Here is a 72,089-nt window from a genome sequence, read left to right as displayed (position 1 = left end):
AACCCATGTTGTCTTTGATCTTGAAATCCATGTGTTTTTAGATGTTCAACAATCCTATCCTTTAACATGGTTTCCATCACTTTCCCCACTACTGAAGTTAGGCTTACTGGCCTATAGTTGCCCGACTCCTCCCTATTACCTTTCTTGTGAATGGGCACAACATTCGCTAACTTCCAATCTTCTGGGACTACTCCTGTTATCAATGATTGGTTAAATAAATCATCAAATTAATGGTTTTGCTAGTACACCACTAAGCTCTTTTAATAGCTTTGGGTGTATTCCATCAGGTCCCATTGACTTATTTGTCTTTACTTTTGACAGTTGAAATAGAACCTCTTCCTCTGTAATCTCACGTGTAATAAATGACTCATTTATCCTTTTTCTTAACTGAGGTCCCTTTCCTTCATTTTCATCTGTAAATACCAAACAAAAATATTCATTGAGGCAGTCAGCTAGACCTTTATCCTCATCTACATACCTTCCTTCTTTTGTTTTTAATCTAACTAATCCTTGTTTTACTTTTCTTTTCTCATTTATGTATCTAAAAAAAGGTTTTGTCCCCCTTTTTTACTGACTGTGCTATTTTCTCTTCTGTGTGTGATTTGGAAGCTCTTATAACTTGCTTAGCCTCTTTCTGCCTAATCTTATAGGTCATTCTGTCTTCCTCACTCTGGGTTTTTTTATAATTGCTAAATGCTAACTTTTTGTTTTTTACTATTTTGGCTACATCTATGGAGTACCACAGTGGTTTCTTGAATTTTTTGCTTTTACTGACAAGCCTAATGCAATTTTCTGTTGCCTTCAGTAGTGCAACTTTTAAATAATCCCATTTCTTTTGGACTCCATTTAAATTGCTCCAGTCTGATAATGACTCCTTTACACATATTCTAATTTTGGAAAAGTCTGTTTTTCTAAAGTCTAAAACTTTTGTTTTTGTGTGGTGTGACTCAGTCACTGTTCTTATATTAAACCACACTGACTGATGATCACTGGATCCTAAACTTTCACCTACAGTAATATCTGATACCAAATCTCCATTTGTTAACACTAAATCTAGTATGGCCTCTTTACGAGTTGGCTCCTCAACGACTTGTTTTAGAGACAATCCCAGTAGGGAGTTTAGAATATGTGTGCTCCTGGCACAAGTAGCTATTTTTGTTTTCCAATTTACATCAGGAAGATTAAAGTCACCCATGATGATAACTTCCCCCTTCATTGTCATTTTAGCTATTTCTTCAACTAGTAGATTATCTAACTCTTCAATTTGTCCTGGGGGCCTATAAATCACACCTACACGAGTTACTGTGTGATTACCAAATTCTAACGTAACCCAAACTGACTCTATGTTCGCCTCACTAACCTTTATTTGGCTAGATTTTATGCTATTCTTTACATACAGGGCCACCCCTCCCCCTTTCTTGCCTTCCCTGTCTTTTCTATATAAAGAGTACCCTGGTATTGCTATGTCCCAGTCATTTTTCTCATTATACCATGTCTCAGTAACAGCGACTAAATCTACACTATCAGTTGCCATTATTGCCACAAGTTCATGGATCTTATTCCCTAAACTGCGAGCATTTGTAGACATGACTCTAAGCTTATCATTTTTTAACACACTTGCTACAGGCACCTTCTGTCCTTGTTTTGGGGGACAATTGGATTGATGTTTTATCACCCTTTTGCCCCCCCCCCCCCCTCCTAGTTTAAATACATCCTAGCAAAACCTCTGAACTGCTCACTGAGAACATTTGTTCCCTTTTGAGAAAGATGCAAACCATCTTTTTTGTACAGTTTATTTCCATTCCAAACAGAGCTACCATGAGCAATAAAGCCAAATCCTTGCTCCCGACACCATTCACCAAGCCACAAGTTAAAGTCCCTAATACGCATCCGCCTGTCATTCTGAGTGTTATGCACAGGCAGAACTTCAGAGAATGACAATGTGGAAGCAACCTGCCGTATATCGTTGGCAAAAACACTAAAAACTTCCTTAACCTCTGAAACCTCATTGCAAGCCAAGTCATTTGTCCCTAAATGGACAAGTACATCCAATTCCCCTTCCTGCTTTGCTTGCTTAACAATATTACAGATACGTCTCCTGTCTCTGTGAGCAGTAGCTCCGGGAAGACACCTCACAAGACCACCATTGTCCATCTCCACACCTCTTATGATGGAATCCCCCACCAACAACTGCTTTCTATTAGGCCTCACCATAGTCTTCAAGCCTCTCTGCACAACATGGTGCGTATGTGTGTCAGTATGTATCTTTGTGTCATGGTATGTACCGGTGTGTGTGTGTTTCTGCATGTGTGTCAGTGGTTTATTCTGTCTGTATGTCAGTGTTTGTATCTGTATGTTTTTGTGTGTCTGAATGTATGTCACTGTTTATCTGTATGTTTGTGTATCATTGTATCTGTACCTGTATGTATCAGTGTGTATATATGCATGTGTCAGTGTTTGCATCTGTGTGTGTACCTGTATCTATATGTGTCAGTGTTTGTGTGACAATTTGTGTGTCTGTGGCGGAGGAGTAGCAGGGGGTGCCTGAGACTGAGGAGAGAAGCAGGGAGAGCCTGAAACGGAGGAGTAGCAGGGAGTGCCTGGGGCAGGGAAAAAGAGAGAAAAACTTGTAAATGCAACTATATTAATTACAAACATTTTGTTAATGGGAGAGGTACAATTTATGAAAATGGGCTGCCATGGGGTTCTCAAGTGAAAAAAGGTTGGGAACCACTGCTCTAGACAACAAACTGTAAACAAAATGTAAATCAATAGTTGCTAATACTAGTAAGGCATTCATTCTCAGGATGAAAATATAATTATCCTAAAATATTCTGTGCAGTTTTAGGCAACTGTTCTAAAAAAAGGATATGATGGCACTAGAAAAAGTGGAGAGGCAGGCTACAAAATTAATGAAAGGAATGTAACATTTTAGTTATGAAGGTTAACAAATTTAAGCCTCTGTAGTTTAGAAAGAAGACAGAAAAAAAAGACACATCAGAGGGCATATGATAGTGTTATACAAATACATTTGGGGCCAATACAAAACCATTGTCTGGAAATCTATTCATAAACAGGACTATACATAGGACACCATTTAGACTGAAAGAAAGGAAAGAAAAGTTTTTTTTACAGTAGGAACAAAGATGTGGAATTCTCTGCCTGAATAGGTGGTTTTATCAGAGACTGTGCAAATGATTAAACAGCAACTGGATGAATACACACAAAAACATAATATTCAGGGATTTACAGGGTTTCAATACCCATTTTCAGGAAGCACACATATCAGTTACCTCACTGAAATTATGACTTCATACCTAAGTAATGTCATTAATCCAAATCTAAGTACAATAGACATAGACAATGTCTTTCCCCTTGAACCCTTAATCAAACAGAACCCTAATGATATTAATGAAAGTTTCTTTGATATCCAAAATCTGTATAAACAACAGATCAAAGGGCATTGGGAAATTACGAGCCTACACAAATATGTTGATGACAAGCTAGTCCCTAGAGGGCTTAGGTCCGACATCTCTAGACCAGAGAAAGTTAAAACCGATATTCAAATCCAAGAATGGAATAATATTCTGATTGATAGCTCGATCAGATTAATGGAATTCCTGATCAAATTAGAAGAATCCCACCTAGAAATGGTCAACCAGAACCTCCAAACTGAAATCAAGAATATCAAAGTCTTTCAAACTCACTCTGACTTTAAATCAATGGAGACTAAACTAAATAATAATTTGGAAAGTTTCAAAAAACACATTAGGGAAAAAAAAACACTTGAAGTTCCAACGAGATTATAGGGACTTTAAGGAGGGTACTATCTTCAGATTGAGGTATAATAACAGAAAAAGATTCAGTAGTAAAAACAACTCTACATCAGATGACACTGACTGGTCTAACTCTGACTCAAGTTCCCAAAGGCGAGGTAGAAGTAGTACAAGAACTACTAAAAACTTCCAACAAAGGAAAAGCATTCTAAAACCAGTTGAAAAAACTGTGTCCTTTCCAGACACTCAATCTGTCAATCCTTCTAACACGATCATTAATACACCTATCTCATTTACATCCTCTCAATCAGGAGCATCTTTTTTAGATCAGGAGTGGCCCCAACCCCAGCGAGGCAAACTCAGAGACAGAAAAAGATGGGGGTACAAAATAAACAAGGAAGGATACAAGAACTAATGCCTTGGTCCCCTTCTATTTTCTCTTTATACTGCCTCTCTTGGCAAACTTATTACCTCTTTTGGATTTCACTACCACCTGTACGCTGATGACACCCAGCCAGGGGCGGACTGAGAACCCTCAGGGCCCCCGGGCAAAATAAATCAAGGGCCCCCTTAGAGGCCCCACCCATACTCCGCAGCAAGCGCCACCCATGTCCCGCCTCCATGCACCGCCTCCAGCCACACCCTACACAATCTTTAGACACAAGGAACAAAAGTGCAATAATCCCTTCAAGGCCCCAGTAGAGACTACAATTGAGGGCTAATGGGCCATGGAGGGGGGTCTTTCTAGCAGAGGCTATCTCAGTGTCCTTTAGAGAGTGTGTTAGAAAGAATCCCCTCCAGGCCCTATTAGAGACTACAATTGAGTCTGATAGGCTTTGAAGGGGGTCTTTCTAACAGAGGCCATCTCAGTGTCCCTGCTGGAAACAGTCGCCTCCAGGCCCCAGTAGAGACTACAATTGAGGGCTAATGGGCCATGGAGGGGGGGAGCATTCTAGCAGAGGCTATCTCAGTGTCCTTTAGAGAGTGTGTTAGAAAGAATTTCCTCCAGGTCCCATTAGAGACTACAATGGAGTCTAATGGGGCCTGGAGGGGGGTCTCTCCAACACTCTGGTTCCTATTCACAATATAGCAACACAACATAGCTGATACCTAGGCCAAGTTGGCTCCTCTTACCTTAATTACTGTTGCTGGCTGGCAGTCTGTGGGCTTGCTGGAAGGCTGTGGGCTTACTGGCTGCGGCTGGCAGGCTGTGGGCTTGCTGGCAGGCTGTGGGCTTGCTGGCTACTGCCGGCAGGCTGTGGGCTTGCTGGCTGCGGCTGGCAGGCTGTGGGCTTGCTGGCTGCGGCTGGCAGGCTGTGGCTTGCTGGCTGTGGCTTTCTGGCTGGCAGGCTGTGGCTTGCTGGCTGCGGTTGGCAGGCTGTGGGTTTGCTGGCTTTAAGCCTAACTAGTGGCCTGTAGGCTGGCTGGCTGTCTACTGGCCAGCCTGTGGGCTCGCTGGCCTGTGGGTTGGCTGGCTTGCTGGCTACTGGGGCACTCGTAGATTATTTAAAGAAATAATCCATGCACAATAACCACTACTACTCTGTGTAGTCGTTATGGTGCCAGGAGGGCCGGGCCCCCCTCCCAGAGTAAGTAGTCAAACCGTTTAAGAACAGTTTGACAACTTACCTGGGGTCTGCTGGGATATGAGGCTGTAGTAGGGTATAGGAGCAGTGGTGCAATGTGTAAGGGGTGCAGTGTGTGTGAAAGGTTCAGTGTGTGTAGTGTGTGAATGTGTAGGGTGTGTGGGGCAATGTGTGTACGAGGGGGCTGTGTATGTGTGTGGCAATGTTAGTATGGGGGGCTGTGTGTGTATGGGTGGGCAGTGTATGTGTGTGTGAGGCAATGTGTGTAAATGTGTATGGTGTGTGTGGGGGCAGTGTGTGTATGGGGGGCAGTGTGTGAATGTGTATGGTGTGTGGGGGCAGTGTGTTTATGGGGCTAAAGTTCACTCTCACCACTGCGACCACCAGGAATACCTGGTGGTCACAGTGTTGAGAGTGAACTCTAGCCCGTAGCTCCAGGGCTAGAGTTTACTCTCGCAAGAGCCGTAACGTTGCCGTGGTAACTGCGGCAACGATCTGTGCTCGCGCAAGAAGGACCCAGAGGAGCTGCAGGCTGAGCTCCCGGGTCCTTTCTTCCTCCCTCCCCTGCCGGCTGCCCGCACGGTGCCTGTAGACAGGGGAGGGGGCAATTGCCCTCCTCTTACCCCCCCCTCCCCCTCTTCTTACCCCCTTCTTACTCCCACTCTCTTCTTACCCCCCTTCTTACTCTCCCCCTCTTCTTACTCCCCCCTCCCCCTCTTCTTACTCCCACCTCTTACTCCCCCCTCTTCTTACTCCCCCCTCTTCTTACCCCCTCCCCCCTCTTCTTACCCCTTCCCCGCTCTTCTTACCCCCCTCCCCCCTCTTCTTACTCCCCCTTCCTCTTTTTACTCCCCCCTCCCCTTTTCTTACCCCCTTTACTCCCCCCCTCTCTTCTTACTCTCCCCTCTTCTTACCCCCCTCCCCCCTCTTCTTACTCTCCCCTCCCCCTCTTCTTACTCCCCCCTTCCTCTTTTACTCGCCCCTCCCCCTCTTCTTACCCCATTCTTACTCCCCCTCCTCTCTTCTTACCCCCTCTCTCTCTTCTTACCCCTCCCTCCTCTTACCCCCCTCCCTCTCTTCTTACCCCCCTCCCTCTCTTTTTACCCCCCTACTCCCCTCTCTCTTTTTACCCCCCTCCCTCTCTCTTTTAACCCCCCCTCCCTCTCTCTTTTAACCTCCCCTCCCTCTCTCTTTTATCAACCCCCCTCTCTCTTTTAACCCCCCCTCCCTCTTTTAACCCCCCCTCCCTCTCTCTTTTAACCCCCCTCCCTCTCTCTTTTAACCCATCTCTTTTAACAACCCCCTCTCTCTTTTAACCCCCCCTCCCTCTCTCTTTTAACCACCCCTCCCTCTCTCTTTTAACCCCCCCCTCCATCTCTCTTTTAACCCCCCCCTCCCTCTCTCTTTTAACCCCCCCTCCCTCTCTCTTTTAACCCCCCCCTACCTCCCTCTCTCTTTTTACCCCCCCTCCCTCTCTCTTTTAACCCCCCCCCTCTCTCTTTTAACCCCCCCTCTCTCTTTTAACCCCCCCCCTCTCTCTTTTAACCTCCCTCCCTCCCTCCCTCTTTTTACCCCCTCCCCGTAGCGTGGCCGAGCTGCTCTGCGTCCGCGGTGCCGGCCGGAGTGATAGGAAGGTGCACACACACTGAGTGTGCACCTTCCTGTCAGTCCTGCCGGGTACAGGAAACAGAAACTCCTGTTCCGCGCGGAACAGGAGTTTCTGTTTCCTGTACCCGGCCGGACTGACAGGAAGGTGCACACTCAGTGTGTGTGCACCTTCCTATCACTCCGGCCGGCACCGCGGACGCAGAGCAGCTCGGCCACGCTACGGGGAGGGGAGGTGAGAAGCTGCAGCCGCCTGAGCGCTCTTAAGAGAGTGCTCAGGCGGCTGCAGCATTTAAAGGGGCGGCCGGGCCCCCTGATGGCGGGCCCCCCTCCCGGCCGGGCCCTCGGACCATGTCCGAAGTGCCCGACTGGTCAGTCCGCCCCTGCACCCAGCTATATCTCTCCTCCCCGGACCTCTCCCCTGCCGTCCTGCAACGTGTCACTGCTTGCCTTTCTTCCATCTCTGACTGGATGTCATCCCGCTTTCTGAAACTCAATCTCTCAAAAACTGAGCTCCTTGTCTTTCCTCCTCCTAATACTGATCCTCCTCTTTCGCTCTCCCTCCAAGTTTGTGGTACCAACATCAGTCCATCCTTGCAAGCGCGCTGTCTTGGCGTCATACTTGACTCTGGTCTCACCTTTGAGCCTCACATCCAGCATGTTGCCAAATCCTGTAGATTCCATCTTAAAAACATAGCCCGCATCCGCCCCTTTCTTGCACCAGATACTACCAAGGAGCTTGTCCATGCTCTAGTAATTTCCCGCATGGATTATTGTAACCCTCTCCTGATTGGTCTTCCCAAAAGCCGTACTGCACCCCTACAGTCCGTAATGAACGCTGCTGCTAGACTGATTTTCCTCTCTAGTCGTTTCTCTCACACCTCACCCCTCTGCCAGTCCTTACATTGGCTTCCTGTATGCTATAGGAGTCAATTCAAGGTACTAACTCACACCTATAAAGCACTGAACAACTCTAGCCCCTCTTATATCTCCTCACAGATCCATAGGTATGTCCCTTCTCGGTCTCTCCGTTCTGCCCATGACCACCTCCTGTCCGTTGTCCGCACTCGTACGGCCAACTCGCGCTTGCAGGACTTCTCACGGGCGGGTCCCTTCCTATGGAATAGCCTGCCTACCGCCATCAGACTCTCCCCTAGTCTTGCATCTTTTAAGAAGTGCCTTAAAACCCATCTCTTTAGGAAAGCTTATGGCCTCCAAGACTAACCCTTACCTCACATACCTGTCTCTTGCCCTCTCCTAAAGGGCAGCCCACCTTATTTGATTGTAAATTCCTGTCCTAATGTGTTTTACACCCCACCTCCTATAGAATGTAAGCTCGTTTGAGCAGGGTCCTCTTCAACCTATTGTTCCTGTAAGTTTATTTGTAATTGTCCTATTTATAGTTAAATCCCCCTCTCATAATATTGTAAAGCGCTACGGAATCTGTTGGCGCTATATAAATGGCAATAATAAATAAATAAATAAATAAACCGTAATATGACTGACGATAATTTGATCATAAATCTATCTACCTTCAATCTGGAAAACAAGCATAAATCCTTGCTTAATAAAGGATTGTCGGGGGGCGTGGCTTGGACGCCGAGGCTAATGGCGGCGTAAACCGGGAGCTCCCCAAAGGCTCAGCACAAATCCTCGCCCGACAAGCGATAACGACCGCATAAATGGGAAGAAACCATCGGACATCGCAGGCCAGTCAGCCCTCCAGCACCCCGAAGGGGGCACAACACTCAGCCATGAGGCAATTTCTCGTGCCGCCGGCCGAGCCGCCAGCCCAGGCCTCAAATGACTCCGAGGCCTCAGGCCTCTCCCGCCCGACCTCACCACACGTCGAGCACCCAGGGGGAAACAGCTCCCATCACCCCCAGCCTGAATGGATCGAGATGATCCGAAACCTACCCACTAAAGCCGATCTGAAAGAGGCCAACGCCGCCCTACACAAGTCCCTCTCAGAGGAACTGCGCACCATGCGGGAAGACATCCAGGGCACCCAACAGAAGGTGGCCCAATTGGAAGCCGACTGCGACCACATGGCAGCGGCACAATCCGCAACCACCTGCAAACTCCAACAGCAGGGAGTCCAACTACGGCAAATGGCGCAGCACATTGAAGACCTTGATAACCGTGGGCGGAGGCAAAACATACGGATCAGAGGTATGCCAGAGGACTTAGACCAAACCACCCCTATCAGGGACACGTTGTCAGAGCTCTTTAACAACCTCCTCGGCCGACCGCCAACCACCCACATAGAATTTATTAGGGCACATCGAGCCCTCAGGCCGAGAGGACCCCCTGACGCCCCTCCTAGAGACATCATTTGCTGCCTTGCCCACTTCCAGACAAAGGAAGACATCCTACACAAAGCCAGAGACACCAAACAAGTGATCTCCAATGGGGTAGAGGTACAACTGTTCCCTGACCTATCACCAGCGACACTTGCCTACAGGAGAGCGATGCGCCCTCTCACACGGGCACTGCAGACCAACAAGGTCCGTTACAGATGGAACTTCCCAACGGGCCTACAAGCAACCACACAGAACGGTCCTTTCACTGTGAGAAGCGAAGAGGACATGGAAGACCTCCTGAGGGAGCTACACCTCACGCCGGTCCAAATGACCTGGCCAGACCCTCTGAACTTTTACTCCTTTCCACAGGGGCCGAACCCCCCAGCCCCAAGCCAACAGCAACGAGTGAGGAGGCCCCGACAGCAAGCTACGAGACCGTCTGGCGCACCACACTAACGGCCCGAAGTGGATATTACCCGAGACTGGACATTGTGAAAGACATGGCCTAACCCTGCACGGCCCTCCTGAACACCCCCGACCACATGCCCTCCCGAGACACTGCCTGAACTGTTTACCACACGGAACCAACACAGCAATGTGGAACTGTTACTGCAAGCGACCCCCCTGACGGGCCGAGCCACCGCACCAGCGGAACCACCGAGAACTGAGATGGACTAACGCTGGTGGACTAATACCAACACTGCCAGACCTGGCATACAGAACTGCTGTGAGCCCTGGCTACTACTAATACTGCCAGACCTGGCATACAGAACTGCTGAGAGCACATGCTCGCAAGTACACCAGGGCCGTAAAGGGGGGAGGGGGGGAGGGGGGGGACCTGACTCCCTGGCTGGGGCCTGTCGCCGCCATCCACCCGGCCAGTAACGACCCTCGGCGAGCTGACCGGGAGGGGTGGTGCCGGCGGGCCACACCTGGGGAGGGGGTTCCGGGGTGGCCCGGAGATACTGGAACCCGGGGTAGCCAGACCGCAGACTTGACAAAACACTGATGAAGTGACGACAGGGACCCACGGGGCCAACACACACAGAGGGGCGATGACACTGGGGGTGACCTCAAGCCCACTCACTAAGCACACCCCGGAGCCAAGACGAAGCGGACAGACCACTGACGGACAGGGAGCGCACAACACACACTACCCGCTGAAATAGAGACCAAATGGACGGGGGGGATTGTACGGGAGGGGGAGGCGAGGGAGGGATCCGGGTTATGACATAGAGTAATAGGCCTCTACAGGCAAGCTTCACGATGTCCACAGCTAGTTGGCCAAAACTTTGTTATCGTTTTGATAGACTCGTTGTCTAATGTATGTAATGTTAATGTTAATGTTTTAATGATGTTCTCGATGATATTGCTAAATTTCGATGACTTTACTCCCACACAGGCCACGAGGCCACACAACCTCGGGCGAGGATTACGACACCAGCCACATACGAGACGCGCATTGGAGCCACAGGGGATCGACACGGGTCTGTGACGGCAGTAGGTGACCAAGGAGAGATCCGACGGTTACGGACCGGACTCAGACGTGCCCGCTAGGTGAGCCCTGACCTCCTTTCACTACCCCACGGGACGAGGCGTCAATCCAAGGTGTGCTGCCCACACGGGTCACAAGTGGAACCGTGCGCCGCAGCTCCCCGACGCCTACACCCAGACGCCACCGCAAGGTGACGAGACCTATACACCCCCCCACCCCCGACACTTCCCTCTACACCACGCCCCTATACCCCCTCCCTCATCCCACACCCCCCCCCCACTACTGACGGAGAGACCCCACTAGGCAAAACATGGCACTGACCCCCGCCCCCCTCACTATCATGACTGTCAACGCCAGGGGACTCAACCAGCCCGAAAAACGGACTGGAGCCCTGAGGGACTTCCATGCCCGCAGGGCCTCAGTGGTCATGATCCAGGAGACACACTTCAGGAAAGGTGACAGACCGAAACTGACGGACCACCACTACCCGCACGGATACTTTAGCGACTTCCAAGGAGGCAAATCTAGAGGGACTGCCATTCTCATTAACAAACGAGTGCCGTTCCAGGAGGGGGGGTGCCTCACCGACGACGAAGGTAGATACCTTTTCCTCAAGGGCAAGATAGCTGAGCAGACCTACACGTTTGCAACCATCTACGCCCCTAACAGACGTCAGTGCCGCTTCCTACTCCAGACACTACGCAAACTCCACACGCTCGCTGAGGGGACACTGGTACTAGGGGGGGACTTTAACATCACACTGGACCCAACCTGGGACTGCTCCTCCGGCACGTCCCATACCCCACCACAACAGCTGCACTCCCTCAAGTCACTCCTTAGATCACACCGGCTGGTAGACTGCTGGAGAGCTCATCACCCCGACGAAAAAGACTACACACACTTTTCCCACCCCCACCAGACATACTCCAGAATAGATCACTTCTACACCACACAACACGCGCTACCCCTAGTGGAAGACGCGACGATTGGTGTGGCGACGTGGTCGGACCACGCACCCGTTACCCTACGCTTAAAATCCCAGCTCTACCGACCCTCCATCACTAAATGGAGACTCAATGAGTATCTCCTGACCAGAACAGACCTCACAAACCACATCGGAGGAAAAATCAAGGACTATTTCCTAGACAACCCCCCAACAGAGACGTCCCCGACGCTTAGATGGGAAGCCCACAAATGCGTGATTCGGGGACACTTTATACAACAAGGGGCCCTACTCAAGAAACGCTCCGAGGCCCGCCTGACCCAGATCCTGACAGACATCCAACACGAGGAAGACCTAAACAAACACTCACCACACTCCACACACCAAACGAAACTCCTACAGCTGAGACGCGAGTTAACCTCGCTGCTCCACTCTAAATTCCACAGGGACGCGATAAGACACAAAGCGTTCTTTTCCATACACGGGAACAAGAGCGGAAAACTTTTGGCCAAGATGCTTACCAAAAAGAGACAGCTCACATACATCGACAAAATTAGAGATAAAAGCGGTAAACTCCATCGCCTCCCGACCGACATACTGACCACTATAAGGACGTACTACGCGGACCTCTACTCCCTGCCACAACCACACACAGAGACGGCGAAAACACGACTACGAGACAAAATACGCTCATATCTCACCACCCACACATCCCCGACTATAGACGACACAACTGCAGCACTGCTAGACGAACCTATCACTCTGTCAGAGCTGGCACAGGCGATCAAACAAACCAAACCGGGCAAGAGCCCAGGCCCTGACGGCCTCCCATTAAAATACTACAAGACCTTCTCGGACAGTTTATACCAGCCACTAGTAGACTCCTTTAACGCGGTGAGAGAGGGCCAACACATCCCCAAACAAGCCCTGACAGCCCACATCACCATAATCCCCAAGGAGGGTAAGGATGGGGAACACTGCGGGAATTACAGGCCAATCTCCCTCATCAATTGCGATGTCAAACTCCTTGCAAAGATCCTGGCGTCGCGGCTACAATCGCACATCCCCAGGCTGGTCCACCCAGACCAGGTCGGGTTTGTGGGAGGTCGTGAGGCCAGGGACAACACCATCCGCACACTCACCCTCATGCACGGCAGGGGGGCGGGAGCCGGGGGCCTTCTCCTACTGTCCACGGACGCGGAGAAGGCCTTCGACAGAGTCGGTTGGACATACCTTTTCGACACCCTGACACACGCGGGCCTGGGAACCCACATGATGCGTTGGATCACCGCCCTATATCATGAGCCGACGGCACACGTCCTGGTTAACGGCGCGCTGACCCCCGAACTCACAATACACAACGGCACCAGACAGGGCTGCCCCTTATCCCCACTTTTGTTCGTCCTAGCCTTAGAACCATTCTTGACACATATCAGAAGCAACATTGACATCACAGGCATCACGACGGGCGACGTCCACCATAAAGTGGCCGCCTTCGCAGACGACCTGTTATTCTTTATCACCAACCCAGAAATAACCTTGCCCAACATCCAACAGGCCTTTAAGGAATTCGGAGAGATCTCCAACTTAAAAATCAACTATGCTAAATCCCACATCCTGAACGTCAATATCCCCAAAAGACGCGCTGACCCCCTACGCCAGAGCTTCCCATTCCAATGGGCAGACCAAAAAATCAGGTACCTAGGAACCTGGCTGACTAGGGATAGCAAAGACCTCTTCCAAGCCAACTTCGCCACCACACTCACCACCTTCCAGAAAGACATGAAAGAATGGGCACACCCACACATATCCTGGCTCGGGAGAGTCCAAGTCATCAAAATGAATTTCCTCCCACGCCTACTATACCTTTTTCAAACCATCCCAATTAAACTCCCCGGGGCGTTTGCCACACTAAACACAGCCATGATCAAATACATCTGGGATGGTAGACGTCCCAGGATGAAAACCACCACCCTAATGAAACCAAAAAACATGGGGGGCCTAGCACTGCCGGACTTCCGCTCATACCACACGGCCACACATCTCCAGAGGGTGATGGAATGGACGAAAAGCGGAGTCCATAAAATGTGGAAAATAGCGGAGGAATCGGAAGCGAGCATGCCGCTCGCAACCATACCCTGGGGCAGGAAGGACCCAGACACCCGAGCCATGTCCCCGTACATTAAATCCACTCTGGACATCTGGCGCAAAACGGCGAAAACACATAGCTTGGCACCCTACCCATCCCCCCTGACACCTCTGGTACATAACGCAGACTTCCAACCGGGCTTCGACCCGAAAGCATTTCAAAACACCCCCCAGACCCCGATTCCGAGACTGCACCACGTCATCACCAACGGCAAATGCACACCACTAACATCCATGCTAGGAGGTGAGACACCCACCTTCACACAATGCTTCAAACACGCTCAACTTACCGCCTTCATACGCACCCTACCGCAAGGCACCGCACTCACCAGGACCCGGACAGCGTTCGAGACACTGTGCGATAGTCCAGACCCACCGACACACGGGGTCTCCCTCATATACACATTATTACTTACAGGGACACCTACTGCTAAACCTCTATTCATGGGGAAATGGGAAGCGGCACTGAACACGACATTCACAGACGCAGAATGGGAGCAGATATGCTACCTCACCCACCACTGCTCGACACACAGCAAGACCCAGGAGACAGCATTCAAACTCCTGACAAACTGGTACCGCACCCCACACCTCCTCCACAACATAGACCCAGAACACACCAATCTCTGCTGGAGGTGCGAGAAGGAAACAGGGACCGCAATCCACGTATGGTGGGAATGCGAAATAATTAGACCATACTGGGAAGACATACACAAAATTGTAAAGATGTTCTCGGACGCCCCCCCCCCCCCTGGAACCGGCAGCAATGCTCCTTCACCACACCACAGTATCTAAATCCAAATACAAGAGGTCTATGACGGTTAGGATACTAAACGTAGCTAAACAGATAGTCCCCCTCTACTGGAAACAAAAGACCGCACCCCCGCTGAGGGTATGGTTTGCCAAGATGGAAGAACTTAGGGCTATAGAAAACCTGCTCATGTCAGCCTCAGACAAACCCCAGACATACGCTGAGACCTGGACATTGTGGCTCCTTGAAACCGCCAAGGACACCTTCCTGGACAAGCTCAAAGACAGAGACACGACTGAACCCCGACCCCCCCTCCCCCCCCCCACCACGGCTTAGACTGAACGCGACTCGAGACTGGAACCCAGGACCGGACCACCCTGGAGCTCCAATGCGCACCTCCATTCTACCAAAATAAAGACACGTTCACACTGCGCTGCTACCTACACAGCAGCACTCACCATATCACGCTTCCAGACACAGGTTTAAGTATCTACCACAGCGGTCGCACGCAACGCCCCGCTGTGGCACACATAGCTAACAGATCCCGAACGGGAAGGAGACCCACTACCAAGTACTGCAACACTCCTCCCAGAAGGTGAATACTACCATGAGCCTCGAACACACACTAGGGATGCAAATAATCCATGCACATGAAACATGACTAACATAACGCTGCATGCCCACATATTATACGGGACCTGCGAGCCCGACATTACAAGGGGCCTGCGAGCCCAACAGAACATGCAAAAGTACTGCCCTCAACAAGGGACAGGGCACACAATATGCTCTTGCTCAAACACCTGTGACATTGTATCAACCTGTTTACTTACCCATGAGGGCCTGCGAGCCCGAGATCTTTTTGGTACTGAACGTTAAACCTGTCTGCATATTCTAATTTGACTAGAGACCTGCGAGTCTCCAAACCTCGAACGTAAACAAAACAAAAATAAAAATTATATTTACAAAAAAAAAAAAAAATAATAATAAAGGATTGTCTTTTGTTCCCTCTCCCATTACTAGCAAGTTTGATTGGGTGAAAGATACTAATCTCTTTGGACGTAAACTTGCTTTGAGTGTCACCCATAAAAGAAAAGATAATAAGCTGGCTAAAGAATTGGGTCTTACTTACGAGGAATATCAACACCTTCAAACAATGGTGTCCCTCCTCGATGAACAGGATGACAAACAACCTCTCACCAATTGTAAACCTTTGAATTGGTACACTCCTAATTTTAAAGAAGTGTCAAGCATGGATTTATTCGTCCAAATGACGACAAAATCTTTAGAATGACTTCCACCTCCTGAGAAAATTAGGGACAATCTAACCAAAGCAGAACGTGAAGCACTAAGGGACCTCAGTAGTAACAAAGATCTAATAATCAAACCTTCTGATAAAGGAGGAAATATAGTGCTAATGGACCAAAAGATGTATCTCAATATGTGTATGGAACATTTGAAAGACACCACTCAATACAGAGTACTTCCCCAGGACCCTACTAGTTTGTTCCTAACTGAATTGAGAACCTTGTTAACTAGAGCACTAGAAACAAATATAATTACAAAGGAAGAATTTCAATTTATGATTCCTAACAACTATCCAACTATTTCAACTTTCTACTGCCTCCCTAAGGTCCACAAATGCCTCACCAATCCTCCGGGTAGACCAATCATCTCCGGCAACAATTCCTTGACAGAAAAAGAAAGCAAATTTATAGAGAAATTACTTCATCCGTTTGTCACCAATTTGGAATCATACGTGCAGGACACCAAACAAGCACTGCTGATGTTGGAAAACTTAGTGGTCCCACCATACACATTATTCGCAAGTTTAGATGTATCTTTGTACAATAACATCCCACACAAAATAGGACTATGTGCTACATCTTACTTTTTACTCAAATCTAGTAAATATAATTCAGAACAAATTGAATTAATACTAGCACTTTTGGAGTTCATTCTAACCCACAATTATTTTGTTTTTGATAGTACATACTATCTACAACTCGTTGGCACCGCTATGGGCACAGCTTGTGCCCCTAGCTATGCGAATTTATATTTAGGTTGGTGGGAAGAAACAATCCTTAAAGATATCAGTCATTTTCATCAATATATCCACAAATGGATAAGATATATAGATGATATCTTGTTGTTCTGGACTGGCTCTATTCCAACTTTCATCAATATGGTGAATGAGCTCAATGACAATCAGATTGGACTTAAACTGACATATGTGATCCATGAGACACATTTGGAATTCCTAGACCTCAGGATCTTACTTAATATCGATGGAACAGTAGATACTGAACTTTTTAGGAAAAGCACTGCATCGAACAGCTTTTTACATTGGCGAAGCTTCCATCCGCACCGGCTTAAGGCCGGAATCCCATATGGTCAGTATCTTAGAGCAAGAAGGAATTGCTCCTGTGAGGAGTCCTTTAGATCTGAGGCTAACAAACTACGAATTTGGTTCAAAAATAAAGGATACCCCAATCGGATCCTCAAAAAAGCGTTCCAAAGAGACTTAACACAAGAAAGAAGCGTAAGTCTTCGATCAACTAGACCCACCTCCACGAACCAAATGATCAGATGTATTGGTACTTTTGATGAACAATGGCAACCTATTAAGGATATATTCACTCGACACTGGCCAATTTTACAATACGATACAGACCTAAACCCCAAATCAGTTCCCTATCCGAACATTACAGCACGCAGATCAAAAAATCTTAGAGACCTATTGGTACATAGCCATTTGGAAAGAAAAACCTCTACAAAAAATTGGCTGACTGCTCCAATGGGAACTCATAAATGCGGCCACTGCAAGGCCTGCCAATTCATCAAAACTTCAAAAACGGTTAAATGCACCCAAACCTCAAAAGAATTTAGAGTGAAGCATTTCATCAACTGTAGCACCACTCGAGTCATCTATGTGATAACATGTTCATGTGGAACCCAATACATTGGGAAGACCTATCAGGAATTTAGGAGACTTATTCTTCAGCATACCAATTCTGTTAACAATCCTAACCTAAGTACTCCTGTAGCCAACCATGTTTGCCATTTCCATGATGGCAACACCAACCACCTATCTTTCCAAGCGTTAGAGAGAGTCACATTGAATTCCAGAAAAGGTCATTTTAATTTGATTCTTCTCCAGAAAGAGTCAAAATGGATTTATGAGTTTAAAACTCTAACCCCAGGGGGCCTGAATGAGGAATTCAACTTTACCCCCTATATCCACTAGTCTGCCTGGCATTTATGATTACCATAATACACTCTAGTACATCGGGTTCTATTTAGATGTCACCTATAAGAACTTCTTGGCCGCTTTATTATGTGTCTATATTACAATCTTAGGCTTCTAACTATTCCATCCTGATATATCAAAATCTATAGCATTCTATCTTATTCATAAATTTCCATCTATATGTATTACCTATAGAATCCCCACAATCACTGCCTCCTTATTATTATTTTTATTCATGATTCTCATGTTTGTTTGTGTCAGGGTACCTGAGGCCTCTACCTCTAAGGGAGGTAGAGACTTGATGGTTTATCCGTCCAGGCGAGCTGTTTCCTCCGTTCCTCGCGGTTCATCCAGCCACTTAAACACCGGCCGCGAGGAATCCACGTCCTTTTCTAGCAGGACGCTCAATACGTGACGTCATGACGCTATCACGAGCGACCTGTCACTCAAGTGTCCGATATCCAATCGGCACTTGTCAGAGGCGTGCTTACCATCCGGAGCCAGGGTATTTAAGCTTACTTCTCTCTTCAGCTCATTGCCCTGTCGTGGTTCTAGCTTGTCTAGTCACTCAGTGCTCTGGTATTCTAGTTTGTTCTATTTGGTTTTGACTCGGCTTGTTGTACTACCCTGCTTCTCTGTTATCCCTTGACCCGGCTTGTCTCTCGCTTATCTGTCTTCTCGTTCCCTCGACCTCGGCTTGTCTCTGACTATTCTCTATTACTCTCGGTACGTTAGTCCGGCCATTCTAAGGCCCGGTATACGTACCTTTCCACTCTTTGTACCCTGCGTGTTGGATCCCTGTCCCGATCCTGACATTACGACAGGGCCAATGGATCCTGCAGGTACAAACAGTCAGCTTGGTTCTTCGGATCCCAGGTTTGACGCCATGGAGCATAGGATGGATCAGATGGCTTTGGCACTACAGGCACTTTTGTCTCGTGCTAGTAATCCACCTGAGGAGACACGTACTCCTTCTATTTCTCCTGCAGTCTCAGGCCTAGAGGTAGCCACTGTAGGTGCTTCTTCCCGTATTACCCCACCAGTACGTTATGGCGGGTCACCGGAGAAGTGTCGTGGTTTTCTGAACCAGATTAGCATCCATTTCGAATTACAACCCCGCTCTTATCCTACAGATAGAGCGAAGGTTGGATTTGTTATTACTTTACTCATTGAGAAAGCTCTGAGATGGGCCAATCCTTTATGGGAGAATGATAATCCACTAGTCTATAATTATAATGCCTTTGTAGCTGCGTTTAGAAGAACTTTTGACCCTCCTGGTAGAAAGGTCAATGCAGCTAGATTACTGTTGCGCCTTAGACAGGACAATCGAACACTTGTGGATTATGCACTAGAGTTCAGGTCCTTGGCGGCAGAAGTTAAGTGGAACGAACAGGCTTATATAGATGTGTTTCTGAATGGGTTATCAGATGTAATTCTTGACGAGGTCGCTACTAGAGAACTCCCTGAAAATTTGGAGGATTTAATTTCTTTTATATCTCGTATTGATGAACGCCTAAGAGAGAGGCAGAACACTCGAGATAGGACCCGTAGACCCTCCTTTAAACTAGCGCCTACCTTTCAAAATTCTGAGTTTGAAGACTTACGTATTTCTGAACCTATGCAGATAGGCAGTACTCATCTCACAGAGAGGGAGAGACAGTACAGGAGAAGGGAGGGTTTATGTATGTATTGTGGAGTCAGAGGTCATTTACGCCTAAATTGTCCCAATCGTTCGGGAAACGCTCGCACCTAAGTTTCTCTAGAGGACAGTCCTTGGGTGTTTCTACTTTGTCCTCTATTCACAACTACAAAGAGCTCAGGCTTCTGTTACCCGTTTCTTTAAAGTGGGAGAAGGGAGTAGTTAAGACTATGGCACTAATCGATTCTGGAGCTGCGGAGAGCTTTATAGATCAGGGTTTTGCTGCCAAGCATGCTATTCCATCCCAGTTAAAAGAGACACCACTGGCTGTTGAGGCCATCGATGGTAGACCGTTACTTGAGCCTGTTATTTTCCATGAGACCATGCCGATTAACTTAACTGTTGGCATCCTACATAGAGAGGACATATCCTTACTGCTCATTTCTTCTCCGTCTATTCCCATAGTCCTGGGGTACTCCTGGTTGAGGAGACATAACCCTATTATTAATTGGGAGTCAGGGGAGATAGTTTCGTGGGGACAGAATTGTCAAGAAAAATGCTTGCGGAAGGTCTCACCTCTCGGATTAACCAACACATCGGCTAACTCTGACAATCCTACAGAGACACAAATTCCGTCTCAGTATCTAGATTTAAAGGCAGTATTTGACAAAAAGAAAGCCGATACCTTACCCCCACACAGGTCCTTTGATTGCAAAATTAACCTACTCCCTGGTACCATGCCCCCCAGAGGTCATGTATACCCGTTGTCTATGAAAGAGAACTCAGTTCTAGAGGAGTATATTCACGAAAATTTAGACAAGGGATTCATCAGGAGGTCCTCCTCCCCTGCCGGGGCTGGATTTTTTTTTGTTAAAAAGAAAGATGGTTCTTTGAGACCTTGTATTGATTATCGAGGCTTGAATAAGATAACCATTAAAAATGCCTACCCGATTCCCTTGATCACCGAACTCTTCGATCGTTTGAAGGGCTCTACAATTTTCACCAAGTTAGACCTCAGAGGGGCATATAACTTGGTGAGAATCCAGCAGGGACATGAGTGGATGACGGCATTCAATACTCGATATGGTCACTATGAATATACTGTTATGCCTTTTGGGTTATGCAATGCGCCAGCTGTATTCCAGGATCTGATAAATGAGGTTCTTAGGGAATTTCAGCAAGATTGCGTCATTGTATACCTAGATGATATACTCATTCATTCTAGTGAGATTGAGACTCATCACAAGCAAGTCAGGAGGGTTTTGCACAAGCTTCTCCAGCATGGCTTGTACTGCAAGTTGGAGAAATGTAGCTTTGATCAAACCCAGGTAACCTTTCTCGGCTATGTGATCTCTGGGGAGGGATTTAAGATGGATCCGGATAAGCTCCAATCCATTCTAGAGTGGCCTTTACCCAAAGGTCTTAAAGCCGTACAGAGATTTATTGGTTTTTCTAATTATTATAGGCGCTTTATTAAGGGCTATTCTTCCATTATCGCACCTATCACTAATATGACTAAACAGGGGGCTGATACTAAGAATTGGACTACTGAAGCTCTCCTTGCGTTCAAAACTCTCAAGGAGCTTTTCGCGTCCGCTCCAATTTTAGTTCACCCCGACACTTCTCTGCCTTTTCTACTTGAGGTAGACGCATCAGAGACTGGTTTAGGTGCTGTCCTATCTCAAAGGTTGGGGGTTGATAAACCATTACATCCATGTGGATTTTTCTCTAAAAAATTGACCGGTACTGAAAGCAGATATGACATTGGTGACAGAGAATTACTAGCGGTTATCAAGGCTTTGAAAGAGTGGAGACATTTATTGGAAGGTACATTACATCCTGTTACCATTCTAACTGACCACAAAAATTTGTCTTATATCGGAGAGGCTAAGCGGTTGTCCTCCAGGCAGGCTCGTTGGTCGTTGTTTCTTACCCATTTCAATTACGTTCTGACTTACAGACCTGGGTCAAAGAATTCTAAAGCCGATGCGCTATCTCGCCAATATGAGCCCTCTGCTTCAGTTGAACCACTTATGTCCTCCATTGTACCCAAATGCAATATTATTGCTAATACCAGTCTCAAAATTCATTCTCCGCTACTTGACCAGATCTTGAAGTCACAACATCTAGCTCCCGGGAACACTCCTGAGGGAAGAAACTTTGTTCCTCCTGAACTTCAACTGGAGCTCTTACAATGTTTTCACGCAAGTAAAATAGCTGGTCATCCTGGTATTCGCAAGACATACTCTTTGATATCCAAGGATTTCTGGTGGCCTTCACTTCGACAAGATATTGAGGAGTTCGTCGCAGCTTGTGAAACTTGTGCCAAGACTAAACTACCTCATGCATCTCCATGTGGCCTGTTACACCCCTTGGACATTCCTGAGAAACCTTGGTCCTGTTTGTCCATAGACTATATCGTTGATTTGCCTGCTTCCAAGAGACAGACTGTTATTCTCACGGTGGTGGATAGATTTACTAAGATGGCCCATTTCGTGCCATTACCTAAACTTCCGACTTCTCCTGAATTGGCGGAGATTTTTGCAAGAGAGGTTTTTCGCCTACATGGGATTCCTTCGGAGATTGTTTCTGATAGAGGCTCTCAATTTGTCTCACGTTTCTGGAGATCCTTTTGTTCTCAAATGGGCATCAAATTGAACTTCTCCTCGGCCTATCACCCTCAGTCTAACGGAGCTGCTGAACGTACCAATCAAAAGATCGAACAGTATCTGCGTTGCTTTGTTTCCGAACACCAGGACGATTGGGTTGGTCTGATTCCTTGGGCGGAGTTCGCACACAATAACCTTGTTTGCGATTCAACTCGCTCTAGCCCTTTCTTCATGAACTATGGCTTTCATCCTTCGATTTTTCCTTCGGTTTCCTCTTCTCAGGGGATACCGTCGGTTGATGATCATGTCGCCAACCTGAAGAAATTATGGGATCAGACTCGGCAAATTCTGTTACATAGTTCCTCGTTGTTCAAGAAACACGCTGACAAGCATAGAAGAGCGGCTCCTGTTTTTGTTCCTGGGGATAGGGTATGGTTAAGTACTAAGAATATTCGACTAAAAGTTCCATCTATGAAATTTGCTCCTCGCTACATAGGCCCTTACAGGGTTCTCACTCGTATCAATCCGGTTGCGTATCGCCTTGCTCTGCCACCTGCCTTACGCATTCCTAACTCTTTTCATGTCTCCTTGTTGAAACCTCTTATTTGCAACAAATTCTCCTCTAAGGTCTCCTCGTCTCGTCCTGTTCAGGTGGAGGGTCGGGAGGAGTACGAGGTCAGCTCCATCGTTGATTCCAGAATTTCAAGGGGAAAATTGCAATATCTGGTCAACTGGAGGGGATATGGTCCTGAGGAGAGGAGTTGGGTACCTCAGGAGGACGTTCATGCTTCTCGCCTTCGCAGAGCATTTCACCTCCGCTTCCCATCTCGCCCCGGTTCCTTCCGCCCGGTGGGCGTATCTGAGAGGGGGGGTACTGTCAGGGTACGTGAGGCCTCTACCTCTAAGGGAGGTAGAGACTTGATGGTTTATCCGTCCAGGCGAGCTGTTTCCTCCGTTCCTCGCGGTTCATCCAGCCACTTAAACACCGGCCGCGAGGAATCCACGTCCTTTTCTAGCAGGACGCTCAATACGTGACGTCATGACGCTATCACGAGCGACCTGTCACTCAAGTGTCCGATATCCAATCGGCACTTGTCAGAGGCGTGCTTACCATCCGGAGCCAGGGTATTTAAGCTTACTTCTCTCTTCAGCTCATTGCCCTGTCGTGGTTCTAGCTTGTCTAGTCACTCAGTGCTCTGGTATTCTAGTTTGTTCTATTTGGTTTTGACTCGGCTTGTTGTACTACCCTGCTTCTCTGTTATCCCTTGACCCGGCTTGTCTCTCGCTTATCTGTCTTCTCGTTCCCTCGACCTCGGCTTGTCTCTGACTATTCTCTATTACTCTCGGTACGTTAGTCCGGCCATTCTAAGGCCCGGTATACGTACCTTTCCACTCTTTGTACCCTGCGTGTTGGATCCCTGTCCCGATCCTGACAGTTTGTAGGTTTGCCGCTGTATGTTTTCCAATTTTAGTTATATTTGAGGTATTTTCTCCACCTCTGGTCCATTGGCCATCCCGTTTACAGTTTGGGGTAGTGGACCAGTATACATACTATTTACTATTACTAGTGACACTTAGGTGTTCTCGTAGTTTCAGTTTCCATTTTACGATATTTTTCCTAATTGGCTATAAGGTCCCCTTTAATATTTATTTGATATAGCTATTCATTTTGTAATATTTCATTGTTACTATGGATCATCCCTACATGGATTTTCTCTGTATATCTGCATTCCGAGTCTATAAAAAGTTACTAATGTGTCTTTACACCCACTGTTAAGTTTTATTTTTTTCACCTTCTAATGTCATGCGATAAACGATATTCAGAACGGGTTCCCGATCTGTTTGACAAAAGTTTTGAGAGCATTCTTGATTTCATTAATACCTCTTTGTGATAATTATACCTACAAGGGGTTAATTTGTCTGATGTCGAATCCAACCTAGTTACATCACTCCTTAGCCTTACTATGATAGGTTGATGACTTCTGACGATTTTCAAACTCTACAAATGAACAATCGTTACCTACCTTTAAATATCGGTCCAGTTCCCGCACATCGGCTCTCCTCTGATGAGCTGCGGGCGAAACGCGCGCGTCAGGGGCTTCTCGGCGATCCTCAGTCACTGGAATTTGTTGGTGCTTAGATCAATTTCCACTATATCTTACATTATACTGCGGATCTCGAGCTGACTTTCAGCTTCCATCTGGGAGGGCGATGACCAACGGCTCAGTCCCCATTGCTGTGAACTAGCCATGTGACTTTACCACTGTTTAGCTACCCTGACGGTTCTCTATATACCGACCCTCCGTTTGTAGCAGTCAGTTTTTTTTTGGTGCTCATTATTGACCCTGATTTACCCATGTACCCACATATAAGGCTTTATTGTGTACTATATTAGCCTGTATGTTACATTGTTAATTGGGTGTATCGCTGCCTTTATCCAGGAGGTTCCAGCCTACACCATTACCCATGTATCTATATTTAAGGCTTTATTGTGTACTATATTAGCCTGTATGTTAAATTGTTAATTAGGTGTATCGCTGCCTTTATCCAGGAGGTTCCAGCATACACCAACACATATGTTCCTTTTCGCTTGAACAGTGTAATGTGCAAAATTACTTTTTTTTGCACAGAATATCTGTATTGAGGACACTGAAAACTTTTGAACAGGTCCTCTTTATTCACTCTATCAGGGAAGTTTTTATTCTTTGACGTTTAAGTGTTTGATACTGGCTTTACCTTTAACGTTCAAATACTTTACAGACACTAGATGAGAAGTTTATTAATCTTTACATATCAATGTTTATCTATCTTCTCAGATATCTGTTTCCTACAGATTTACATCAGTGTCAGTTTTTATACCACTTTTTTGTGGCTATCTCCAAATCAATTTTATTATACCATTAAAAGTTATGTACTCGGGGGGCGGGGCCGGGCGGCCATGCTAGCAGGCTGCAAGTCACTATGGCTCCTGAGGAATTTGGCTAATATCGGGCAAATCCCCACTCAACTCAGCCTGAAACACCCTGGAAACCGTGGTACAAGATCCTGGAGTGTCCCGGTGTAGCTAGAGCACCTGATATCGGGTGGTCCTGGGTCCCGGTGAGATGCTCTGGGGCTTGGAGACTGAGGCCTACTCGGGAGGGGGAGTGGAGCAGACGGCCGCTGCTTTGCTTTTCACCCCGACTGCAGAGAAGCACAACGCGACTTGAGCCCTCCCGGCCCCGTTCACCCCCCCTTTGGACCGGTGGGGGTTATCCCGGTCCCCACCGGGCAGGCAAACACCCACAAGGCAGCTCGGCACTAGCCGCCAACGACCGCCACGCGGCCTCAACAAAATGGCCGAACGTGCGGTAGCTGCCCCACAAGCCACTGGAGACAAGCAGCGCAGACCGCGCCAACTAGAAGCGCCTTACCCCAGCCTCCTACTACCAAGACCGCAGACCGTCATCTGAGGCAGGCCCTGAAACCTACTCTTACCGCAGCGGCAATCTCCTGGAGAGAACTCTGGGCCCACCCTGAAAGAACAAGCCTCGCCAACAATCGGTGGACCTGAATCACCGGATTGCTACTGCTTACGGAGTACAGCACCCAGACTCACCCAGCAACCGGGAAGCTTGTCGACGACAGTCGGCGGACACCGCGCCACTGAGCGGGACAATGGGACCTAGTGGACTTCTGGTACTATCTTCCACACACCTAGTCATGTGCTGTGTTCCCCCGGACTCTCATTTGTTGCTCTGCCGGAGCTGGCGGTCATTCCAGCCCTTTCTGCTAAGATGCACACCGTAAGCTGTACCACTCATAGCCTCATTAGAGGTTACTGTAGCTAAAATTATCGATCAGAATGCATGCACCCTAACTACGGTAGTTGTTTTTTTTTTGGGTTAAATTTCCTACCTATGGACGGAGACAGCATGGTGTGTGACGTTATGCCTGGTGGTTCCCTATTTCTTTGCTATCACTCTCGGTTAAGCTAGAGACCTCTAAATCTAACACAAATGTCAGTATGCAACTCAGAATATGTTCCTTATCGGTCATACCTAGTAACTGACACCTGGAGTAACTTTTGCTGCAACTACTTTACTTTAAACTATAAAATGTGCTATGTCCTGAAATGCCAAACAGTTACTGTTAAATGTTGACTGACAAGTTGTCACTGGCTGTTGTGGCATTGCTTGCCTCACTGTATTTCTCGTGCACAATAAAATAAAGAATATAAAAAAAAAAAAAAAAAAAAAAAGTTATGTACTTAAAAGTTATGCACTCACTTCTTCTCTCCATTTTTTCACTACTTTGGTAGTTCCTCTAGGGTTAACCCCTTTTTGAGTGCTTTTTCTAGGCTTCCAGCTTTCTATTTTTTGTTCGCTATTCAGGGATATAGTTTTTAATTTGTGGGGTAATAGCTTATTGATCCAAGGAGAGACCAGACTGTCTTTCTGGCGTCAAGAAGGATTGTTTTCCTAGTTTGTTGCAAAATTGGAAGTGATTTTGCCTTCTTTCGGATCAACTACAAAAACAGCTCCTCCCCTCACAGCAGAAAGGACAGGAAATGTATCTCTGAATTGGGATAAATAGATCCACCCCTTCCCCATAAGGCAGTCTTTGTAACTAGCCTCACAACTCTCAATGTAGATGGATGAGAATGTAATGCTGTCATAAGGAAATACAACAAACTAGAGGCATTCAATGCCTTTTGTGGATTTTAGTAAAGATATGAGCCTATTGTCATATGAATATGGCACCACAGGTGATTAATGTATATGGTAGATGCTGGCTCAGATGTAGCATTTACACTTTTATTTTAGGCCATGATATCAATGAATACACAACATAATTATAAAAAAAAACGCATGGTAAAAAAAAATTTGTAATGGTCACATTTAGAAAAAAAGGTTCTAAAGTCTGATGTTTTATGTACATATTAGCATTCCGTTGTTGTACAAACTGTGTAGGAGCAGTATCTCGATGTAGACTGGTTTTAAAATGTTGCACATGTTTCACTATTGTACTTAATCAACAGTAACCCGTGGAAATGAGAGGCATTGCAGTTTTGTTGTTTTGGGGGGTTTTTCAAACATGCATCTAGATTCATGAAAAACTAAATTACTGTATGTGTTTATATGATGCTCTTTTAGGTAGATTTTGTCGTTTAAGTTCCTGGAGAGTCCCACAAAAAATGGATACAAATATGAGATTATGTCATACACAATGCTGCATTCAGTTTTGCTATTAGATGTTTTAGGGGTGAGTGTTGTGCCCCTTTAAAAATATGTAAACTTTCTTAAAATGGTTCCTTGCAGATCATTTCATAATTTGTTTCTCTCAGCTTCCAGATGCTTCCCTCTTTAACTTTTCCAAAACATCTTCTGGGGTAATTGCAGCTGAAATTTTCACTATTTTCTCTCGAGATTTTCCTCCCTGTTAAGCAATGGAAAAAATAAATATATTTATTAGTAAGTACTACAAAGTTATGAAGAAAACTATACATTTTAAGGGAATTGTTAAACATTAACTGTGAATTTCAGAAATATGATGAAAAAGAAAACGAGGTATTTATATACAGGTGGAGGATTATCATACTGCGTATAGTTTAGTAATTATTCCATTACTAGCAGAGAGTATAGGTTTACCTATTTCTATAACAACCACAATCTGGTAGATAGTGTCTGAGTGTATAAACAGTACAGCCACAAAAAAAACTGCATGGGTGAACTAATTCCATATACGTGAAGAAGAAAATGATATAGTACATACAATTGAATAAGTATATTTTAGTACACTTCCTACTAGAGGGAATACGGGTTGGGGATTTTCTTTGAAATATCCATGCATAATATTCTGGATATGAACAGTACATACCTTATCAAGAACAACTTCACTTTTCTTTACTTCAAGAACCTTTGAAAGATAGCGACACAACTCTGCATTTGCCTCACCTTCTGTTGGAGGAGCAGCAATGGCAACACCTACAGCTTCAGGCGTTACATCTAAACAAAAACACCAGATACATATTAAAGAACACAAAAAAAAACAATGGTATTTAACAAAAGAATTGTTCCAAATTTACAGCTTTATGGAAATGTCCAACTTCACAAAAAATATCTAGACATTGTATAAAAGTGGATTTATCACATACAAATCTTAGACCAATATCAAGTGAGAGACATTAACATACACTATGACTTAATATTGGACCTTCACCCTCGGTTAATTCAATTTAGCTTAGATGCACCCAGGATGGAAAACACCAGGCCCGGCAAAAATATCAGAGTCAAATGAATAAAGTTGTGGGTCATCAGTTTCATCCACTTTTTTTAAGAAAAACATTCCACTATTAGATATTTGGTTTAATCTTCCATTGTCAATATAATAACAATGGAAGAGAAGAGATGTGTATTGGGAGGGAGGGAAAGGGACTCTTCTGACCTGTTTCATTTAACTAGGTTGTAGGGTACAGATAGAGTAAGGAAGTTCGGACTACTCCCTCCTTGCATTGCTCTTACCCATACATTGCAAATGAGGGTCCAGTAAGTCACCTACCAATCCAGATGGAGCTTTTTGGACCATCTGTATCCACTGCTGTGGAGTGTAGGTTACATTAATGAAGGAGAGAGGCATAACTATGCCCCAGTTGCTCTTTCCTTTATACAATGCCCAGGTGCCTTCCTCCCAGAATTAACCAACACCTTGTCCTCACACACCTTGCAATGTAGTGTAGGAAGGTGCTGTATGAATCTCTAGCTAAATATCTGAGACCCTGGTGGCTGTAGAGTAGGTGGCTGCTGTGGGTCCCAGCTGAATATTAAATAAGCCAGTCTAGCATAGTATAGGCTGTACTAAGACAGTAATGTTCCTTTCTTTGAAAGGAGACTTTAGTAATAATTTGAGAGCCTGTATTGTTGTGGGCGTGACCCTTTGCTTTACATGGTCATATAGGGTAGAAGGATAAGAATCAGGTAAAAAATTTTAGTTTTTGTGGGCTGGTACTAATGTAGGGATGTAAAGATTCAATATGGATGTGCTTGATGCCTCAAGTTGGTATAATACAGATAATTGTAGCTAGAGATCTAGTCAATTTATTAAGACAGTAATTTGATGGGAATGATGAACCATGTAATTCTATTCCACTTCTCATTTCCTCTGTGTAACCCTACTGGCTGAGAAATTCACATATAACAGACAAGCATCATTCATACTTCGTAAGGCACCTATTGGGGCCAGTTGATAATTTATGTAAAATACAGCTAACTGCATTCCAAACCAGCCTTTACAGTTCATAAAATAATTTATCTTTGCTAAATATAATCATACATTGCAGGAGCCTTCCACAGCACCAATGTATGTCATTTTGGCCCTATAATACGCACCTGTGATTACCTGAAGTTGGTAAAACAGCCAAATGAAAACATAGGACAGAAAGATGTACCGTAAATATTTTTTTGGGGTTCCCTTTAAAGTCCATTCTACCCCTGCTGCTGGCTGAATTTTTGGAGTCAGATCATTACTCTTCCAATAGAGTTGGAATTTGGAGACAGACACACAATCTACAGATAGACAGACAGATTGTATGCAACAGGATACCTGTTATCGCATTTTGTTTAGAGCCAGGCTTGGCATGAATAGCAATGGTAACCGCCCCACTCTTGTCTCTTCCAACTGGATCCGCTGGTGCGAGTGTAGAAGGTTGTGTGGAACCTTTCTTATGTCCTTTTCCCTTCAAAGTAAATAAGCATATCAATCTAAGCAAGCATGTCCAATATATTTTGAAACACAATTCTTAAAAATAAATCAGCGAATATAATTTATTTTTTATATTTTTTCTTTTAAAAAGGGTCCCGTTTCCTAGTACTAACAACATCATCTTTATATCGTGCTGCCAAACAGCTAGGCGAGAATCCCAGGACCAAAGGCCAAACCCTCTGTTAGACACTATAACAAGGATGTTTCATTTTGTTGTTATGGTGGTTGGAGTGCTCCTACATATTGCAATTAACACGTCTCTGGTGGGTGTCAGACAGCAGATAGGGGCCTCTTTACACTCAAATACATTCGAAAATTAACTATTTTACTTCTGGTGTGAGCATGCATAGGTGATTCCCTAAAGGGAGAAATGTTAGGAATTCAAAGTAGATTTCAAATTGTACAGCAAAATAGCCAAGCTGGAAGCATAGCTAATTTGGGAGAATTTTTCTAATTTAGCCATAAATTTAGAATTCACTTTGAATTCTGGACAAAATTTCACTTTAGTGTATAACCCTGTGAGACGTATTGCACTCCTATACCCCTGCCTGGCACGGGTATAGGAGTGCAATGAAGAGTCTATTTTTGCAATGAGTTACAGGTAAGTTTAAACGTACTTAAAGGGTTTAATAAAAAAAAAAAAATTGGTATTGTAACTTATACAGATTAAGAAATGGATATATATTTGTTTAAACATATTTCACCAATACCCTTCAGTGGTCATTGGCACCAGGTGTGTCCAGGTACCCTCCCATGCCAAAGTGGTTATGGTACTTGGAATGTTGCTTTAACCCTTAATACTTTATTAGCCAGACATCTTAGTGTTGTTGTGTTTGGTGATAGTGGACTAATCATGTAATAGTGATAAATGTTCACATATTGAGAGATAGCTCCCATACTAGCTGGCTAATTAACTCCCTGTGAGGGGGTTCACAAGTTATATTATTATGCTTTCTGTAAGGGAACTGACTGGGGGATCCCAAACATGTAGTTACAGTTGTCTCCAAGCTATATTAAGGCTATTTCCGCTGTACTGTCCCACAGCTTGCTATCGCCGAGGCAGTTCGCAGCTTAGTGAATAAGCTCCAGGCGAAGTGCTATGTGCTCGGGGTATTCACCTCCTTGCTCTCTTTTCTCGGCATGGCTGCGGTCCGGCCACTGGCTGCCGCCCGGGTAATGACAGCTCTCAGTCCTACAGCCGGCGGGCGAGCCAACCTCTGTAACATGGAACCTGCAGCAAGCCTCAGCCAGAGATTCTCCCAGAAACACCTACGGCAGCCGCCATTTTACTGGAGACACCGACTATGCAGAAGCAGGACTTCCGGTTTCATTAAGTTTATGATAGGGGAGGGGCCACACAGTTTGCAGTGACGCTCAAAGGCGAAAGCCCCGCCCACTTTGTGCATAGTGCACTAGCCAGGCAGCAGGGGGCGCGCTAACGTCGGCCAGTGGTTAGAACTGGGAAAGCAGTGTCTGCAGTGACGTCAGGAGTTTAGTGCAATGGAAACTCGGTCCTGCAGTTATAATCATAGACATATAATAGTTATACAAAAACCACAACAACTGAGTGGCAAGGTGACAGCAGCCAACACCAGTATGTAATACCAGCTTTCCAAAATGAAAAAATAAATAAAAAAAAAAACACTTACCCCTCTCTAGTATGGGGGTGTCTCAAATAAATCAAAAATAAAGAAGTATATAGTGTAATTCTGTATGGGCAATGGAAGATAAAAGGTAAATAAGGTGTCTGTCTGAGGTGGATAGGCTCAAATCACTGTGAAAGCTGTGTACTATGACTATAGACCTCTTCAATCTGCTACAGAGAGGAACTCAAACAAAATAAAACAATATTGTTTCTAGTTTAGTAAGTAAGGCTGGAAACTATTTAAAGGGACACTGTAGGCACCCAGACCACTTCAGCTCATTGAAGTGGTCTGGGTGAAGTGTTCCTTTGCACTTAGTGCTGCAATGTAAAATATTTCAGTTCCAGAGAAACTGCAATGTTTACATAGCAGCACTAATTCTGCCTCCCCTCGGATGGGCAGAGTGTCGGCTGGGATAACATAAGTAAATAAAAGGCATTTAACCCTTTAACGGGAAGAAAGGGGATGGGATGTGGAGTTAGCTGGAGCAATAGTATACAGCTTTATATTCCTGGCACTATAACATCCCTTTAAAAAAAGGAGGCAGAACTGTGCACCCTAACTATAGCCTTCCAAAACCAGTCTCACACTCTAGGTGGAATCGCAAATGTGTTTAGTGGAGAAACAATAATATAATATAAAAAGCAATAAAAAGTATTCAGGCTCTCCCCTTCGAGGTGCATTTCGCCGACTAATAGCTTTCTTGGTTGAGAAAACTGCTAGTTGGTGAAATGCGCGAGAGAGGGGTAAGTGTGTTTTTTGCACGTATTAAACGTTCCACTTATTTTACTGGTGTTGGCTGTTGTCATCTTGTGTTTTTTTTGCATGAATTGTGTGCGTAAAGTTTGGGAAGAACTTACACTAATGCGGTAGCAGATCCTATAATATATTTTTAAGTGTCTAGCTATTGCAGATTTTTGGGGATTTATTCAGTTACAATCTTTACACAGTGCTCAGCTAGGCAGATCTACAGGAAACGGAAAAAGCAATTTATATTGGATAGTAATTGTGGAAATCACTATTTCCTGGTGGTTTTAATATATGAGGAGCAAACGAACATTAGAACACACAACATAAAATGAACACTTAAAGAAACACTATAGAATACAAACATGTATTCCTGACCATGTAGTGTTAAAAACACTATTTAGGTAGTTGGCCCCTTTTTAAAAGATAAAAAACTCACCTTTGCTGCAGCGCCGCGCAGGAACACAGGTGCTAGTTCCATCCCCGATCTGCCTCTTTGGCTGAGATCATCAGAATATGAAAACCAATGCATCTCTATAGGGAATGTTCAGCAGATGAACATGTGCAGCACTGACCCAGCAAGCATGTCTAGTGGCCATCTGAGTGACTGCCACTAGAGTGATCCCTAAGGAGCAATGTAAATACTGCCTTTTCTCTGAAAAGGTAATTTTGAAGAAAATCCCTGTTTTATGAACTTAGTTTGACTGTTTTGTTCTCCACCCTCTTAGAACACCAGTTTAAACCCTTAATAGCTGTCATATTTTCAAACTCTGTCTGACCGTTATAACTGTCATATTTTGTTTTTCCTCAGAGGAGGAGTGGTTTTACTGCATTAATACTGTTGCTTTGTGTGCCATTAAACAGATTTCTACCCAGCATTAAGCCTCGGCTCATGTGTGGAGGGTAATGCTATGCTTGTGTCTACACTCTGCCAGGAAGGATTATTCGCTAACTACTGGGAGAAACGGAACCCAAGATGGTCAGAAAGGGTTGGACCGTCACAGTAATGTTCACAGCAAAAAGCCTGCATAGACAGGCTACACTCACCAGAACAACTAGCAGGGGTGTATCCTGGTTTTGTGCTGCCCTAGGCAGGACAAAACTCAGGCGCCCCCCCTCACCCCCCCCCCCCCCCCCCCGCCACCCCCACCCAACCCTTCACCCGCCTTCTAAATACACACACACTGACAGATACGCATCCATTAGCTAACTGTTAGCTAATGGATGCGTATCTGTCAGTGTGTGTGTGTGTGAGTGTATGAGTGTGTGAGTGTATGAGTGTGTCTGTGTGTGAGTGTGTCTGTTAGTGAGTGTGAGTGTGTCTGTTAGTGAGTGTGTCTGTTAGTGAGTGTGTCTGTTAGTGAGTGTGTCTGTTAGTGTGTGTATGTCAGTGTGTGTGAGTGTCTGTTAGTGAGTGTGTGAGTGTGTCTGTTAGCTGCTAACAGACACACTCACACACTCACTAACAGACACACTCACACACACTGACATACACACACTAACAGACACACACAGTCAGACACACACACACACTCTAACAGACACACTCTCACACACACACACTCTAACAGACAAACAGACACACTAACAGACACACTCACTAACAGACACACACTAACAGACACACTCACACACACTAACAGACACACTCACACACACTAACAGACACACACAGTCAGACACACTCACACACACTCTCACACTCACTAACAGACACACACACACACACTAACAGACACACTCACACACACTAACAGACACACTCACACACACTAACAGACACACACAGTCAGACACACTCACACACACTAACAGACACACACACACACACTAACAGACACACACTAACAGACACACTCACTCACATTAACTCATTTTTTTTTTTAATTTACCTCTCCCTCTCCCTGGGGTCTAGTGGGGCTGCCGGTCGGGCTGCTGGGCTGGTTGCTGGGCGGGCGGCTGGCGAGGGAGCACTTCCTCTGAGCTGTCTGCTCAGCTCCCTCGCGCGCCGCAGAGTGAGGCTGGGAGGCGGAGCCGGAATATGACGTCATATTCCGGCTCCCAGCCTCACTCTGCGGTGCGCGAGGGAGCTGAGCAGACAGCTCAGAGGAAGTGCTCCCTCGCCAGCCGCCCGCCCGCCCAGCAACCAGCCCAGCAGCCACCAGCCCAGGATGTCTGTTAGCCGCAAGGCTAACAAGGCATTTGCCCTGGGCGTTTGGGGGCGGCTTTTTTTGCCGCCCCCTGGAAAATGCCGCCCAAGGCAAATGCCTTGTTTGCCTCGCGGCAAATACGACCCTGACAACTAGATTAAGCTGTAGTTGTTCTGGTGAATTGAATGTCCCTTTAAAGGGTTAATCCAACTACCATGACCACTTTTTTTTTTTTAGAAATGGTCATGGTGGTAGCAGAATTTCACCTTGAACATATTTGCACTTTTGTTACACCCATGACCACATGGATAAATGTCAATTCTGTGTAAAGAAATATGTCCAGAGCAATTGTCATCCTTCCTAGACTGAAGCCCTCTTTGTCTCCCTATACCCTCCGCTATTTTTTTGTATTTTAATTTTCCCTGCCTCCTTTTCTCTCTGCTCCCTTCTCTTGTTCTCCCCTCTCAGCTCTAAGACATTTGAAATGTTCAATCAAAGTCTTCTCTGACATCAGACTGGAGAGTGCCGAGCAGTACCAAGAGCTTTACCTGGTACGAAATTTCAGGTAAGTTTTTGCTTAGTTTATTATTTATTTTCGCGTTTGGGGAAGGGGGGGGGGGGGGGAGCGTTTAAATGTTTATCATTTTAAACACTCATGCTCAATAGGGCTTTAGGACTTAAAAAATAAATGGAAAACAGAGGTTGGAGTAACTCTTTAACAGTTGTTTGGAATATTGCAAAAAGCAATGCTGATTAAAAGTCTATAATGAGTTATATCAGTCCAAGTTGTGTTCTTTCTATTCTGTGTATATTGCTGTGACGCTGGAAAGACATTTCAGCCACAGTATACTGGAAAACTTGATACTTTTTTGAAACATAAACTGTAATGTTACACTTGAAATGTAATCAGCTGCCAATTGTTAGAACAAATCGACACAAAGTCCAAGATTGTATCAACAAGCATGAACTACAGGTCATGTTACAGGAAGAATAGCCTACAGAGACAGCAATGAAAGTGCCTAGGCCCGTCATTGTTTCCCTGTACAAGCCTTTGAGGGCACTTGAGCTACACCTAAAATCTCCACACTTCTGTTCTGCACTAAACTAAAGTTTCCATGGTCCGCAATAAGCCAATGAAGAGAAAGAGACAGGTATAGAGAATGAGCACCAGTTAGTACTTTATATCTACAGCTTCTAACATCTTCTTACATTGGAACAGTTACCATCTTTATAATGTGAAGTTAAGCATCCCTTTCTACCAAATGGAACGGTTCTCATGAAGCAGACTGTTTTCAGAGGGGCCTGATCTCTGCATGATCCCACCCCATTCACATGAACACGGTGATCATCTGTGCATGGTCCCACCCCATTCCACTGAACACAGTGATGTGTGCATGGTTCCACCCCATTCAACTGAACACAGGGATCTGTGCATGGTCCCACCCCATTCAACTGAACACAGTGATGTGTGCATGGTTCCACCCCATTCAACTGAACACAGGGATCTGTGCATGGTCCCACCCCATTCAACTGAAGACAGTGATCTGTGCATGGTCCCACCCCATTCAACTGAACACAGGGATCTGTGATTGGTCCACCCCATTCAACTGAACACAGTGATCTATGCAAGGTCCTACCCCATTCAACTGAACACAGTGATCTGTGCATGGTCCCACCCCATTCAACTGAACACAGTGATCTGTGCATGGTCTCATCCCATTCAACTGAACACATGGATCTGTGCATGGTCCTACCCCATTCAACTGAACACAGTGATCTGTGCATGATCCCACCCCATTCAACTGAACTCAGTGATCTGTGCATGGTCCTACCCCATTCAACTGAACACAGTGATCTGTGCATGATCCCACCCCATTCAACTGAACACAGTGATCTGTGCATGGTCCTACCCCATTCAACTGAACACAGTGATCTGTGCATGATCCTTCCCCATTCAACTGAACACAGTGATCTGTGCATGGTCCCACCCCATTCAACTGAACACGGTGATCTGTGCATGGTCCCACCCTATTCAACTGAACACAGGGATCTGTGCATGGTCCCACCCCATTCAACTGAACACGGTGATCTGTGCATGGTCCTACCCCATTCAACTGAACACAGTGATCTGTGCATGATCCCACCCAATTCAACTGAACTCAGTGATCTGTGCATGGTCCTGCCCCATTCAACTGAACACAGTGATCTGTGCATGATCCCACCCCATTCAACTGAACTCAGTGATCTGTGCATGGTCCTACCCCATTCAACTGAACACAGTGATCTGTGCATGATCCCACCCCATTCAACTGAACACAGTGATCTGTGCATGGTCCTACCCCATTCAACTGAACACAGTGATCTGTGCATGATCCTTCCCCATTCAACTGAACACAGTGATCTGTGCATGGTCCCACCCCATTCAACTGAACACGGTGATCTGTGCATGGTCCCACCCTATTCAACTGAACACAGGGATCTGTGCATGGTCCCACCCCATTCAACTGAACACGGTGATCTGTGCATGGTCCTGCCCCATTCAACTGAACACAGTGATCTGTGCATGATCCCACCCAATTCAACTGAACTCAGTGATCTGTGCATGGTCCTGCCCCATTCAACTGAACACAGTGATCTGTGCATGATCCCACCCCATTCAACTGAACACAGTGATCTGTGCATGGTCCTACCCCATTCAACTGAACACAGTGATCTGTGCATGGTCCTACCCCATTCAACTGAACACAGTGATCTGTGCATGATCCTTCCCCATTCAACTGAACACAGTGATCTGTGCATGGTCCTACCCCATTCAACTGAACACAGTGATCTGTGCATGGTCCTACCCCATTCAACTGAACACAGTGATCTGTGCATGGTCCTACCCCATTCAACTGAACACAGTGATCTGTGCATGGTCCCACCCCATTCAACTGAACACAGTGATCTGTGCATGGTCCCACCCCATTCAACTGAACACAGGGATCTGTGCATGGTCCCACCCCATTCAACTGAACACAGTGATCTGTGCATGGTCCTACCCCATTCAACTGAACACAGTGATCTGTGCATGATCCCACCCCATTCAACTGAACTCAGTGATCTGTGCATGGTCCTACCCCATTCAACTGAACACAGTGATCTGTGCATGATCCCACCCCATTCAACTGAACACAGTGATCTGTGCATGGTCCTACCCCATTCAACTGAACACAGTGATCTGTGCATGGTCCTACCCCATTCAACTGAACACAGTGATCTGTGCATGGTCCTACCCCATTCAACTGAACACAGTGATCTGTGCATGATCCTTCCCCATTCAACTGAACACAGTGATCTGTGCATGGTCCTACCCCATTCAACTGAACACAGTGATCTGTGCATGGTCCTACCCCATTCAACTGAACACAGTGATCTGTGCATGGTCCTACCCCATTCAACTGAACACAGTGATCTGTGCATGGTCCTACCCCATTCAACTGAACACAGTGATCTGTGCATGGTCCTACCCCATTCAACTGAACACAGTGATCTGTGCATGTTCATTCCCCATTCAACTGAACACAGTGATCTGTGCATGGTCCCACCCCATTCAACTGAACACAGTGATCTGTGCATGGTCCTACCCCATTCAACTGAACACAGTGATCTGTGCATGATCCTACCCCATTCAACTGAACACAGTGATCTGTGCATGGTCCTACCCCATTCAACTGAACACAGTGATCTGTGCATGGTCCTAACCCATTCAACTGAACACATTGATCTGCATGGTCCCATCCCATTCAACTGAACACAGTGATCTGTGCATGGTCCTACCCCCATTCAACTGAACACAGTGATCTGTGCAAGGTCCTAACCCATTCAACTGAACACAGTGATCTGTGCATGGTCCCACCCCATTCAACTGAACACAGTGATCAGGGGGCTCTCCTTGAGCCAGCAGGGAGATCAAAAAGCTATATTTACTCGACTCTGAGCCCACTCACCTGCTTGAAGGAGCATTTCGGTCTGCACCAATATTGCCTACAGACCACTTTAAGAGCTCCGTTGCAGTTCCTTGGCAATTGTTGATTACTTAGAGTGCTGAAGTTGGCACTCTGAGTCACTAATTGAGTGCCAGACCACATCAGAGCTCTTAAAGTGATTTGCACCTGATGTTGGTGCAGACCGCAATTCTCCCCGACCAAACCATCAGAAATGGCTCTTCAATGGACACCTAGGGAAAGGTATAACGACACACTCAGCTACTTAACACACTCTCACACACATTCAACACTCATCCACCAAACACATTATGGATTGCAGTTAAACAATAAATTCTTATACAGAGAGTTGCCATTCCATATTAATACAATTCTGCATATTGGACATCTTTTTTGTACATTCAGACAGCCATAGTCAAAATAAAATAAGAATTTAATATGTTTAACAAGGTACGAAATGTTTCAGCTCAGCATTTAACACTGTCATGTGTGGAAGATTATTTCTGGAATCTGACCATCTTCCACTGAGGTTCCATTGTTATTACCAGGGGAACTGAAAAAATTAAAGCAAGTCTTGCCCCCTGTTGGAAGTTCATAAATGACCTTCTTTAAACCTTTTGTACCATAATGAGAATCCGGTCCCTGGAAAAATAAAAAATATATATTAATTAAAAAAAAAGTAAATCAGAGATCTGATAAATATTCAGTACTTATATATGATTATTTTAAAAAATGTATAGCTTACTTTAAGGGTAGCACAGAGTGTGTAGCAAACATTTGGCAAAATCTCAATAGCTTCTTTAAACATAACCCTAAATATATTAGATGTTCCATCACAATTAAAGCCTGTATCGTTTTGTCCCACAGTTTGATTCTTCTCATAATCAATAATCTGTTTAAAAAACACAAGACACACAATGTAAAGGAAGATGAACAGGGCACATATATCTTCATAGTTCACTTGGGTTATTCACAAAACATTGCATTTAATGGAATTGAACATTTTAGGCTACAATAGCTAGATTGTATTTTTTTTTTACTTCTGCTATGTCTACACTTTATCTGATTTAACCTGAATTTCTTTTGTTTGTTTATTTCACCACAATTTACTGTTTAGCTACACTGTTACTTGTTACATTTGGTCACCATTTATTGATCAAGAATAAAAGAGTTAAAGGGACACCAAGAACTAAGAACCAAAACATCGTTATCTTAATATAGCAGTTTTGATGTATAGATCATACTCTTGCAATCTCCCTGCTCAATTCTCTGTCATTTAGAACTTAAATAACTTTGCTTATGCAGCTCTAATCACACTTCCCCTGGCTGAGGATCACACAGCCTTCCTACATACTTCCTGAAAGGTAGCACACATGTTTCAGGTTCCCTCATTGCACAATGTGTTTCGTTTAGAATTTTTTATCTCCTGCACTGTTAATTGCTAGAGCCAACAACAGCTTCCTGTGTGTGCTTAAAGGGTCACTTTTACCACCATGATCACATTTGATTGGACCTCATGAAGGAAGGAGTGAAGTCATGGAGAGCTTCCCACGGTGCTGGTGTCAGTAAAGTTTCTGCTTTAATTTGCTGCTACGTTTTAAAAATAATTTAACAAAAAAAAAGTTTTAAAAGGGCTTAAAAAACCCTTTAAAATTCACACATTCACACAGTAAGCACACTGTGCTTTAAAAATAACTCTTTTTTTGTTACATTCAGGAGAAGTATTGTCAGAGCTGCATAAGCAAAATTATTTAACTCCTAAATGGCAGCAAATTGAGCAGTGAGGCTGCAGGGGCATGATCTATACAACAAAACTGCTTCATTAAGCTATTGGTGTTTTGGTTCTGTTTAAATTCAGTAAGAGAGAGGTGAGGGGGCTACTGGGTGAGTGGGGGCTGCTGGGTGAGTGGGGACTGTTGGATGAGAGGGCTGCTGGGTGAGTGGTGGTAGGGGCTGCTGGGTGAGATGGGACTACTGAGTGAGAGGGGGCAGGAGCTACTTGGCAAGGGTGGCAGGGGCTGCTTGGTGATGGGGCATGGGCTGCTGGGTGCGCAGGGGCTACTGGGTGAGAGGGGGCAGGGGCTGCTGGGTGAGGGGGGCAGGGGCTGCTGGGTGAGAGGGGCAGGGCTGCTGGGTGAGAGGGGGTAGGGGCTATTGAGTGAGAGGGGGCTACTGAGTGAGAGGGGATAGGGGCTACTGAGTGAGAGGGGGCTGCTGGGTGAGGTGGGTGCAGGGGCTGCTGGGTTTACTCCCCCATTCCACTTCCTTACCTTGATCCTTAGTTGGAGGAGGAGGAGCCGGAGAGGAATCATATTCCTTGGTGGTCCAATGGATGAGGTATCTGGTCTACACCGCTAGTTGGTATAGACCATTTGCACTGGGTCCGCACAGTGCATCAGGCTATACAGCCTGCACAGGAGCATACAGTGAGCAGGCAGTGAGAGAGATCTAGAGCTTCCTCTATGGGCCGGAGGTCAGAAAGCACCAGCCCTATAGTTGCTTCTCTTGATCTCCCCTGTCGGCCTCAGCATCTGGCCCTCGTGGCCCACCGGGCATTTGCCATGAACTACATCCCAGTAAGAAAAACTAAATATATCAGCAATAGCAGTGTTTGCATCTCCTAGGTCCCTGCAACACATCCTCTTCAGAAAGCTAAAGTGGATATGGTGCTTAGAGTAACACTTTTACTTTCACTGCTTTATATTACACCCTGTTGTCTAAATGTTTACACTGATACAGTTTGAAAGAGATTAATATAGTAAAACATTTAGAAAAGCAATTAGCAAGCATGCATTATTTTACATTCTACAATACATATTGAGCAATCAAAATATTTGAATACACATAAGAAATTATTACTATACCTGAATATTGACTTGGTAGTCGGTCGGCCCATGAATAGATCCATACAGTCCAAGTCCCACAATCGATATCCTTCTGTTTACTGTAAACCTGGACGACAGAACATTATATAATTCTGATTAGAAACGGTGGTATTAATATTAATAAGATCTGTAATAATATATTCTCTTCTCTAGTGCACTTTATTCGACTTGCGTTTTCAGACCATTGCGTTCTCAGAGACATAATAAAAGTTAGCTGTTGTCAGGATCCCCAAATCTCAGATTAAGACAGAGGAAAAGAAAGAAGGACTGCCAGGCACTAGAGTGGCTGGACTTAACATGCCAAGAAAGGCCTTCTAACAAGTGAATCTGGCTAACTCAAAGGCAAATTTATTGTGTTTTTGTTCCTTCTCATTGTTCTCTATTCCCATGTTTTGGCCTATTTTTTATAAGAATTTCCTTAAATCAAAAGGTTAATTCAAAAAAAGGTTCCATTAATCACTGTGCCTTGCAGAGTATCACCTACACCTCACTAGCATGGCCTACAAATGTCTGAAACAATCATCTGAAGCTGCGGTGTCTCATACAGAGAGAATTATAGACATCTTCCTTCTAGAGTAGACTGACCGGACTACGATCTGTTTGGTGTGCAACTGGCATAGGTTTAATCTATAATGAGCTAAAACTAGTTTTCTCTATATAAATTTAGGGAGTTGAAGCACATTAATGCAAAAAGTCTGGCTACTATTCATGTAGTATTTTTTTGGGGGGGGCAGATTTAATGAGTAAGTTATATAAATGTCAATTTGTGATCTGCAGAGGAAGCACAAAGAACAGGAACAAGAAATATTAGATTCCTCTAGTCAAATTGTAGAAACAGGCTAAATAATATTGAAAATGTATTTCCTGTAAACAATTAAAATAACCTGACTTATTATTTTACGTTTTGAAATATGTACAACATTTCTGGACAATACACATCTGTTATACCTGTTTTGTGTGTGTGTGTGTGTATTTCTGTATCTCAGATAAATAGGTGTCTGTATCTTCACCTGACTCTGTCGCTGGTCCCACTGTAGCCCCAGCGACTCTCCACTTGCTGGAATCTGGTGACGCTGCATTCTCTCCCACGGAGGCAACAGCGTGGACGATCAGTATAGTCAACATGAGGCTTAGGGTTTACTGTAAAATGCAGAAAGAGGTTTACCACTTCCCGATCAGACAGGATACCAGCCTGAGCAGGACCTGCCATGACAAAAACAAAGTGGGAATCTCTCTGTGAAAGAGATACTGTTGTATGCAAATACATTTAATTACAGGAAAAAACTGTGCTGGCATTGTAGCCACCCATTTCAACCCTCAAGAATTGTTCCATCTTATCAATCAAATAAATAAGCTTCATGATAACAAGAGGTACAACCAGTACTAGGCTAAGGATCCTGGACAGGCCCCATAGAAAACCTTGTACATAATCTCCAAGATTATGGGCTTCTTTGAGCAAGGTCTTCTCCACCTCTTGTATCCATCAACATTCACCTTTTCTGTCAATTACTTGCTGTTATATATCCTCCTACAGGGTAAATTGGCACTATGTAAATTCTAATAATAATAATGTGGCAGTCCTAGATCTAGGTTGTAGTCCATGCTGAAAAGGACAAGAATGGGCAGACTATAACAAATACTATGGGTGATGTGCGTTATTGCAGGTAAAAAAAGAACCCAGGGGACATGGATGTAATGAAGGTCAATGGGCATGCAGATGTTTAAGCCATAGATGACAGGTATAGGCAGAGTGGGTCAAGGGAAAAAATGGACAAAGTGATTCTTTTAAAGCCACATACATCAACTGAGAAATAGCATAGCTCCTTCATCTTTTACTTAATATTTATTTTACTTTCTACGTTTTTCAAGCTGTGGTAAATATCAGGTAGGACTTCTAGGCCTACGAGATTTGGTTTGTGATTAAATTAATGATACAATGCTATATTAAAAATATTACCAGCTGCAAACTCCTCCACAGTCATCAGAGGGAAGCGAATTAAGGACAATGCCTTGCCTAGAACCTTCATCTTGTTTTCTGCATTGTCTGCAAGCTGTTGTCTCTGGCACTCTGCCTCGGCCCAGCGGACAGCTGCTCCAAAGAGCCGGCTCTCCCGAATGCTTAGCGTGTCCCTTTCCAAAACTGCGCACAGTGTATCTATGGAGAGTTTGTGACAAACTATTTACCACCTGTTAACAAAGAGTGAATTCAAGCAAAGTTATTTACCTGGAACATTTAAATATCGGAGATATCTGATTTATTACAACATGGCAACGTAGCACCATCATTTAATATATCATTGTGATTCCTTGTCTTGTAATGAATGAGCCACGGAGGTGTCAGGAACTCATTAATCAATGATTTAATTAACTTCGGCTAAAAGGAATGGTGAGAGCAACATCAAACATCATATTTAATGGAAAACAAGAACCTGAAATGAAAACTTACAATAGTAAAACAGGTGCCGATATATAGTTTTATAACCCAGGAAACATGTACAATCGTTCCATGCAAGTGTTCTAAACGGAATCTCTGAACTTGATGGTTTTTTGCCCCATCTCCAATATTATTTTTTTTATCATGTCACTTCTGTGTGTAGATTGACATCTTCGATAACACATTATGTTTTGCTGTTAAAACACAAGCAAACATTGTCACTAACATAGAGGGTAAGCCCTTTATTTACTTACCTTTCCCCAGCACCGATGTCCCTTGTTGCTGGGTCGACTCTCCGCCCCCTCTGACGGCCCACAACAAGCGGGTGCTAATGTGCATGCATTCCTATGGGGAAAAATCTGATGCTCATGCAGAGCGTGAGGACGTCCAGCGTCAGATACCAGACCAAAAGTCTGTTTTAATTCAGGAAGCCCTGTAGTGGCTGTCTGGTAGACAGCCACTGTGGGCAGACTTAGAGCTGCAATGTAAACATTGCAGTTTCTCTGGAACTCCATATGATCGTGAGGTCCTCACAAGTACCTCGCGATCACATGTGCCAGGAAATCTGGATCGGCAGCAAGGGGACTTCCTGGGATGCCAGGTAAGTCCCCCCATCGCGATCGCCGGCAAGCAGGTAAGTCCCCTGGACGGCATGGACGTGCTATACCCTAATTAAAGCATTTTATAATATATTATACATATATAATGCAGATATATGATTTCATTATACGTGTATTTTGAGATATATATGTATATATCTCAAAGTACACTTATAATGAAATCATATATATGCATTATATATGTATAATATATTATAAAATGCTTTAATTATTTTATAATATATTATACATATATATGTATAATTTATTTATTCAATTACATTTTTTTTTTTTTTACTTTTTAGCAGCCTGGTGGACTGTCTGACAGCTCACACAGTCCCCCTGCTGGCAGCTCCTAGACTCCTATTGCGGCAATGTGATCATGGTGATCACGTGGCCCTGGAGGGCCGGGGTGGCCAGAGCTGATGCAGGGATACACGCTGTAATCTTAACGAAAATCCAAACAATTATATTCATTCTAATGATTTTAAACTGCATAGTCTGTTTGATCCCCCTACTTCCAATGCGGCTATAAAAGTTTTCTCGCAAAATGTGAGAACCAAAAGCAGAAAGACACTGACACAGAAAGAAAGCAAGGGTGCTAATATCTCTAAAATAGAACACGAAGCTCTAAAAAATTTAGCCTCTGATTTATCCATTGTGATTCGCCCAACAAGAAATCCTCAGACAACAATCTGAGGAGGGAGTATATGAACTATCTGTAATTGATCCTAGTGGCAAGTTTGGGAAAACTATTCTAGAAATGCTTAAAAGAGGGGTAGAAACTGGCCATATTACACAGTCTGAGTTTGAATACCTCTATGAAACTCACCCCAGATGTCCTATTTTGTACACCTTGACGAACGTACACAAGAATCTTGAACATACTCCGGGACGTCCCATAGTCTCGGCAATAGGGGGCTTCTGGAACCCAGGGGCAAGTGGCTGGATAATCTACTTAAAGGACCAGTTATGGCCCTTCCTACATGTGTTCAAGATAGTGGTTCGGTGATTGAACAAATTAGAAACCTTATCCTACCTGATGGTAGATTGTACACCCACTTGCCCATGGGTTCCAATTATGTCAGGTTTGAAACCAAATATTACATACAATAGACTGGCACATCCATGGGGGCACCGATGGCCCCCATGTATGCAAATGCCTACATGTACAGATATGAGGAAAATCATATTCTCAAAGACTATGGCACACACATCTTCCAATACTTTTGTTTAATTGATGATGTCCTCCTGATTTGGACAGGAGGAGAAGAAAGGTTTATTTCTATGATGAACAACCTGAACTCACTCCCAACACCGATCAGATTCCCATATCAGATGGACTCAATGAACATTCATTTTCTAGACCTCAAGATCTCTATCAACAAGAAACATTTGGAATATACTTTAATCTCTAAGCCCTCAGACAGGAATACATTCCTGCATGCCTCGAGTTGTCCCCTGAGAAAATGAAAATAATCCTTATCAATTTCGCAATTTATCAGAGTAATCTGGAACTACAGCAGTACAAGTGACAGCAGGCAAAAGCAATCGCTTGAAAACCAAAGATCTGTTCACTTTTCCACAAGCAATTCACCCTAGATCCCGTGAAATATCAGAAAATATTGAAAACAACTGGTCTCTGATGAGCAAAGATCTGACTTTACCTCCTATATTTTTTCAAACCCCTGTCATCAGTTACAAAAGAGGCAAAAACCTGCATGATCTCCTTGTACAAACTGACCAAACTGCCAAAATCGAACGATTGACTGCTGTCATTAATGCAAGATGTTACCGGTGCCTGAATTGTATGGCATGCAACTCTATGGTACCCGGGAAAACATTTTGCCTTCCCAGAATGGGCAACATAAACAAAATTAAACACAAGATTAGCTGTACCACCACTCACGTTGTATTTCGGATCATGTGGCCATGTGGCTTCACCTACGTGGGGAAAACTTCAAACGACCTCAGAGAGCAGATGCGGGGACATAGGTCTGCGATTCGCATTGCTTTACAGAGTGGCACGGCTAGCACCCCTGTCACCCGCCATTTCTTAGAAGCGGGACATAACCTCTCCTAATTGCGATTCATGGGTATCGATCACGTGCCTACCCCTTTGAGAGGAGGCAACCAGGACATTCTCCTCCTTAGGCGTGAAGCCTTTTGGATACACACTCTGGATACTTTATCACCGCATGGACTTAATGAAAAAACTCCTTAGATTGTTTCCTTGAAAGAAGATAAAGAGACTATAATTTGCTTTACATATGATTAAAATATGCCTATATGCTTATATTTGCTCTGCTTAAAGGACCACTCTAGGCACCCAGACGACTTCAGCTTAATGAAGTGGTCTGGGTGCCAGGTACCTCTAGGATTAACCCTTTTTTTTATAAACATAGCAGTTTCAGAGAAACTGCTATGTTTATAATGAGGGTTAATCCAGCCTCCAAATCCTCTAGTGGCTGTCTCACTGACAGCCGCTAGAGGCGCTTGCGTGATTCTCACTGTGAAAATCACAGTGAGAGCACGCAAGTGTCCATAGGAAAGCATTGTAAATGCTTTCCTTTGCGACCGGCTGAATGCGAGCGCGGCTCCTGCCGCGCATGCGCATTCAGCCGATGACGTCGCGATCAAGATGGAGAGGAGGAGGAAAGCTCCCCGCCCGGCGCTGGAAAAAGAGGTAAGTTTAACCCCTTCCTCTCTTCAGAGCCCGGCGGGAGGGGGACCCTGAGGGTGGGGGCACCCTCAGGGTACTCTAGTGCCAGGAAAACGAGTATGTTTTCCTGGCACTAGAGTGGTCCTTTAAGACATCTCTAAGTGGGGATCTCTAGAAAATACCCATTGTAGAAACCCAGTGATATGCGTTTATATTATAACACTTGTTACATATTGCTACACTGCATTACAATTACATTTCTTTGCAACTTTGTTTCTATCTTAGGGCTGTTCGATATTTGTGACTCTCTTCTACTGGTGTTGGGATTATAGATACTTGCTTTGACTTGTTTAGTACCTGTAAAAAACTTTTACCTAAACCTCACATGGTTACTTCACTCTGGGTGACGTATTTTGAATTCACTCACATCATCTATGGCATCACTGGCCTCGTTCTCACAGAGTTCACCCTACAATCACAAACTAGGACACACATATATAAAGGTTGTCTTGGCATTTGGTATTAGTCTTGAGAAAAGTCTGTTATGACTGAAACGTACATCGACACTTTTTGATTGCTGCAATAAAAGCACGATTCATTTACTATACAAAGATTTCAGAGTGCTCTCTTCAAGGAAAACAAAAATATATATATTTTTTTTTATTTATTAACTTTATATTTTATTTATTTTTACTTTTTTAAAACTTTTTTCACCAGCAGCAGTGCTGGCAGCACTGTGAACACCTATTGCGGCCATGTGACTGCTCTTTTCCTAAATTGGAGAGGGGGAACTGTCTGGGCTCAGCCCCCCCTAAGAAGAAGACCGATCGCCGGCGGGGGAACGGCGGCGATCGGTAAGTACATGGGGAGGGAGAGGGATGGAGGGTAGGGATTCATTTTTTATTTTTTTTTGTTATATTTACTGAGTGCCTCGACCCTTTGAGGCACTCAGTACAGGCAGAGCATCGAAAGCCTGCCTGATGTGAAACAACCCGGAAGTGATCGTTCCGGGGGAGCAATTACCCGGTGTTCTCCGACGGCCACCGGTAGTGAGGGGGGTATTGCAGCGATGCCTCAACATCGAGGCATCGCTGCAATACCATTAGAGCTGCTGGAAGCGCTCATGATTGCTACCAGCGCTCTATTTCCCCCCGGACGTATCAGGTACGCCCATTTTTTGTCGGACGTACCTGATATGTCCTTGGTCGTGAAGGGGTTAAACTTTATTTTCATTTATTACAGGCCACAGGGGGACTACCTGTCATTCCAGGCACTCCCCCTGCTGGCACTGCTATGGACGGCTATTCCACCCATGTGTTCGTGAGGTCCTCGCAAGGACCTTCGCGATCACATGGCCCAGGAGGGCTGGGTTGGCAGCAGGGGGACTCCCTGGGATGCCAGGTAAGTCCCCCATCGTGATCGCCGGCATTTAGAGCCGGTCCCCAAGGACAGCATAGCACGCCCGCCGTCCTTAAAGGGACACTCCAGGCACCCAGACCACTTCTGCTCATTGGAGTGGTCTGGGTGCCAACTCCCACTACCCTTAACCCTGCAACTGTAAATATTGCAGTTTTCATAAACTGCAATATTTACCTTGCAGGGTTAACTCCTCCTCTTGTGGCTGTCTAGTAGACAGCCACTAGAGGGCACTTCCGGGTTTATAGCACAGATTTTCTGTGCTATAGCGTCGCTGGACGTCCTCACGCTATGTGAGGACCTCCAGCGTTGCTGAAATCCCCATAGGAAAGCATTGAAAGCATGCGCAATAGGTCTCCCCCGCCGGATGACGTCGGCGGGGGAGGAGCGTGGGCGGACCCTGAACCTGCCCCGAGGGACATCAGCGCTGGATAGAGGTAAGTCACTGAAGGGGTTTTAACCCCTTCAGCAACCTGGGATGGGGGGTGGGAGGGAGAGGGGACCTGCAGTGCCAGGAAAACAGAGTCCATTTAAAGGGGTTAATTCAGTAATGGGATGTTTGGTGTTTAAAAAGAGGTAAATATAGGATTAAGGTAAAGTGTTTAATGTCAGGTTTAAGCTTTGATTTCTGTAGTTTGAAGGGTTATTTTGCAAAGTACTCATCCTCCTATGTTTTCTGTAGACCAGTCAGATTGATGATATTGGAGCTACAGGAGCGGTTATACTGTGTGCATCACTAAACTCTTCACCTGCTCCTCCTGCAAAGCATTTCCTGTGTGAGAGGTTGTTAGTAGGCAAATGGAAATTCCTTCATCTTCCTGTCTAGCATCACACATAAACATTGGATGAACTGGGACAGCACTGAGTTTTACACCATCTCTAACTGTTTCTGCTGTTGTGATATTAAGGCTGATTTCACTACAGTGGACACAAGCCAAAGCTCCTGCTACATATCTCTCTCAACCAGCCTATTTCATCCCGAAAAAGGTACATTATAAGTGCTTCAAATAGGAGTCCACTAGTGGTGTAAAAAGTGGTGTATTGCAGGACCACAGGTGAACCAGCATTACGGTCATGGGTGTTCTGCTGGGAAACCTTGGATCCTGAAATGTTACTAGACATGTGCAATTCGTTTCGGTCCGAATATGAATTCGGACGAATTTTGGGAAATTCGGACATTCGGTTACTTCCGAATTGCCGAATTTTCGAAGTGCTGAAGTTCCGAAGCACAGTATTGCCTAAGTACTAATATACTTACCCAGTGAAAGAAGAAGGATGTTACATTGTATACAATTTTAAATAAAAAGTATACAAACATAGCCAGGATTCGCCTGTAAGCATTTGCAACACTTACAACAATCAAGTAACATACATTCATATAAAATGTAAGTTACTTGGCCAGTCAATGTAATGACAGGAATGAATAAGTAGATAACTCCCTAATTCCCACGGTATCAGGGAGCTATCTACTAAAAGGCTGAAATACCTAAATTGGTCTTTCAGACAAATTTACTAATACTAAGTAAAAATTACTTAGTATTAGTAAATTATGCCCCTACTCGCCATACCGCCTGTGGCTGCTCACTGTTAAAAAAAAAGAAAAAAAGAAAAAAGGTCCCCCTTCCCGAGCCCCCACCTGCACTTTTAAACTAAAGGGTGGACCAATTGCCCCCCCAGGCCCCACCCCTGAGCGGCAGGTAAAATAATGGGGGTGGGACCTATTGTCCTCCCCCCGGGCCCCCACCCCTGAGTGGTGGATTGGGGCCCTAAATCAGAATAGGGGGGGGACCTAATGTCCTCCCCCCTGTCCCCCACCCCTAAGCGGTGGGTGGGGGCCCTAAATTATAATAAGGGGGGGTCCTAATGTCCTCCCCCTGGCCCCCACCCCTGAGCCGTGGGTGGGGGCCCTACAGTAAAATAAGGGGGGGGGGACCTAATGTCCTCCCCCCTGGCCCCTACCCCTGAGCGGTGGGTGGGGGCCCTAAATACTAAAAAGAGGGGAGGAACTAATGTCCTCCCCCCTGGCCCCCACCCCTGAGAAGTGGGTGGGGGCCCTACAGTAAAATAAGGTGGGGACCTAATGTCCTCCCCCCCGGCCCCCACCCCTGAGCGGCGGGTGGGGGCCCTAAAAAAATGTTAACCCCCTCCCAGGTGACTAGGGGTCCACAAACCCCTAGTCACCCCCTCCCCCCCCAAAAAAAAATTAACCCCCTACCTACCCCCTCACCCTAAAAATAATGAGGGGGGGACCTTTAACTAAGTACCTGTAAAAAAAAATTAAAAAAAACTTACCATTCGATGTTTTCTTTCTTCTAAAATCTTCTTTTTTCAGCCCTAAAAAAGGCCAAATAAAAAAACATAATAACCGACGCAACCATAATCCCCCTTAATTAGAATTTAGGGCCCCCACCCACCGCTAAAGGGTGGGGGCCAGGGGGGAAGGACCTTAGGTCCCCCCCTTTTTAGTATTTAGGGCCCCCAGCCACCGCTCAGGGGTAAGGGCCAGGGGGAAGGACATTAGGTCCCCCCCTTATTAGTATTTAGGGCCCCCACCCACCGCTCAGGGGTGGGGGCCAGGGGGAGGACATTAGGTCCCCCCCCTTATTCCAATTTAGGGCCCCCACCCGCCGCTCACGGGTGGGGGCCAGGGGAGGGACATTAGGTCCCCCCCTTATTAGTATTTAGGGCCCCCACCCGCCGCTCAGGGGTGGGGGCCAGGGGGAGGACATTAGGTCCCCCCCCTTATACCAATTTAGGGCCCCCACCCGCCGCTCAGGGGTGGGGGCCGGGGTGAAGGACAATAGGTCCCCCCATCATTTTCCTTTAGGGCCCCCACCCGCCGCTCAGGGGTGGCGGCCGGGGGGGGGGGGGGGGCAATAGGTGGACCATATTTTTTTTTTTTTTTAAACAGTGAGCAGCCACAGGGTGGCTGCTCACTGTTTACTAGACATACCCCTACTTGCAGTATAGCGAGTAGGGGCAAAATTTACTAATACTAAGTCATTTTTACTTAGTATTAGTAAATTTGTCTGAAAGACCAATTTAGGTCTTTCAGCCTTTTGGTAGATAACTCCCTAATACCAAGGGAATTAGGGAGTTATCTACTAAGCGTCTGCAATAGAAGTCCCGAAGTGCCGAAGTCCCGAAATTCCGAAGTTCTGAAATTCCAAAGTTCTGAAGTGCCGAAGTGCCGAAGTTGCCAAATTTCCGAAGTGTCGAACTGCCGAAGTGCCGAAGTTCCGAAGTGCCGAAGTTCCAAAGTTCCGAAGTTGCCGAAGTTCCGAAGTATTGAAGTGCCGAATTGCCGAAGTCCCGAATTTCGCAAATCCTGAATTTCGGAATGCCGAACCGAAAACTTTCCCCATGCACATGCCTGAATGTTACTTTAACATGTACCACCTACCTAGAGATTTATGCAGACTATGTAAACAACTTCATGACAATGGTGTTGCTTGATGGCAGTGGTCTCTTTCAGCAAGATGATGTACCCTGCCACACTAGAAAATGTTCAGGAATGGTTTGAGGAACACGACAAAGAGTTCAAAGTGTTGCCTTTGCTTCCAAATTCCCCAGATCTCAATCCGATTGAGCATCTGTGGGATGTGCAAAAAATCAGATGTACTCCAATCCTCGCTACTTGCAGGACTTTAAGGATCTGCTGCTAATGTCTTGGTGCCAGAAACCATAGGACACGTTCAGAGGTCTTGTGGCAGCGTGAAGGTGTCCTACACAATATTAGGCAGGTGGTTTTAATGTTGTGGCTGTACTTAGAGTGACTGTTTGAGTATCTCACTTCTGCTTTTTAAGATTTCTAAGCACTTGTTCAGAACTTACCTATATCAATATCAGTGAATCCTTCTGCACTGATAGCATCCACTGTGCTCTTGTCTATGGTGTCTAAACAGAGACTGGCAAGCTGCGGTTCATCAAACAACCGAGCCTAAGAGTGAATGTATTGAAGAAAAAAGAAATATAAGTGAATTAGGGATTTACACAGTAAAAGATCAAGTAAGTAAATGTTGTAATGTATGATGAAAGTGAGAGCATTCACTCCAAGCTCTTCTGTTATTGTTGTCTACAGGCACAAGTCTATAGTCTCTAAAACTATTGTGCGTGATATAAAAGTTGTGTACACATGGAACGTGATACATCTCTCCAAAAATAAATCAAAAAAAGTGCAAATATATTTCACTCTTGATTTTTCCATAGTTTGTTTAATTAGACTCTACCCATGAGAATTGATAGGCATGCTTTGCTAGTTAGGAGTCATAACTACATGTATTTCATAAGCAGGAGAAGCCTTGACTGGTTACAATGTTTCCACATGAACTCTACTAACAATGGCCAAATTGTCTACATTAACACGGAATGACATTTACATTGCATCTCCAACTAGAAGAAACATGTTTGTCGCCCCATGTGGACAACTTCGGTTAATTTGAAGGTAAGCTATTTTTCTCCTCATAAATATAACCTGAAGGTCTCCCTACATGACCCACAAGAACCTATTTAGATTTCAGAGTCATGAGTCAATATCTAAAAGACTAAACAAGGTTTAAGCTGATCCCCCATAACTAATGTCCAGATATAACTCCATTTCCCGACAGCAAGCCGTTATCTTAACGTAGTCCCATTACAGCTTGCTGGCTGTGAGCATCCGAGTTGTAGTGTAACATGTTTGAAGATCTATATTGACACAAACCAGGGGCAATATTTAGGTTGCTCAAGTTGATGGACTTTCACTGCATGGCTCAGAATGCCTAAATATCCATTCATGTCACTCAGAAATGCATGACCTCTTGTGACCTGTGCACTGAATTTACCAAGTCTCTGGCTATGATCTGAATTTAAAGCATCGCTAAGCTCATTCACAATATTTCCATGAATATGTACTATATATTCATGACAAGGCAACATGTGACTTATGCTTTATTTATAGACAGGCATGCAAGAGTTCGTATGTTGAGCGGTAGCTGGATAGAAAACACAAATGACCCAGAAACAAAACCTCAGATATCCTCTACTTGAAAGCAATGCAGCCCTTCCTTCTCAAAATGAATATGTTAGATCAGTGGTTCCCAAGCCAGTCCTTAAGTAGCCCCTACCATGCCAGGATTTTTGTGTCTAAGGTGTTTTTAGAAAAAGAAAAAAAAACACTTTAGACACAACAGGGTAATCCCTAAATCCTGGCATGGTAAGGGTTACTTGAGGACTGGGTTGGGTACCCCTGTGTTAGATTATAACCAGCAATGCTGGTGTATCATAAACAGAGCAATTTGTGTCATCACTGAAACTGAAAGAGTTAAATGTAATTTTTACTCATTGTGTCAATACTTTATTCCAGTAAAGAAATCAAACAATGTCCCTCAGTCCATTATATGTTTCCATCTTTGATCTGTCTTTCAACTCTTGGTCAGGGCCGGATTAACATAGCTGCAGCTCCAGGCCTAGGCCCATGGAATAGGCCCATTGATTTAAAAAAATATATATATATTTTTTTTTACACACACTACTCTTAGGGTTGCCAGGTATTTCTCATGTATTTCTTATGGTTGCCAGGTATTTCTCAGAAGTATTTCTCATTTATTTAAGGCTGTCTAGCCGGTGCCGGTATTGTAGTAATACCGGCAATACAAATGACTGTCTCAGTATAAACCAAGATTATTCTGCAATACCAGCACTGGCGAGTAGGGGTCGCTGTTTGTGTGGAGAGAGGCAGGGATAAGAAGTTACAGCATCTCACTCCCTGCCTCTCTCTACTCACTGATCTACGGGGGAGCAGTTCTGCACAGAGAGTGCAGACTGCAGCTCTGAGCCTGCGAGACATGGGGACGGTGAGAGACTTGGGGATGCTGAGACATTGGTAGACATAGGGACACCGGGGAACATGGCAACCCTGAGACATTAGGGACACAGTGGCCCCATGTCTCCCAGTGGCCCCTAGTCTCCCAGTGTCCCTGGTGTCTCTCAGTGTCCCTAGTGTCTGTGTCCCTAGTCTCCCAGAGTCCCCTAGTCTCCCAGTGTCCCTATGTATCTCAGTGTCCCCATGTCTCTCCCAGTGTCTGTGTCCCCATGTCTCACAGTGTCCCAATGTCTCTAAGTGTCCCCTAGTGTCCTAGTGACATTGGGACACTGGGAGACATGGGGACACAGACTCTGAGGGACACTGGGAGACATGGGGATACAAACACTAGGGGACACTGAGACACTAGGGGACACTGAGACACTAGGGGACACAGGGAGACATGGGAACACTGGGTGACTTTGAGACCTTGGAGACATGGGGCACTCCCAGTGTCCCCATGTCTCCCAGCCAGTGTCCCTAGTATCTCAGTGTCCCCATGTCTCCCAGTGTCCCTGGTGTCTCTCAATGTCCGTAGTGTGCCAGTGTCCCTAGTGTCTCAGTGTTTCCTAGTCTCCCAAAGTCCTCTAGTCTCCCAGTGTCTCAGTGTCACCTAGTACAAAAGAAAAAAATCTCAGGCACTCACTGTGATAGATTTAAGCAGGTTTATTGGACACCGCAAAATGTTGACCTGTACCCAGGTCTTTATCAAGTCTCCAGTGTCCCCTATATATCACAGTGTCCCATATGTATCACAGTGTCTCAGTACCCCATGTCTCCCAGTGTCCCCTTGTGTCCCACAGTCACCCAGTGTCCCCATTTCTCCATGTCTCTCAGTGTCCCTAGTGTCTGTGTCCCTAGTCTCCCAGAGTCCCCTAGTCTCCCAGAGTCCCCTATTCTCTCTATGTATCTCAGTGTCCCATGTCTCTCCCAGTGTCTCAGTGTCCCCATGTCTCACAGTGTCCCAATGTCTCTAAGTGTCCCAATGTCTCTCAATGTCCCCTAGTGTCCTAGTGACATGGGGACACAGACACTAAGGGACTGGGAGACATGGGGACACAGACATGTCCCCTTTTTGTGTATGTTCTTCCCTTTCAGCAGTTCCTGTTATGTGATTTGTGTCAGTGGCCCACCCTTTTTACCCCATCCATAGACTTCCTGCTTTACCGGACACTGCTGTTAGGGGGTATGGGTTTCTTGAAAGATGAAAGCATGAGATTAGCATAGGGTATGTATTTTCATAGCTGCAGCCTATGAGTTTCCCTCCAACACCATCTCCATCAGATACATGATGCTTAGGAGGTAGGACTGTTTTAGTGTTTTTGGTCAATAAGATTTTGAAATTAGGCCCATCATAATTGTCAGCACCAGGCCCACTGGGCTCTTAATCTGGCCCTGCTCTTGGTGATCAATTATACCAGTGTTCTGTGAATCTATTCAGGTCATGTGATTTTGTGCCATTCCCATCAGTTTGCTCTAGGGAAGGACTGACATTGATATACCTGTGTCAGCAGCATGAAGGCATTATCTGCCCTGAGATGTTTGGTGAGAAAGTCCACGCAGTGCGCCTCCAGTGCAGGCACTGCATATTTTTTAGCAGTGTACAGTGTGGTCATCACTGTTTCTGGACCAATCTGTACTTCATCTGAGTAAAGGAACCTAACAAGAAAAAAAAATAATAATAACATTGTGCATTGTCATACTGAAAATAATAGAAAAACAAGGAATTGAAGGAACACCCGGGAAATGCATTATTTAGCAGTGGTGCTTGCTGGAAAGACCAAAATCTATACAACATACAAATTAATAAACAGCACACACAAAAGTACAGTTTTAAAATTTACAAGGCTACTTAATCAGCAAGCAAAAATGGACTTATAATGTTAAGCCCACCATTACGTCACAGTACTCTAATATTGGTGGGTCCTACACTCATTTAAATACTGGACACAAACAGTTACTGAAATACTGACAGTACTAAATGAATATAAATTAAGTTAAATTAAACCATTGTAAATGTATTGTTAATATACACTGATCACCAGCCACAACATTAATACTACCTACCTAATATTGTGTAGGTCCCCCTCATGCTGCCAGAAGATGCATTGAGGCATGGACACCACAAAACCTCTGAACATGTCTAGTGGTATGTGGCAGACATCATAGCAGATCTGTCACGACTACTAATGTAATCCAACACGCAAAACTATGTAACATCTACATGGAATAGAAAAATAGACAAAACATAAACTGGTCCTTAGAATGGCCGAATTAATACGTTGAAAGACAGAGAATAGTCAAGGGAAAGCCAAGGTCAAGGAAGCCAGAAATACACAAGATCGATAAGAAAGCCAAGTCAGGGAAACCAGAGATCAGAATAGTCAGGAATAGCCAAGGTCAGAATATCAGGAATATCAATAACAAGCACAAGAAAACACACTTGCGGGAACCAGGAACAGAAACCACGACAGGGCAATGAGCTAGGGAAATTCAGGGGTTTAAATACCCCTCCTTGGGCTGTGATTGGTAAGAGCTTGACCTCTGACCCCAGAATGTGCGGGTGCGTCGATGTTGTGACGTCACATGCATGGTTGCGTGGCCTTTGGAGGCGGAGCTACAAATGGCTGTGACCTCGTGGTCTGCGCCATTTTGGCTCCTGCATGTGGAGGGGACTGATGCCCCAGCGGGTCTGTCCCTGGCTCGTTGCTGAAAAGGTAAGTCTTCCAACCTGTAAGCGTGGTCACACCAATCGGGTGCGACCACATGCAGCCGCAAGCCGGGGGCCGTGACAAGATCCTTTAAGTCTTGCAGGTTATGAGGTGGGGCCTCCATGGATTGTATTTGTTGTGCCAGCCCATAGATGCTCAATTAATTGAGATCTTGGGAATTTGGAGGCCAAGGCAATACTTTGAACTCTTCTATATGTCCCTCACACCATTCCTGAATTTTTTTGGCAGTGTAGAACGGTGCATTATTCTGCTGAGAGAGGTCACTGCCATCAAGGAACATTATTGCCATGAAGGGGGATATATGGTCGGCAAAATCTCTAGGTAGGTGGTAAGTATCAAAGTAACATCCACATAAATGCCAGGACTTAAGGTTTCCCAGCAGAACTTTGTCCAGGTTTTTATTTTAGCAATTTGAGCTACAGTAGTCCTTCTGTGTGATCGGACCAGAAGGCTAACCTTCACTCCCCACGTACATCAGTGAGCCTTGGTTGACCATGACTCTGACGTCGGTTCACCTGTTGTCCTTCCATGCACCACTTTTAGTAGGTACTAACCTATATATACCAAGAGCACCCCACAAGACTTGCCATTTTACCTTGAATTTTTGAAGATGTTCTGACCCAGTTGTCTAGCTATCACTATTGGCCCTCGTCAAAGTCACTTAGATCTTTTCACTTGCCAATTTTTCCTGCTTCCAACACATGAAATTCAAAACCTGACTACTTCTTGCTGCCTAATATATCCCACCCCTTAACAGGTGCCATAGTAACGATGTAATCAATGTTATTTACTTCACCTGCCAGTGATTTTAATGTTGTGGATGATCAGCATATATCACTCAAAATGTGAGCAAAAACAATTTCAAAAATGAAGTGCCATAACTAGCAATTAAAGTGACAGTGCTTTTAAGATACTACTTTAAGTCAGCATCTTGTTTTGCTTTCCTATTATACTCTAATGAAGTCCCTGTCTGTATAACAGAAATACTCTAGTTATCTTACCAGAAAGGACAAGGAATGAAAATGTTGTTTGAGATGAATTTTTGCTGGCTGGGGAGTTCAAAGAACTCCACAACTGACCAGTAAGTAGGCAACCCACCTCTATCCCCTCTGGCTGCCCACAAGTTAATTTTGTAGTGGGGCCTAGATGTCAAAGCTTCTGCTCTCTGTGCAGCCATCAACCTTGTCTGGCTGGCAACAGTTCCCACCTCTGTTTTACTAAACGGACACCAGCCACACTGGATTAGGCTGCAAAGGAACGAGAAGAGCCAACTGCATAGTTATACGAGGTAGAGAAGAGATTAGAAAGATAAAATTAGAGGATGAGGGCAGAGATATATTGGGACAGGGTAGAGATCATATATGTCATCTAGGGTGAAACGACTGGGGAAAAATAATGTGGGATTGAGGAGAGATTTCGGGGGCTAGGGAGTGATGATGAGAGATAACTGTGGTACTTGTAGGATTCTGAATAAATGTTCTGTCTAATGAGTGTCCATAATGTGTCTGAGTGTGTGTATGGTTGTGTTTGTCCAGGGTGGGAATGTTGTGTCATTGTGTGCATACAGCAATGAGTGTACCTTTAATGCATGATAGAGATGGATATTTTGGCTCCATTACTTTGATCACTCTCCCAGACTGTCGCCAGAAAAAAAAAATGCCTGCTTTGCCTAGCTGGTATTTTTAAATTTCCGGCATTGGTCAGACCGCTTCAAATACCAGCTGTACTGGTAAAATAACGGCCAGGTGGTAACCCTATTTGGGGCCAATAAAAAGAAGTTTGCATAGGACCTCATTTATAAATAAAAACTGCCATAAGCAGGCTGTAGCTTGGCTGGGTACCTCCGCCAAGGACCGCTTCCTAGCTGGAACAGGGGACAAACTGCAGCCCATCTGCCCACAGTCGCTGTGGCTTGACTGGGGTCCTGGAACCACTCCCTCCTGGAGCCGAATGGGAAATTCGCTCTAGACACCCCCAGGCACTGGACAACACTTAGTCCTGGGAGCTCTAGTCCTTACAAGGACTTTCCCATTGAATCCCCTGCAAGCTGGAATAGCAGACACAGAGGTTAAATCTTCCTTTCCTCCAATAACAGGACGACACACAGTTTTGGAGAACAAGCTGGAATACTTTAATGGCAGCCACAACTGGCCTTATATGCATGTCCCCATGCAAGAGGCACTCACCTGGACCTTGTGGGGGACTGCAGCACAAGTCACAGACCATTGATAAAGGTGTTTAAATACATGACATTTCCATATACAAGCATACAATCCCTCCTCTGTAATGGGAGATAATTGGATCAGTTACTGTACTAATTCTAATCCAATTATCTCCAAGCACATAAAAAACATAGCCCTGATCTGGGTGACCAACATATCCAAAAATCACCCAGAACAGTTCAAGGGTTCAGGAATTTCCTGAAAGTCATTTATTTGACTGACTGCAGGCATGGTCCCATGCCCAAAACAGTTACAGAGAATCAGGGCTTGCGGTCGGTCTAGTTTGGTAGTTTGTAAACGAACAAACTACCGAACAGAGTATATAGCCTTACTCTGGAGCTTGTTCCCCTCATCCAGACGAATGATTTCACCGAACGGTGCCCTTCTAAGTTGTATAGAAATGAATGCAGAAAATGATGGAAGTCCAGCGGTGTTCAGGATGTCCTATTTACAATACAGCAGGGATTGACAGAGTAGCTCCAAAGAATAAAAGGAGATGCATGTGAACGAAATGTCAGAGGATATACAACTTTGTGAACTACCTTAACATCTGAAATGCCACAAATGATTTATTTTAATTTGCTACTTCAAATTCAAACCTTTTTGGATAACCCAAAGTGGCATTGATTGTGAGGATTATGTGAATATTGACTGGTGTAGTCCATGACTGCTGGATTGAGCTTCGTGTTCCAAGTATTAAAATATTGTTATACAATGATCTTTAAGAGCAATATTGACATATGCATTGAACTAATTCCATGTTTACTATTTGTTTAGACCCCATCCTTAATTACATCAGCTTCTCAATACATGGTCTGCTGTAAACTGTATATTTATACGTACATGTGTTTATAAATGCTAACTTGTTTTGCATTTTGAGTATTAAAATAGCCAGGAATTCCTCATCATCCACTCATCCTTGAGACCTTTTTCCATCTGCTGTTTTGTCATGTCTATTTTTAGTGTATTAATCCCTAAAATTAGTCAGTTGAAATATAGCATCTTGCAAGTAGACTTTAGATTTGTTGACATTTCAAGTTGGTAATTCCAAGTGTAGAACTCCTGTGGGCATAATCTTTCTAGAGAATATAGAATGTTCTCTGTGTGTGTTCTTGTCTGTTAGTGAACAAAAAGCAAGACGGAACTGGTTACACGTGTATGTGATTGTAACTATTATACGACTAATAGAAGCCAATTGACATATGTAGTCTGTACACTGTTTTTGTAAAATGATGGTTTATTACTGTGAGTATTCTAGAATTCCTTCTTCCACTTTTGCTTGAAGGCTATTTACCAACTATGATGAAAACAATGGTGACTGTCCCTGGCTCGCTATGAGCACACTGACTGCAATCTCCATTGTTTGCCAATATATCAAAATATACACTGATCAGCCATAACCTTAAAACAACTGACAGGTGAAAAATGTTGATTAAATTGTTACAATGGCACCTGTAAGTGAACAGTCAGTTCTTGCATTTCAAGTGTTGAAAGCAAGAAAAATGGGCAAACAAAAAGATCTGAGTGACTTAGACAATGGCAAAGAGTGATAATTAGACCACTGGGTCAGAGCATCTCCAAAATGGCAAGTCTTGTGGTATTTTCCTGATATTCAGTATTTAGTACCTACCAAAAGTGGTGCAAGAAAGGTTAACAGATAAGCCAGCATCATGATGAAATTGGTAGCGAAGACTAGCCCATCTGGTCTGATCACACAGAAGAGCTATTGTAGCTCAAATTGCTTAAAGAAATCTGGACAAAACCTTGGGACCTGGCATTCATGTTGATGTTACTTTGACACATACTACCTATCTAGAGAGTGTTGCAGACCACGTACATCACTTCATGGTATTGGTGTTCTCTGATGACAGTGGACTCTTTCAACAGGATAATGCACCCTGTCACACTGCAAAAAATGTTCAGGAATTGTTTATGAAACATATAAAAGAGTTCAAGGTGTTGCCTTGGCCTCCAAATTCCCCAGATCTTAATCCAATTGAGCATCTGTGGGATGTGCTGGAACAACAAATCGGATCCAGAGAAGCCCTTCCTCACAGTTTGCAGTACTTAAATATCTGCTGCTTGATGCTAGATACCACAGTACATGTTCAGAGATCATGTGGAGTCCATGCGTTTGACGCATCAGAGCTGTTTTGGCAACACGGGAGAGACGTTAACGATATTAGGTAGGTGGTTTAAATGTTGTGGCTGATCAGTTTATTCAAAATGAATGTTCCAGGTTTGCCCATAATTTCCCTTTGTATATTTGGAATCCAAACTAGATTCCTATTGGGCTGAGCACCCCACCCATACACTATAGGTGCCACTTTTGAGGTGACCACAAGAAAGCAAAAATTAAGGAGTTCCTGGAAGCAATTTAAGCAGTAAGTATTGCAAGTTAGCATATGAATCTCCCATGTTAAAATTAGTGTAGGACCCACCAATATTGGGGTACTGTGATGTAGTGGTGGGCTTAACACAATACGGCCATATGGTGTAAATGAATCCCCCTATTTGTTTGCTAAGATAGGTTATTATAAGTTGTTTATCTGTATTTTGAACATGCTTTCGATGTATCAGAGCTGTTATGGTAGCACGGGGAGATGTACACGATATAAGGCAGTTAGTTTTAATCTTGTGACTGATTAGAGTATTGAAATAATTCATACAGTACACATAACTGTGCGAAGAGGTATTCCACCGAGATATGGTGCTGGGCAAATAAATGTCCATAGGGGAGTTTGGCAACAGTGTTTTGGCTGACTGAATGAGTCCATAAAAGTGCCCACAATATCTGGGCAGGACACTAGGTCTCAGGTCCCATCCACAGGCCATCTAGACTTTTCACGGCATATGATAAGTGATGATGGAGTGGATTAAATGTTCATTGCAACAAAACACAAATGTTGACGTGAGCATTCATGTAAAAGGGGAGAAAACCTCTATCACACTAATCTAAAATTTTTAGTCTCAAACTAACTCACCAAGTAGAATAATCTGTCTCTAAGCTATTCTCTCATGCCAAAATATTAGCATCACACCTGGGTTTGGGGATAATTTAACTGTATAGAGGTTTTAAAACACTAAATGAACAGAGCAGATGGTTATTTAGACATGGATGGGATTTCTTACTGCAGGTGAGTCATCAGGTTTAAGAAGATTTATATGACTTGATGTCATACTCAGGAACACTGAATTCTCATTGCACTCTTCTGTCACTAAATACTGCATATGCTTAAACTCATTGCATTCAGTAAACTACTACCTGAAAAAAATATTATGGTACCTCCTTCAGACATGCATTGGGGGCCTGGAGTCCATTAATGTGATGATGTAATTGAGTCGCTATATAAATTATTATTTTTCAATATATATAGCATATATATTGGTAAATCTTCTGTAGTGTTCCAGTTATACAGATATTGTAACAGGGAGTGCCATCGATTTGGATACATTAGTTTAGGCAGACACTACCCTGTGTGTTACAGATATTGTAACAGGGAGTGCCATCGATTTGGATACATTAGTTTAGGCAGACACTACCCTGTGTGTTACAGATATTGTAACAGGGAGTGCAATCGATTTGGATAAATTAGTTTAGGCAGACACTACCCTGTGTGTTACAGATATTGTAACAGGGAGTGCCATCGATTTGGATACATTAGTTTAGGCAGACACTACCCTATAGTTGTTTTATGAGCTGGAAGTCAGAAAAACAAAAAAACAAAAAAACAAAACAGAACACATTGGTCAAGTTCTGTCTCGTGATCAGTGATTGTGTAAATGATTTATTATATGTAATTTTGTATTTGGATAGCTTGAGGGTTCAGCTGAAAGGACAAGTCTGCAGTGTCTGCAGTGTACTCTCTACGATTATTCAGCATATCATTACAGTTTCAAGAATTCTTTTAGTTATCCAATTGTTTCTTTATCATAGTCTGCCCATAAGCTAACATCCTTTCAAACCGTTTCTCAGGGCCTACCAACAGACCTTGATTTGGTTGTTAGGTTGAAACACTCCTCGCTGTAGGGATGTCAATAAATTTGGAGTGCAGCAGGTGTAATCTAGACACAAATGCTTGAAATTCGGGCAAAAAAATTAAATCAAAACTAAACTAAACCGTATATACTCGAGTATAAGTCGACCCGAATATAAGCCGAGGCATATAATTTTAACACAAAAAACTGGGAAAACTTATTGACTCGAGTATAAGACTATGGTGGGAAATGCAGCAACTACTGGTAAATTTCTAAATAAAATTAGATCCCAATAAAATTACATTAATTGAATATTTATTTACAGTGTGCATATATAATGAATGCAGTGTGTGTATATAATGAATGCAGAGTGTGTTTGTGTAGTGTGTGTATATAATGAATGCGGAATGTGTGTTTGTATGAATGCAGTGTGTGTATATAATGCAGACTGTGTGTGTATATATAATGCAGACTGTGTGTTTGTATGAGTGTGTGTGTATATAATGCAGAGTGTGTGTGTGTTTGTATAAGTGTGTGTGTATATAACGCAGAGTGTGTGTTTGTATGAGTGTGTGTGTATATAATGCAGAGTGTGTGCATTATATACACACACACTGTGCATTATATACACACACACTCTGCATTATATACACACACACACTCATACAAACACACACTCTGCATTATGTACACACAAACTCATACAAACACACACTCTGCATTATATACACACACACTGTTGCCTAACTCCCCTATGGACATTTAGTTGCCCAGCACCATATCTCGGTGGAATACCTCTTAGCACAGTTATGTGCACTGTATGATATAATGCAGAGTGTGTGTGTGTTTGTGTGTTTGTGTAGTGTGTGTAAACTGGGTGTGGTGAGGGCATTTTTTGTATTTTTAATATTTTTTTAATTTTAATATAATTTTTTATGTATTTATTTATTTATTTATTTATTTTTTTAAATTCTTTATTTTTCTTGTGCAAGTGATACAAACGAGCTTAATTTGCCACAACAGCAGTCAGAAGCGAAATAGACTCTTTCAGTGTCAAACATGGCACACAGATAATCTGCACAATTTTATAATATTAGTAAACAAGGCATTACTCTGATTAGGTAACAATAATAGATTAAAAGACATTAACTGAAACAACATACGAGCAGGCTTAAAGGTTAAAGCATTAGTTTTCAGGCTTAGAGTGCTAACATTGCTTGGGTGGGTAGTCATATTTATTTATTTTTTTAATATTATTTTAAAAAAAATTTTGTCCCCCCTCCTTGCTTGTTACCTGGCCAGGGAGGGGGGCTGTAACATTCCCTGGTGGTCCAGTGGCTTGAGCTGTGCAGGGGGGGCCGGCAGCAAGCTGTTACTTACCTTTACAACAGCTCCAGTCACCTCCGTTCAGCTCCCCCGTTCAACACACAGTGTAAGTCTCGCGGTCTGCATGCCGTGCGGAGCATTGCCACGGTAACCCGTGGCAACGCTCTGATGGCCGCTGGTCTCGCAAGACTTACACTGTGAGCTGAACGGGGGAGCTGAACGGAGGTGACCGGAACTGCTGTAAAGGTAAGTAACAGCTTGCTGCCGGCCCCTAACAGGACTGCCGGGCTTGTAATGAGCAATGTAAGTTGCCATAATACAGACAGTGACTCGAGTATAAGCCAAGGGGGGCTTTTTCAGCACAAAAAATGTTTATACTCGAGTATAGACGGTACTTGCCTTCTGGTAGTACTAGTAGCCAGCAGGCAAATAGTTACGGTCAGTGCTGCGAGTGTTAATTATGTGTCAGCTGGCCACATAATTGCCACTCATAATAAAAACGAATGAATACAGTGGAACCTTGGAACTCGAACTTATTCCGTTGCAGAAGGCTGTTCGAGTTCCGAGCAACGTCCTGCAATGGCTTTACTCTACAGAGACAACTGTATTTTTTTTGCTGTAGAAGACCAGATGCAGTTGTGGGTGCCTTGTAGGACCCAGGTAAGTTGCCAACTGTTCTTAAATTATTTGAACATCCTACCAATGGATGGCAGCAGGGCACTCCTGGCACCATAACCACTATGGAAGGCTGTAGTTCCATTAACAACTAAGTTTCAGATTTTTTTATTTTTTTTATGTAAATGTATCTGGTACATTTTTTTGTAGACTGAAAGATTTTCTTTTGTGCCCTATATCAATTTTCCAGGTAGGCTTCTAATATTTACATTTTTGGTAAGCACTCAATAATGAAAAGATTAATGACCTATGAAGAGCAAAATAAATAAGAGAAAAAGGCTGTCTCCAGTTGTAACATATGGCTATGTATGTATTATGTGGTTTGCCCAGCCACAGTTGACCTTACCCTGGCCAAATAAAATGCTGTAATTAGACGGACTTTTACCTGATGGCATTTTTGACTGTTGCTGCATCAAGAAAAAGTTGTATGAATTTATGACCTTGCTCTAGACCAGGGATAGGCAACCTCCAGCACTCCAGATGTTGTGGACTACATCCCCCATAATGCTCTTACACCCATTATGCTAACAAAGCATCATGGGAGGTGTAGTCTAAAACATCTGCAGTGCCGAAGGTTGCCTATGCCTGCTCTAGACCATGGGTAGGCAACTGTGGCAAAACCAATGCAGAGCGGTCCCTGGTGCAAGAAAAGGTTTAGGTCCCCCTCTAGCACAAGAGTGGTGAAAAGATAGATCCCATCTCTCGTACAACTCCCATGATGCTATGCTAGCTGGGGATCTACCATTTGTCGAACCTTGCTGGGTTGTATTTGTGAGCAGTGCTTGTGCATTTGAATGAATGCATGTTTTTGTATATGGTATGTGTGTGCATGTAGCAGTGTATTTATATTTACTGTTGCCATTGGAATGCAGTGGTGTACTTGTGTGTAGTGTTTGCTTGTGTGTAGTGTATGATTGTATATAGTGTTGGCTTTTAAAAGCAGGTGTTCTTTTGTGTGTAAAGTTGGTGTTTGTATATAATTTTAGCATTCTAATACTGGGGTGTGTTTGTATGTAATGTTTTCATTTGCATGCAGGGGTGTGTTTGGATGTAGTGTTGACTTTTAAATGTGGATGTACATTTGTGTGTAGTATTGGTGTTTGAGTTAAGGGGTGTGTCTGTATATAATTTTGGAGTTTGAATTCAGGGTTGTGTTTGTATGTAATGTTTGTGTTTGCAGGGGTGTGTTTGATTGCTGGGATGTATGCACATACATACATAATTACACAGGTATACATACACAAGATCAGCACACAGATACACACATATAAACAAACTGACACATACACACTGGCACATACACACATATATACACATGTTGTAATTTTTACATTTGCATTCACCCTCCAGTTATCATGTCTTTTGTCTACAGGAGGGTGACTTGTTTGGGCTGCTGCTGGCTGAGTCTGATGTGGGGGGGGGGGGGCTGTATCAGCATACTCCCTGCTCCTGGTGCCTCCTCCCTCCTGCGCGGCTCTAAAGGCTGGGAAGAAGTGACTGGCTGTCCCTCCCAGCATCTGATACTGCAGGGGCCAGGCCATGGAAGATTTTACTTATGAAGAAAAGCCAACAAATTGAAATCTGTTTAGTTAGATCAATGCCTTTCTCGTTCATTCAGAGGCAAACAAAGCCAAAAAGCAAAGCTGGGGCCTACCACGCTTCGCAGACACGAGGCCTGGAAACACTCCTTGACAGCTTTCTGGAGGCACAGGACACAGGAGAATTGGAATCCCAACTTACGACACTGCAGCCCCACAATCTACATATGTGGCGCAGATCACAAGAACCCGACAGGGATATCAAACCTATGCTCCAATGAACGGCAGCACCAAAAACTCTGCCATCAGAGACCCACCAGATTGAAGCGGCAACTGATCCCACGCCACAGAGCCCTGAACGGGACACATCGCCTCCACCCCAACGGGAGCACCCGACAAGCCTTCAACTTACCAACAGCTCGGCCCCGACGACCAAAGGGGATCTCAAATTACTCCTCTCCGACCTGCATCAAATGATGGCGGCAGACCGAGCACTTCTCAGAACAGAGATACAGGCCAACACTGACCGCATCAAAGCCGCGGAGGAAGCTATGCTGGACACTCAAACCACTGTGTCCAACTTCAGTGGCTCTGTGCAACAACTGCATACCCAGCAGTGCAACCTCTTTCAATGGGTGACTAACCTAGAGGATCAACAATGCCGAAATAATATCAAAATATCAAAACAATGGAGGAGCTGCCTCACTATACTCGGAGGCTGCTATCATGTATCTTGCGACCCGTGGTGGCCAAGAAACTTACCCTGGAAGGGATAAACCGTATCCCTGGTTCTGGTACCTCCTCTTCCACCATACCATGGGATGTTATAGTGCGCTGCACCTCAGCCACCGACAAGTCCCTACTCTACGCGAAAAAATGCCTATGCAGTTTGAGGACACTCAGCTAAGCCTTTTTCTAAGACCTCTCCAAAGCTACACAACACGTTCGGCCCTCTGGGGTGCAGTATTGCTGGGGGCCTGCGGGCTCCCTAGTGGTGAAAAGCAATGGAGCTACCCACACGCTCCGCACGCCTGCCGACACAAAATCATTCCTGGAAGCATTAGAACTGCCACTACCTGCAACAGGAGCACCCACCAATGCCCCTGACAGATCTTGGGATCTGGCCAACATTGAACCCTTCGTCCCCAGAGGCTCACGCCGCCACATCGGACCCGAGAACCTGGATCTGAGCTGAAGTTGAAGGGCGACCCACTGTTATGCCTTAATTTTATTTTTAATTACTCATTTGTTCCTCTTGTTTACACTAATAACTGTAAGCACTGATTGAAACATGGTAACACCTAATTATAGGTATACTAAAATTACCCACGCACCTCTCTAAGTGAGATTTTTACCCTTCTGGGTGCCAGGTCCATCTACGGTTAACCCTGCAGCTGTAAACATAGCAGTTTCAGAGAAACTGTTATGTTTGCATATGGGTTAATCCAGCCTCCAGTGGCTGTCTCATTGACAGCAGCTAGAGGCGCTTCCACGCTTCTCACTGTGATTTTCACACACTATACCTTACACATCCCTGCACACACTATATCCTTTACACAGAAACTGCAACCCTTACACACACACACACTGTATGACTATGCACTCACACACTGCATCCTTTATAAACATATCCCTTAAATACACACACTGCATCCACTATACATACACACTGAATCCCTTATTTATATACCACCAACAAAGCACTGTAAAACAGGAAACAAAAATACATTGAATTCTAAAACATGTATAACATACAGGACCAGGCTCTGTCCAAACAAGCTTACAATCTACATAGTGCATCCACTATATGCACACACTATACAAACAGTGGTTTGATCCACTATGCAAACAGCATTGCATCCCTGATACGCACATACAAACACTGCAACTCCTATACATACACACACTGCATCCAGTATACAAACTACAACCCCTACAGGCATGGCATTACCTATACACTACATGTGGGAGTTCCTAGTAAACAGACTCGGGGTCGGCCTTATGGGCGGACACAGGCAAGGCCCCATAGTCCCAGGCCTTGAACTTTGTAAGGGACCCCAAAATTTCTAATGGCAACCATGGTGGACACAGTGTCCTTTTATATTGGAATGCAATAATATACATTTCTGATTTTCAAACAAGTTCAGTTTATTATATACAATATATAAAACCAAATCTGAGCATGTTTGGACCTCATGGGCATCCTGCACAACAATGGGATTTTCTATTTCTGGATAAATTGCATGCTGTTAATTTATGTTTTTTTATTATTATTATTATTATTATTATTATTTATATAGCTCCAACATATTCCACAGTGCTTTACAATATTACTAAAGATGGACATTTTTTAGAAGAGGTTTTAAAGGATTTGGAGTTCACATATATGTAGTGCTACCCACAATTTACTGTGCTGTTATGGACATTATGGTCAAACTGCAAGCAATAAAAAGCTAACATATAAGGGCATGTATATGAGAGAACATTTTGTAGCATTCCACAACATAAATAGTATCCTATATTTGGATACAAGCAAATCCTCCCACACTGCAGCCCCTATCTCTCTCTACACTACAGCACCCAACCCCTTTACACTACAGCCCAGTCGTCCCACACTACAGCCCCTATCTCCCTCCACATTAGAGCAACCAACCCTTTTACACGACAGCCCCATCTTCCCACTTCCTCTATACTAGTGTTCCACAACCCAGTCCTCGTGGACCACCAACAGTCCAGGATTTATGTATTTTCCTGTTTTATTCCAATGGAGATACTGACAACACCTGGACTGTTGGTGGTCCATGAGGATTGGGCTAGGGAACACTGCTCTACACTATAGTCACATCCTCCCACACTACAGTCCCAATCTTCCTCTACAATGCAGCCCCAACCTCCTTACATTACAACCCCATCCTCCCACACTACAGTCCCTATCGTCCTCTACACTACAGCACCCAACCCCTTTACACTACGGCCCCATCCTCACACACTAGAACCCCAATCTTCATCTACACTACAGCACCAACCCCCTTACCCCATCCTCCCACACCATAGCCCAATCCTCCCACACTACAGACCCTATCTCCCTCTACACTTCAGCATTTACCTTCTATACTACAGTCTCTACCAACTATACTACAGCCCCTAACCACCTTGTACTGAAGCCCTATCTTCTCACACTACAGCCCCTATTGTCCTCTACACTAAATCCTTTACCCCTACACAACTACCCCTATCCCCATCTACACTACTGCTTCTACCCCCTACACTACATTCCCCAACGTCCTTATACTAGATCTAGATCAATATCACAAGGGGGCACAATTTTCTGTTCTTGCCTCAGGAACTACGGCTCTGTGAAACATGCTTGGTTTTCCTTGTTGAGAATCTCTTATGTATATTTTAATTTATATAAAACATTATTTAAACTTGCATGTATTTCACAAAAGCAAACACATTGGTGACATCCCATCCTACCTGAGAAGGGCTAGGAATGCTGCGGGCTCCACATCTGGCAAGTCAATCTCTGCAGAGGTAGTGGCCATTCCACCATTGAACATGGCATCAAATACAGCGCTCCCAGTGGCCAAGACAAATTTATGTGACGGAATCTTTTGTATCTGTCTACCTTTTCCCACCAGAAACTTCACGTCACTGAGCAGCTCATTGTTGAATAGGAAAGCAAACCTTTCTTTGAGGGAACTCTTGGTCGCCTGCCAGTTATAAACCGGGTCCCTATCCAAACCTTGGGGCAGTGGATTAGTGGCACATGGTGTTCCAGTAGCTACCACTATATTCTTCTGCCCTTCATTGATGGGGAAGTTGTTAGCACCACATTCGTTTACAAGGATTGGACCACTTCCTGCGCTAGCCATAATGTCCCTAAAAACAAACAAACAAACAAGTAAATAAACAAAAACAAACAAACAAACCCAAAAAACGAATCATCAAGAAGTCACATTGGTGGACAACTTATTATAACAAGTTATTAACAATAGTACTGTTATCTCAACCCCAGAGGCGGTCAACAAGCTCCAGATAAGACGGTATGTATTAACATACTGAATACTAGGCCTGTTTTTATGACATGCCCATTTCGCACTCTATGGGACTAATAAAGCAATTAGAAATTCATTGCTGGCCTTATTACAAATAACCAATCGTATTATCACCGATATCGTGTGGGAAATATTCTAAAGTTTAGTAGTGCATTCTATTTCCAACAATGCCCTTAGTCTGTCATTTATTTACAGATACATTTAGTGACAGGGAAGCATGGTGTGTTAATATGTAGCAAATTGTGCTGCAGCCTGGGTTCTCCTTATAGCGCTGAATTTTGTATACTTCATTAATCACAAAAGATTATAACATTTCTACCTTCTATATTATCATCTAAACCTGATCCTCCGTCACCAAGGCGTTTGAAGATTACTGCGTTAATTCTGCAGGGCATATTCATTTAACTGTTTATACACAAGAAGCATACAGTACTTACCCTCCAGTCTTTGCTGTGCATTCTGAAATCCTTAGCCAGCAGGAGCCTCTCGGGTTTTTGTAAGCTTTAAGTCAGGGAAGGGTATAAATATATTATTCATTTTTCCTTTACTCAAACGTTACTGTCCTAGGTACTTTTATGTCTAGTTTAGTATGATATAATGTTTTGAATGATGTCTTATACACTTATATTTAAACTCACCAGAATTCTGGATAATCAGATTGTTTACGCTGTGTGAGTACATTCTCCCCTGCATGGCTTCGGATGTTGGAATCTGCCAGAGAGGGTTGGATATGGTTTACAGAACCACATTCTGCTGCTGATACAAGTAGAGCAGCTGCTTGTATGCCAGACTTAAATTAGATCTTTAGCAGTCTGTGGGTTCTGCAATTTATCTTGAATATATGCTGCACCTTGTAACTTGGGTTTACAAGTGTAAGTGTGATTCATTTGTTCCATATTATAAATCTACTTGTCAATTTGTTATTTTACAGGGAAATAATGCTATTGCAAGACACTTCAATTAATTTATCTTTTGCCATTCCTTATTTTTGCAGTGCATAGTTAAACATACCAGCATATCAGGACTGTCTTAACGCATGGGCACGCTAGGCAGTTGCCTGGGGGCCCCATGAGCATAGGGGCCCCATAAGCTTGTCAACTTTTCAGTATATTATTCCGGGAGATTTATTCAGAACTTTCAAACCCTTTTTTTTGTTAAAACATTAAGGTGGACTAAGCACCTCAGTATCAGCTGTTATCTGTACATGCAATCTTGCTGTTGCGAATACATATCTTGACCATGACGAAAACAATGTACACGTACTAACTGTACACAAGCAAGACAAAATCAACACACATTATTTGCCAAAGTCGTACAGTTAGAATAAAGTGAATCTAATAATTTTAATAGACCA

At 44.4% G+C, this 72,089-nt stretch overlaps 2 protein-coding genes across 3 annotated transcripts; both read right to left on the bottom strand.

The window, feature by feature from the left end:
* Positions 1 to 26,931: 26,931 nt before the first annotated feature.
* C3H15orf40 (chromosome 3 C15orf40 homolog) lies at positions 26,932 to 31,171 on the bottom strand. Its single transcript, XM_063445668.1, has 4 exons — positions 30,961 to 31,171; positions 29,684 to 29,816; positions 27,962 to 28,089; positions 26,932 to 27,520 (listed from the first exon to the last, which is right to left on the bottom strand). Exons 1-4 carry the CDS (start codon positions 31,066 to 31,068, stop codon positions 27,425 to 27,427), a joined length of 465 nt encoding a protein of 154 aa, XP_063301738.1. The 5' UTR covers positions 31,069 to 31,171; the 3' UTR covers positions 26,932 to 27,424.
* A 7,612-nt stretch (positions 31,172 to 38,783) lies between these two features.
* On the bottom strand, positions 38,784 to 71,470 carry BTBD1 (BTB domain containing 1). Of its 2 annotated transcripts, none has more exons than XM_063448984.1 (10): positions 71,374 to 71,470; positions 71,173 to 71,236; positions 70,155 to 70,559; positions 55,709 to 55,865; positions 52,199 to 52,304; positions 43,211 to 43,408; positions 42,264 to 42,456; positions 41,233 to 41,320; positions 39,114 to 39,260; positions 38,784 to 39,010 (listed from the first exon to the last, which is right to left on the bottom strand). In XM_063448984.1, the coding sequence occupies exons 1-10, from the start codon at positions 71,426 to 71,428 to the stop codon at positions 38,852 to 38,854; spliced, it is 1,572 nt and encodes a 523-aa protein (XP_063305054.1). In that variant the 5' UTR covers positions 71,429 to 71,470; the 3' UTR covers positions 38,784 to 38,851. The 2 variants fall into 2 exon arrangements, with proteins under 2 accessions (XP_063305054.1, XP_063305055.1); XM_063448985.1 differs by having other exon boundaries at positions 42,264 to 42,393.
* Positions 71,471 to 72,089: the final 619 nt, after the last annotated feature.

The sequence above is a fragment of the Pelobates fuscus genome, chromosome 3 (genome assembly GCF_036172605.1).
Source record: "Pelobates fuscus isolate aPelFus1 chromosome 3, aPelFus1.pri, whole genome shotgun sequence".
Taxonomy (NCBI): Eukaryota; Metazoa; Chordata; class Amphibia; order Anura; family Pelobatidae; genus Pelobates; species Pelobates fuscus.
This window is presented reverse-complemented; position numbering and strand designations above follow the sequence as displayed.

Excerpts from the sequence above, each read along its gene's own strand:
- C3H15orf40 (XM_063445668.1), bottom strand. The coding sequence starts at position 31,068 with ATGTTACAGAGGTTGGCTCGCCCGCCGGCTGTAGGACTGAGAGCTGTC. Across the intron at positions 29,817-30,960 it reads CGAGAAAAGAGAGCAAGGAG|GGAAAAGGACATAAGAAAGG; the intron begins GTGAATACCCCG and ends TTTACTTTGAAG. Across the intron at positions 28,090-29,683 it reads TAAACAAAATGCGATAACAG|ATGTAACGCCTGAAGCTGTA; the intron begins GTATCCTGTTGC and ends GTTTTTGTTTAG.
- BTBD1 (XM_063448984.1), bottom strand. The coding sequence starts at position 71,428 with ATGCAGGGGAGAATGTACTCACACAGCGTAAACAATCTGATTATCCAG. Across the intron at positions 70,560-71,172 it reads TGCACAGCAAAGACTGGAGG|GGACATTATGGCTAGCGCAG; the intron begins GTAAGTACTGTA and ends GTTTGTTTTTAG. Across the intron at positions 39,261-41,232 it reads ACTACCAAGTCAATATTCAG|ATTATTGATTATGAGAAGAA; the intron begins GTATAGTAATAA and ends TTTTTTAAACAG.